General features: G+C 31.7%; 4 protein-coding genes, 1 non-coding gene and 1 pseudogene across 5 annotated transcripts; 3 read left to right on the top strand and 3 right to left on the bottom strand.

Annotated features, from left to right (window-relative positions):
• The first annotated feature begins 841 nt into the window (after window positions 1-841).
• On the top strand, window positions 842-9,227 carry LOC109791802 (bystin-like protein). The gene is made up of 11 exons (XM_020351150.3): window positions 842-1,314; window positions 2,349-2,475; window positions 2,609-2,660; window positions 2,804-3,131; window positions 3,715-3,794; window positions 4,338-4,385; window positions 4,483-4,629; window positions 6,514-6,586; window positions 6,665-6,740; window positions 7,323-7,411; window positions 8,997-9,227. Exons 1-10 carry the CDS (start codon window positions 1,012-1,014, stop codon window positions 7,400-7,402), a joined length of 1,314 nt encoding a protein of 437 aa, XP_020206739.1. The 5' UTR covers window positions 842-1,011; the 3' UTR covers window positions 7,403-7,411; window positions 8,997-9,227.
• Window positions 9,228-10,835: 1,608 nt separating this feature from the next.
• On the bottom strand, window positions 10,836-11,276 carry LOC109791803 (uncharacterized). The gene has a single exon (XM_083069425.1). It carries the CDS (start codon window positions 11,274-11,276, stop codon window positions 10,836-10,838), a length of 441 nt encoding a protein of 146 aa, XP_082925551.1.
• A 9,342-nt stretch (window positions 11,277-20,618) lies between these two features.
• Window positions 20,619-21,984, bottom strand: LOC145954728 (uncharacterized). The gene is made up of 2 exons (XM_083069420.1): window positions 21,552-21,984; window positions 20,619-21,460 (listed from the first exon to the last, which is right to left on the bottom strand). The coding sequence occupies exons 1-2, from the start codon at window positions 21,982-21,984 to the stop codon at window positions 20,619-20,621; spliced, it is 1,275 nt and encodes a 424-aa protein (XP_082925546.1).
• A 23,582-nt stretch (window positions 21,985-45,566) lies between these two features.
• LOC109792730 (UDP-glycosyltransferase 73C4 pseudogene) lies at window positions 45,567-47,071 on the top strand (annotated as a pseudogene).
• Window positions 47,072-47,941: 870 nt separating this feature from the next.
• Window positions 47,942-48,045, top strand: LOC114915437 (U6 spliceosomal RNA). The gene has a single exon (XR_003803437.1). It is a non-coding gene; the product is annotated as a U6 spliceosomal RNA (small nuclear RNA).
• Window positions 48,046-50,393: 2,348 nt separating this feature from the next.
• LOC109792729 (histone H4) lies at window positions 50,394-50,909 on the bottom strand. The gene has a single exon (XM_020352163.3). The coding sequence runs from the start codon at window positions 50,833-50,835 to the stop codon at window positions 50,524-50,526; it is 312 nt and encodes a 103-aa protein (XP_020207752.1). The 5' UTR covers window positions 50,836-50,909; the 3' UTR covers window positions 50,394-50,523.
• Between the last annotated feature and the right edge of the window lie 21,180 nt (window positions 50,910-72,089).

Raw genomic sequence — 72,089 nt, 5'->3', positions numbered from 1 at the left:
TCTAAGATTCATAGGTCTATTTAGTAGTTTGGAACGGTCCGTTCCAGTTTGGAAACGGCCCGTTCTAAGCTACTAAATCACCCTTGTTTTAGTAGTTTGGAACGGTCCGTTCCAATCTGGAAACGCCCCATTCCAGTTTACTAACTACGTTACAATAAAAATATAATTTAATTTAAATATTAATTATATATTATCTACTTAATATTATAATCAATAAATAAATATTTAATAATTATTATTGCTTATAAAATTAAGTTTTAATTTTTAATTTTCACTTTTAGTCTCTAAACAAATTTTATTTAGTCTTCATCTCTATTTTATTTTTATAAATAGATATCTTAATACTAGTGACTAAAAATGTTAATAAAAAAATTCAAAGATTACAAATTATAAAAATTTATGAAAAAATATTTAATATTAAAATTAAAAACTAAAATTAAAATTTATATAAAATAAATAAATAATATAAAAAGAATAATTTCTTCCTTTCAAATTTTTCTATAAAAAAACTCTCATAAATCTTGAATATTTACATAATTTCACAATAAAATTAAAATTATATTAATTATATAATAACACATTAATAAATAAAAATCATAATGAAAATAATTAATTATTTCATTAAAAAATTATATAAATATATTTATATTAGTTGTTAATATATATTTTAGCTAAAAAAATACGTTATGGACAATTTTAAAATACAAATAAATTAATAATAACACATTAATAAATTTATTAATTATTGTCAAAATATACATTTTAAGAAAAAAATCAATGCAGCCATTAGGAATTAGGAATTAAGAATTAAGAGTACTCTATATTCCTCTATCAAAACGAGTACTCCATATTTACAACGTAGGGTTTATCCTTATTGCAGCCTGAGAAACAAAACACAAAACCCTCGCCCCCTCCCATCGCAAACGGCGGAGCCACCGCAGCCGGAAGCAGAGTTCGCCGCCACTCTCCGATCTTCACTCGCCCTCGTTCTCTTCGCAATCGCAGCGCAGAATGGCGAAGCGTAAGGAGCGGATTCACAACCCTGAACCGTTCGATCCGCACGGCGCCGACCCTGCGAAGGCGAAGAAGCGTTCGAAGGCTCAGAAGAAGCACCAGCAGGAGGAGAAGTTCATCGCTCCCACGCTCAGCTCCAAGATCATGAAGGAGGCTCTGCTTCAGCAGAAGGAGGAGGAGGCGCACGACGGCGCCGCGGCTTTCTTCGAAGAGGTTCCCAGCGTCCATGAAGACGCCGATGAAATTGACGACTTCGCCGGGTTCTCCGAAACGCAGAGCCAATTCGCCGGTTTTGATGAAGTGAGTTACGCTCGCACCTTTGCTGTTTCCTTTTCATCAGCTTTTGTTTGGTTGAACTTGCAAAAAACTGTATACGACGTCGTTCAAGGCATCGACAAACACAAACACTTTGGAAGTGGATAAATTTCTCCCCCAAGCACTTTTTAAAAGAGAAAACTTAAAAGAAAATGAAATATATGCTAAAATTATCTTATACATAGGCTAATTTGTGGAATTTCTCTCTTGTTAGCTTCTCCCAAAACTTGTTTTTAGTATATAAATAAACTAGTTTTAGCTTATGAAAATTCTTATTTTGATTTTTCCTAAAAGAGAATTTTTATCCAGATTCTTAGATGTGTATTAAGTTAGGCATAAGCTTTTATAATTTAGTCTGTTTATATATAAGCTAATATTAAATTATGTGAGAGATGTTTAATTCATATTATAGGTGCTTATTTTTGTTTTTGTAAGTGCTTATTGTAGGTGCTTATTAAGAATTAAGAATTTTATCTGAAGAGGGCTAGTCTCTAGCTCTTCTGTATATATATACCCTTGTTTAACAGAAGCTTTGTGAAAGGGTTTTCATTTTTCAGTTTATCTTTCTTTACTGCACTAAAGAGCAAACCTAGGTGCTGAATGAGAATTTAAAAAAGTTAGGCACTTAGGCACTAAATCAGGAGTAGTGACCAGGATATTTTTATTTTTGGCTCTTCACAAATGTGAATTTGGTACTTTTAGAGCTTGTTTGGGTGAACTTGTTACCTGTTTTTAAAAATAATAACTATGAAAAGTGTCAATTTTATTTTTGCTTTGTTTCTTGATTGAAAAGATCTACAGGAGGAAAAATAAGTGATAATTTTGTGATTATGAAAATTAAAAATGAGAATAGATGAATTAGACTGAGAATTTGAGAGTGAAAATCATTAGCAATGCTTGTTTACATTAGTGGAAAATTTTGGATTGAGTGAGTTTTATTTTATCTTCCCTCAAATCCTTTTTGACTATTACTGTGACAGTGATTTTTGTTATTCTTTTTTCATTCTATGAAAATTCAGGAGGAAATTAACGAGGAAGATGAGAGACTAATGGAGGCATTCTTATCAAAGGAGCCTGGTCAGCAGAAAACACTTGCCGATCTCATTGTCCAAAGAATAAAAGAAAAGGATGCTTCTGTTGCTTCAGGCAATGCTAGACTCCATTTTGTTTTCCTCATTTTTTCTGTTTGTTAGGGATTGAGTGTTTTTAGCATGTTGTTCAGCTTCAGCATGCTTGAAGATTTTATCTCACTCATATTATTTCTGATAATTTTGTGCAGAAAACCGACCTGTACCAAAATTAGATAAATCCATAATTGACATATACAAGGGGTATGTATACATCCAATTCAATTCTATAATAAATATGTAAATTAGATTAATAAATTCGTTTCTGTTTAGTTATGTAGCTGGTTAAATGTAGTTTTCATCTCATGCCTCAACCCCACTGTTTTTTCCATCTTTCTTACTGGCAGGGTTGGGACTCATCTTAGCAAATATACAATAGGCAAAATACCAAAGGCATTCAAACACATCCCCTCTATGCAACTTTGGGAGGAAGTCCTGTATATAACTGAACCTGAAAATTGGTCTCCAAATGCTCTTTATCAAGCCACTAGAATTTTTGCTTCTAATTTTGGTGCAAAAAAGGCAGAACGCTTCTACAAGCTTGTGTTGCTTCCAAGAGTGAGAGAAGATATAAGGAAGAACAAACGGCTGCATTTTGCTTTATACCAAACTCTGAAAAAGGCATTGTACAAACCTGCTGCATTCTTTAAGGGAATACTGTTTCCACTGTGTGAGGTATTCAACTGTGTCTAAGTTGGTTCTACCTTTTGATGTCTCAAATTTAATCATTGGGTGATATTTTTGTATGTTCTGTCTGTGGAATTCTATTCATTCTTAAGTTATGGTATAGACTTTTGCCTCTTGATCTAATTACATGTTAAAGCTTTTGGAACATGTTGAACTAAGACTGATTTCTGGAATTAAAAGCATATGCAATGTAAGATGAGTTCCAACTGTAAATTCACGCATTTTGGTGTTGAGGAATTGATGCATCACATATCCTTTAAGGTGACATTTGTGTGATGTTCGTTCTCATAATTGTTGGAATGCAGAGGGAAAAAATTAACTATAAAACCCTGTTTTGAAAATGAAAAATATGGAATAATATAGGTGTGAAATAGTAAATGAACTTGAGAAATTATTACTTTATGTTTATGATGGATTATGAATGATTTGTTGGTACTGTCATAGGAACTTGACAAATAGAAAGTGATTCAGAGATTTTGTAGAATACAGAGTCTGTAAATTTTGAGTTTGATATGTAGGCAATCTATGTTCCATTTTTGTTGTGGGGTTTGACATTGTTCTTCATGTACAGTCACGCACATGCACTCTCAGGGAAGCAGTCATTATTGGAAGCATTATAGAAAAGGTTTCTATTCCTCCACTTCATTCAAGGTATGTTAACTTGGTCAATCATAACTAGAAATATTAAAAATTATATGCTTAGCAAGTATTTGGCTTTGTTATGCAAAGTGTGCTGAGATGTGTCACTGTGGTTGAGAGTGTTTTTCAGACCTCAATTTAGGGAACATAACCTGTAGTATGTTGGGGAAAGTATAATAGGAACCAGCAGTGCTTATCTATTTGAGCATGTCTCGTTATTATTATTACCCAGTAAAATTGCTTACATTCATGTGCTTGGTTAGATTTCCAAGCTTTTTCCCATGGCACTACTACCGAAAAGAAAGAGTTTTCTTGAATTATTTTAAATAAGAATTAATAGTTTTTTTTATTTATATAAATTATCTCTTAATATGTATTAATATAATGTCTAGTCTTTTGGTTTGCATTTTTGTTGTTCAAGTTAAAATGCTACTGTCAGAGGTGGATACTTATTGCACTGTTGTTTATGCAGTGATTGAAAATAAAAGTTTTAATTATTTGAGTCATATTCAATAATGTCTTATTATGCACCCTAACTTCTGGATGTGTATGCAGTGTTGCACTATTGAAGCTTTCTGGAATGGAATATTGTGGAACCACAAGGTATGGTATTTAATATTGTAGCCATTTATTTTATAAAGCATCATTTATAAAAATACAGTTCAATATTTGATAGATACTAACTTTATAATGATTGCAGCTATTTCATCAAGCTTCTTCTGGAGAAAAAATATGCTTTGCCATATCGTGTGGTTGATGCGGTTGTTGATCATTTTATGAGATTTCTCAATGAAACTAGGATAATGCCAGTTATATGGCACCAGTCGCTTCTTGCATTTGTGCAGAGGTCAGTGATTCACCATTTGTTCTGATTTTTCAATGCATGTCTAATACACTCTTGACAGAACAATAGCAAGGAAAAGGAAACTCAAATGGAGTTCTATGTATTATTGAGTTAAAAAGGAATAGAGAAAAAAATGGATATGGAAAATAAGGATTTCTCTAAAAGGGTCCTTAATAGGACCCAACCAAAATGAATAGGAAATTTGGATGTATAACATAGGATAAACTAAATCAGATCGAATAAATCCCTGTTACAGTATCAATCTCGTTAAAGAGTGATGAAAATAGAATAATGGTTAGAGCACAGCTCCTTGCAAAAATGGAAATTAAAAATTATAGACTATGCAACACCGTTTCTTGAGGAAGGCACGTTCTTCACTTAGCTTAGCCTCCCAAAATGATTCCTCCTCTTAAATCAGTTACTCACCTCTCCAATATACCCTTCTCTCTCTTGCTGCATGATTCCCGTATCCTTCCCTCCAACCTTTTTCTGCCAGATGTCTAGTCTGTTATGCCCCTCTTCTCTCTCTTCTAATTCCCTCTCAGTTGCTGCTACACGTTCCTTTCTTTCATACACAAGCAGGCCTTGTTTCTTGGGCCAATTTATCCCTTCTGTTCCTTCATCCCCTTTTTTCCCTTTCCTTCTATATACTTTCATAATGGGTCTATCAGTCTTCCTCCCTAGTGTCAATGCTCTCCCCCCAGAAGCACAAAAGTTCTGTTCAAGTTACAGACTAGAATGAAACACATTGAATCCCCTTCTCCCATTGCCCCAGGTCATAAGCCTGTTGTGATAACTAGATAGCTTAGTTTCCTTCATATCCCATTTTCACATTACTGAAATTACCTTTTGGACACCTTGCATACACTTAAAACTTGTGGGCCCTTTATCCTTAGGTAAACTTACTTGCTCCACTATGTAGGTTCAAGGTCTCTAACACTGCTACCCCCATCAAGCAATGCCTTGTCTTCAAGGTGCCTATCAGGAACCATTTCGTTGATTACCTTCATATATCCTTTTGTAGTCACTTCTAGAAGCTTGTTTCCCTGATGAATTAACCACTCCTAAAAAGGCCACCCTTTTCTGAATTTATCTCACTGTGATTTGGATTCCAGGATCCAATATGACACTGAGATTCAATCCTGTATCTTCCAATATTAATACAAGTATCATCTCTGTTTTTACTTCATTTACTGATACCTATCAATCAGTATCAGAGTCTTCCGCCATGTCTTAGCTGCAAAGGACCGGTTTGGGTGGTGTTGTCGACATTGCAGTGCCAGCGCGTGCTTGGTACTAGTGAAAGGGCTAGTGCACGACCAGCCTGCATGGCCGCCATGGCTGTAGAACAGAGTGGGATGTTATGATCCAATTGAAAGGTGTGACTTGAGCCCCACATTTTATGTATGGGATTCTAGTGTGGGTTCATAAGGCCTTGGGCTCTCCAACTACACCATTTAGCTTTTGTAGTGTGGTTCTCCCTAGGCTTTATCAAACACCTCTTGTTTAGAGCAAAGAAAATGTGTATTTCCTATGATCATCAATGAATGTATGTAATGAATTACTAGCAGGAAAAAGGCACTCTGTGCCTGCATTGTATTAAAAGAAAAAAATAATTATTTTTATAAGCTGTTATAGTAGTTTCAGAATAAAATAGAAAAAAAAGAAAAGAATGAGTAGTTACTCATAGGAAAAGGTAGTCTCTAGTTATGGAAAATAAACAAAGGATAAAATGGTCCATGTAAAAACGGAAATCAAAAGTAATTATTGAAAGTGGTATCTCCTTTATATATTAATATATATTTATAACAAGCATTGCATAAGATATGTCAATGATTAATATTTCTGTCAGCTTTTTAATTTGAAGCTGTTTTTGTGATATTTCAGGTACAAAAATGAGCTGCAGAAGGAAGATAAGGATAAATTAAGGGATCTACTGGAAAAGCAAAAGCATAAATTAGTGAGCACTTCATCTGATGGTTTGCTTTTCTTCTGTTTCAAATTTCTGGCCGACTGATATTTTTTTTTCCTACTGCAGGTTACACCTGAAATTAGCAGAGAGCTAGACCACAGTCGCAACCGGGGTGAAAAGGAGGAAGATCTTATGTCAATAAATATCCTTTCCATTGCTCCCTTTCTTTACCATACTTTTCTTTCCTAAGGTTTATGAATATGACATGGCATCTATAGTCTACCTTGTGTTGAAGGATCTTGGGGGACTTGTGGACAAAGTCTGAGTTGCATATAAGCTTCTGTTTATTGAGATTGCAAGAAATTAAAAATTCAGATAATACAAATAATAATAGAAGAATCTTTTGAAATGTTTCTCAGACAGCAAGCTAAACATGCAATTTTGCAATAAGAAACCCAGGTTCCCTGTTGAATTTAAAAGATGTCTTGATTTTGTGTCAACAATTCCGTGCTGGTAACATTTTGGACATCATTCAGAAGAAATTCAGGGTGAAATATGTTTGATACTGCAGTAATTGGTATGAAGGCTCAAGATACCTAAATGACAATATATAATTTCTCCTTTATTTTATATTTAAATTTCTATGAATAAAGACCAAGTTAAGGGTAAGAAATTCAGGGTGAAATATGTTTTAAATATAGTAAGTGTGTAATTTTAACTTGGAATCAGCCGTGTTATGCTTGTGATAAATGTATCCCATATTCTTTCCTTGACAACCCAGTACCTAGTCCAGTATATGTGATAAACAAGACTATTGAAGAGGATAGATTTGACATTCCAGATGTACCAATGGAGGAGGATTAATTTATTGTGGTATGGTTCTGATCTTGCCTTTAGATTTTGCTTTTTTAAATACCAATCCTTTTCTAGGTTTCCTGGTACAAATTCATTTTTTTATGGAGAATTCTGCTACCTTGTAAAGTTGACAGTGATTGACTGTTGGGTGAATCTAAATGCCCAACTCACTGGTTGGTAGCAGTGTTATCAATAATTTGCAACAGTGCTACAGCAAGGTGTAGTGACCATGGGCCACTGCAGGTTATGCATTGTGGATTTTTTTTTTTTAGTCAGTAGCAGTCACAATAATGAAATTGGGTCCAACCCGTTTGAAGGATAATTTTATAATTTCTCCCTTTAATGTTTGATATAGTATGAAACCGTTTTGACAAGCTAAATCAGGCCCTGTTCTGATGGGCCTCTCTGTTCAAACCTTCCTAGTATCTGACCCAGAGAACTAAGGTGCAACAGTTATCGGATATCTGCTATCCCACTGTAACAGTTATGGAATGGGATTGGTCGCTCACTGCGATCAATGATTGATAACTACAGTCAGTAATACAAGGTACCTAAATAGAATGTACCTTGTAAACCTCCATCCTTGCATCATGAATGCTGGGCACAATTGGTTGTTTAGTCATAACAAAATATATAAGATGGTTGGTCAGATTAATTTGTTATCCCAATCAGCTGTGAACTCTGAACTGCTTATAAAATAGGATGGAGAAAGGAGTAGAGATGGACAAAAAAAACTGAAATGAACTGGTGGTGAACTGAACCGAACTGTACTATAAAAAACTGAACTGAACTGTTAAAAAAAACTAAACTGAACTGAACTGTTGGAAAGTTGAACTGTACTGAACTATAAAACTGAACTAAATTATAGAAATTGAACTATTTTTATAAAAGGATAAAAATTAAATGTGTTTAATATGTTATGTCTTAGTAGATTAATTTGATAGTCTAATGACCAAAACTTTCGGAAAAAAAATGATCCGAAAAAATTATATCAATTTTGTCGAACCTAACGGATCAATTGAGTTATGTTGAACTACTTATTTTTAGGCTTAAAATTCACTGTTTGACTTAATTTTATATCTTTTTCCTTTGAAAAATTTAAATAAAATGGAAAATAAAATAAAGTTGGCAAATGTGTCCTATTTTGATAGATCAATGAGTCAAAATTGTTCAATTCAAAATATCATAACAGTTCAGTGCAGTTTAAATTGCAGTTCAGTTCAAATTTTTATAGTATAGTTCAATTCAGTTCAATGACACAAAAGAATAGTTCATTTCAGTTCGTCTGAACTAATATTCAATTTAGTTCAGTTCATGAGAACTACTTTTAAGGTCAATATAGTTTTTATAAGTTCTGTTCAGTTTATTTTGGTCACCCCTATAAAGAAGGTTGATGAGTCAAATTGAATAGCCTTTGGAAGCAGAATATTTTTTCCTAGTCATTTTTGAATTTGATATATTGTAATTGGTGGTCATCTGTCTTTATGGTCTGGCTTTCGGTATTTGCTGTCTTTTGGCTTTGATGTTTTATCAATTTTGTTCTGCAGCATCTTTTGGATTTGCATGTCTTTTCAAGTCTTGATGTGTTAGTTTTCTGTTGCAGGATTTTCCATCGAGTTATACTTGGGACAAAATGTTTAAGAGACATGCCCCCATAGAGATTCACAAGGGTGCAGTTTTGAGTGTCAGCAATCTTGTACTCCTATGTATGAAATTTGTTATTATTTTTTGGCTGTTTTATTTTGTGAAATTTTGACAAATGCAATCTCGATTTTTGTCTTGGATGTATCCTTACCGTAAATGCACTAAAAATACAATTCAACTTATTAGAATATTTTCTAGTGTTTTTCATGTATTTACTTTTTGGTGGCTTCCCAGTGGTTTACTTATACTATTCATTTTTCTCCACAAATAATCTTTGTAAGTGGTGTTTTTATTCTGTTTCATTTTATGTAAATAAATTTAAAAAAAAAAAGATCAACTCTTGTTCTCCAAAATGCTAAAAGTTAGTTGGTTGAATCATTTTTTATAATGGGTTCAATGTTATTAAAATCAAGATTTTACTTGGGATCGAAAAGAGCGAAACATCCTAACTTGAGAATTATAACTTGAATCGTAAGATCTTACATTCTTACTTAAGTTATTAAGAATATAATACTTAAATTTGAAATAGGAAAATATATATATATATATATATATATATATATATATATATATATATATATATATATATATATATATAAAGTTTAATAACTCCTAACAGAAATTAGAAAGTTCATTAGTCACAAGGCTTAATAATTAAAAATAACAATTATAAATTTATATAAATCTTGCATTCTAGTTATTTAGAAAAGTATAAATTTTTTGACAATCATCATCCATGTTATCTTCATTCTTATTAATGGCATTAGCATCTCCCATCACTCCAACTCTAATTCATCCTCTTTAATAGGAGGAACATCCAAATTGTCCATAAGTGTACCACTACCACCACTTGTTCTAATATCTTGTCCAACTTCAAGTATGTCTTCATTCAAGGAATTCAAATATGAAATTTGATTATTTTCCGCACAATCCAATCATCATCGGAAGAAAGGCCTTCAAACCATAGTTTTTTCTTTACTATCTCGCTTCTTGTTCAATTTGAAATTTTCCATGACATAAACTACATCATTCATGGTTTTTGCAACAAATGATTCCTTTTCATGGTATGGACTTAAATGAAAAATCAATTATTATATAATAGGAAAAAGAAAATGAAATACATTATACATATATGGATATACCATTTTAGATATGAATTTTCACCCTTTTAAAAATACTCCAGTTGCGCTCGTAGTCAGATGAACTACATGTCAAACTCAAAACTCGAATTGCAAATTATTGCAAACTCCCACCAATTTGTTGGACTTTTGGTTTTAAGAGTAGTTGAGCTATAGGATGACCAAAAAGGTCTTTTTCTTTCTTGAAATCCTCAAGTTGGTCATCAATTTTTCCTATTATTTCTAAGTCTTCAACAATCTTTTCCATTGAATCAATGAATCCTTTCTTAACTTCCCAATCAACTTTAAAATTAGGGGCATAATGTTATATGGGTTTAAGGTAGTAACATGCAGCATGCAAAGGCCTATGTAATTTTTTATCCCATCTTTGATCAATAATTTCACATAAGGGAATGTAGCTATAGTTGAAAAAAAAAATATTTTTCAACCAAAGTCTAAGTCTATAATTTATAAAATGAAGCACATAGAATAGAAGATAATTACCTATTTTCATCTTCTCTAAAAACATCTTGTATCTTTTCTTTAGCTCGGTCCATTTCTTCATAGATGAACCCCATGACTGGCTTTTCATCTAAATTCACTAAGCGCAACACTTTAATTAAGGGAAAATCACCTCTCATACAATTTAGAACAGTTTTCCAAAATCCCCTTATCTGTAACTAAATCTCCATAAACTTTCCATCCTTGGTCTTTGCTAATTGACTAGAAGTCCATTTTTTAGATGTGAACATTCTAGTTAATAGACCCTTATTCTCATTCAAGCATCCCAAGGTTAAGTAGGAAGTAGCAAAATGAGTCGAGCCAGGTCTAATCAAGTCACTCCCCTTAGTAAATTTATGCAATAAAGCAATAAGACTTGTTCTACCATAGATGTATGATGTGATCCTTCTACCGATTGCAATTGTTTCACTATGAAGTTGTATCTTTTTCTCAAAATCTTCAAGCATTAAGTCAATGCAATGAACTGCACAAGGTGTCCAATACAACTTAGTTCTTTTCTTCATCAACATTTCCCTAGCTGCCTTGTAATTTGCTACATTGACTGTGACAATATGAACAACATTTTCTTCCCCAACCTCTTCAACTACATCATCTAACATCTTGAAAATTTTGTCAGTTGTCTTGCATATATTGGATCATCAATAAACTTCAAAAAAATTGTTCCAGGTGGACTATTTACTAAAAAAAATTAATATAGTCCTCCTCCTCCTATCCATCCATCCATCTGTCATTATTGTGCATCCAAATTTCTTCCAATAAGTTTTATGATCATCTAAAGATAGATTGATCATTTCAACATGATACTTCAAGTATTTCACCCTAACTCATGCTAGGATGGTGGGTCAAATCCTGGACTATGTTGAATAACTGATTCAAACATTTTCTTATATGCTTCACTATTGGCTGCATTAAAAAGGATAACATTCAAATAAAAAAAATGTCCTGACATGCTTCCTCCCTCAAGTCCTTCTTAAAGATCTTATTAATTGTCATTTGAGAGCTAACTTTTCTCTTGAAAAGATTTTGATTACCAATATCACCACTTTCTAATTGAGCAGTAAAACTACTACCAATTCTTTCAGGGTGTGTTTGGATGAAGAATTTTACAAATTCAAGGTATTTAAATTCTTAGTATTTGAATTACTTTGATTTCAATTCCTATCATTCTTAAAATATTTTGTTTGGATAAGTGAATTCAAATTTCTCAAATTTTAAATTGTTGGGTTGGATATGATAATTTGATTCCACCATGGTAAATTTGATTTTAAAAATATATTTATATGTTGAGATTCTTAAATTGAATTTTATAAAAATAAATATTAGCTAATTTTTAAATATTTAATAATTTTAAAAATTAATATTAGATAATATTTAATAATTTTAAAAATATTTTTGAATATTTAATAATTAAAAATATGAAGAGATAAGAGATACGATAAAATATATAGGTGAAATAAGAAAAAATATGAGAAATTTCAAATTCTTACTTTTTTGGGAGAATTTGAAATTCTACTATTTTAAGAAATTTTACAAATACTTAAATTTCAAATTCCTTACAAATTCTCCATCCAAACACACTATCAATGTCATCAGATTTTTTTTAGGAGGTTTTGTTGCAATGATTAAACAATACCCAACATTTCTTTCTTAACATCTTTAGGAACCGATCTACATGCTCCAACATCTTTGATGTTCCTGCCAAATGATGTTTCAAACAATAAACTCCTCTTGTAAATGTCTTTTCACAAAATTTACACTTGACTTTTCTTGCCCCATCAACATAAATACAATATTTTCATGCCACATTAGTTTTCATTCCAGCAGTATTTTTATGCAAATTTCGTGGTGGTTCACTTCTTTGAGTTCCTTTTCCTAATGCCATTTTTTCTTCAATAATTTTAAAACAAACACTAATAAAATAAGAAATTAAATGAGAAAAAATTAGTGAAGGAAGGAAAGAATTTAAAAAAGGAATTAATTGAATTAAAAAAAATAAGGTTGAATTATTCAGTTTTATTGATATTGAATTTAAAAAAAAATAACGTATTTCATTGTTTTTAAAAATTGTTAAAAAATATACTAAAACAATTATATAATACTTCAAAAGTAATTCAATAATACACTAATACTTCAAAGGAATATCATTCGTAGAATTAAGATAAAAAAAAATGGTTGAATTACTCAATTTTATTAAGATTGAATTTAAAAAATTTAACGTAATTCACTATTTTTAAAAGTTGTTAAAAAATTATATTAAAAAAATATAATATTTAGATAAGCAAAGAAAAAATAATAATGTTTTAAAAGTAATGCACTAATAATTCAAAAGAAAAAGTCATGATTCGTATAATTAACATTAAAAAATGAAAAAAAAAATAGTTGAATTACTATATTTATTTAGGATTAGATTTTAAATTTTTTTTTTACATATTTCACTATTTTTTTAAAATTCTTAAAAAAATTATATAATGCTTAATTAATAAAAAAAAATAATACTTCAAAAGTAATACGTTAGTTATTCAAAAAGAAAAATTATTAATTTGTAAATCTTAGATTTAATATATTTATAAAGCAAAAATTAAAGAAAAAATTATATAAATAAAAAAATTTATTAATGATGGAAAGTGGAGACATTCATATTTTTAAATATGTTTGAAACTTAAAATTAAAAAAAAAAGAGTAAGAATATGTTTAAAACTTAAAAGTTAAAAAAAAATAAAATAGAACACGATAAAGTGTAAATGTAAAACAAAAGAAAAAAGATAATAAATATATACTTAAATCTTAAAAGAAAAAAGAAAATAAGACAAGAAAGAAAAAAAAAAAAAGGGTCGCATACAAAAGTTTTCTATTTTTTCTTCTTACGCTTTCTTCTTCTTCTTCTTTTGTTACGCGTTCCATGCTACGTTCCTCTTCCGCTGCTACTGTGCTATGTTCTTCTACTGCTGACGTGTTGTGCTCTTCTTCTTTTGTTGTTGTCGTGTTGCGTTCTTCTTCTGCGACACAACAATATAAATAGATCTATAGAAGAAAAACTTAGATTTTTACTGTCAAAGATATCTGCTATCTGCCCCCAATATTTTATTTTTATTTTTCTGAATCATTGAGATGAAAAATCCCACGAATCACCCAGAAGATCGTGATCTTACTCTGATCTTATTTCGCCACAATTTCGCATCCCATTCAGCACGGAATATTCTCTACAAATCATAAAATCATACAATTTTACGAGGTAAGTTGCTATTGAGTTTGTTTGATTACAATTGAATCATATTATAATCAAATTAAAAGTAAATATATATTCTTGCCGTTATATATTGTACTAAATAATAGAAGTGTTAAATTTAAAATCAATATATGTGATAATCATATTTTTTAAGATAAATGAATGATAGGATAAATACTAATTTGCAAGTGTCTAAAATGCAAGTTTACTTCAATATTACAAGATTTAAATACTCTTCAGTTTTTTGTTTTTTTTTTTTTGTAAACAAGCTAAATTTTTCATTAATGAATAAGCAGATAAAGCCACAAGCTGTGGTCAAGCCATCCATAACATGAAAAGAACTCCTCCGAGTCAATGGCATAAAATTTGTTCAACTACATGGGAAAAGTATGATCAAATACAACACTAGACAACAAAATGAGAAACGAGTGCTCATTTCTTTTCTTACTAGCCATGCGTTCCTTGACCATATCATAGGCTTAATGGTGGTTGCAGCCAACAAAAAAATACTCTTCTAATTTTTTTAGTTTTATAAATTTTTCTTTTAGTTCTTATCGTTAAAATATTCTATTTTAATGTTTATTTATACCATTTTTATTACGTTTAGTGCATGTTGTACATTGTTATAGAACTTAATAGATAAAGTTTAAGAAATTAGTATATCTTATACTACAGCCGTTTTGAAATTGGTTGCGGTGCGGTTGTCCATATTAAAATCACTAGTATATCTTAATCCGAAATAGAAGGTATTAGAAACCTCCATTGCAATTTATGGTGGGCACAACTGGTTGTTTTTCATTACATAATATAAGATGGCTGTTCAGTAATTTTCTTTTCCCAATGTGAATTCTGAACTGTAAATCCAACAGCTGTGAGCAAGGGGCTTAAATGAGTCAAATCGGATAGTCTATGTCTTAACACAAACATCATATCTAAGCTTGGAAGCAAAAGTAATATCTACTAATAATCTTGTGCTTGGCTTTGATGTGATAACAATTTGTTGTATTCAATGTTTTTGAAGTCTTGATGGTTCGGGGATAAATAGGGAAGAATTGAGAGAAGAAAGAAAGAGAGAGAATAGAGAATACGGAGACAGAGAAAGACATAAGAGTATGATCCAAGTAATATGGTTGTTTTATTATTCACACTAAATAGTAATATACAGAATGTGTATCAATACTCTTCCATTAGACAATAGGGAAGGTGTAATGGTGGGGGCTGAAAATTTCATGAGAAGTACTGAGAAGTTGTATTATACTTCATTCAGCTAATGACAACTATTGTACCCATTCATGTGGGTTGTTCCAAGTCATAGAACTCAAAAATAATGTTCTAAAAATTTGTTCAACCTTACTTTGATAATCAGATTGTGGATGGTAAGCTGAAGACTTTGTGTGATGCCCATTTGCTATAGGAAAATGGTCCAAAATTTGCTAGTGAATAAATTGTCTAGGGGTCCCATGCAATTTTTACACTTTTTTTCGATGAAAACTTCAGCTAACTAAACCGATGTGGTAAAACAATTGTTACACCCTTCTACTCCTAAATTGTTCTTTATATTAATAAAGCAAGTTTCCTTATTTTGTGTCGTAAAAATGTTCAACGTCTTTAATTTTATTTTATAAAAGCTCTATTGTCAATTAGATGATATGAAAAGAAAGTATAAGTACATAAAAGAGAGTTTGTTTAAAAACAAGTTAGAAACATTTTTTAGAGGTCTTGTATAAAAAATAGAGTATATTCAGTAGAAAATTCTAAAAAATATTTCTAAATTTGTAATTAGGCAGGTTCATAAGCATAAACTAATCTTTACAAAAACTTTCAAGAAAATCAATACAATAAAATAATTTTAAGTTAAAGGAATAAAATAAATACAAAATCCTCTTGTCTCGATGTCATATTATTAGAATAAGACCATGACATAAAACTGAAGTCCCAAGTTCTGTCTCCTTTATACTCGACCTTATATACCTTATCAGCTCTTACATGATGTTCAACTCAAATAATAAATACAAAATACAAGAAGAGTGAAAATATATCTCACCCATGTATAACATATATAAGATATACAGGCAACATACTAGCATAATACACTACCACAGTTTATAACAACATAACACATTTAGTATCTAATATTCATCCATCTCATATTATCAAAGGCATTAAATCCAAATCATTCTCATCATAGTATTAATGACTCATGTGACATATGCTTCAAACTCTATATGCATGTGGTACTATCTCCAACATTGTCAAAAGACACTTCAATACAAGGTAGCCTAAGAATACATGGATTGGATCACCACACACTAGGTGACCCTCTCAATGAACTCTTGACTAAGGAAAATCTACTAGGATTCAATTGAAGCATTACAGTCAGTCATGGTTGCCCCTCATACTTGTTAGGGACTCTATCATAACGCCCCAAGGTCTAGGTAGAAGACCATATGAACCCTCTTACATAGATTCACACTATCTCACCAAAGAAAATATGCATACAATGTATGGACTCCACACAACCAACACAATACAAAAACAAAAATGCAACAGCCACATCAAAACTTGTCAAGCCTCTTTGTATGGACATCTCCACAAAGTACCAAGCCCTGCCTGAATTTCATCATTGCTAAGCTTCTACTAGGACTTACTCGTCTCATCATCACCATCACTATCATCACCACCACCACCACTACCATCATCATCATCGTTATTATCATATCAAGTCATTCATCGAAATCACTTCTCTTCTTAAATTACTTGAATACAGTTATACTTTATCGTTTCTTATCTTATTTCAACTATCAACATTATACTCATCTCTTAACTTCTATCATGTCACCTCTATTACTAATTATTATATCTCACAACTTTTCATGACTTTTTCAGTTATTATTCTCTTAAGGAACACATGACTTTTTCAGTTATTATTCTCTTAAGGAACACATTTGAATTATGAGGTTTCTTAAAAATCACTAATATATTTTCCTTGTTAATTCTTATTATTCACACATTCCCACAACCCCCAATCTTTTTATTAAATTAAATTAAATTATAGTTCATTCAAGCAAGCATCAGAGCAACACAAGCTTGGATCCTAGAACCACGGATGTGCTTCGCTTCAAGCATAAGTGTACTTGTCTTCAAGCACGAATGTGCTTCCCACTCAACCCAACACGAGCATGCATCCCTCTAAGCCTAGTTGTGGTTCATTTATTCAACTCATCACATTGTGGTTCGCTCGTCTGACCCAACTTGGGCATGCTTGCACACAAGCACGACCATGGTGCCTCTTGCATACAGGTGTGCTTCACTTTCATGGTCGTGGACTAAACACCCAATTTGATCCTTGAAAGATGATAGAGGTGATCAATAGGTCCTTGAAAGATTTTTATGACATTTGGGTCTTTAAATTGTAACTTCTTTATGCAAGTTAGTCCTTCTATTATACTTAGTTATTAACTTTGTTAGTTTCTTGACTATTCAACAATTAATTACCACATTGGCATGTATTCTCTCTCTCATTTAGCATGCAACAATTACACAATAGAGTCTTGTTTCCACAGTAACAAGGAGGATCATTACCAATAAGCTCTTCTCAATTCCTACTATAGGAGTTTTGTGATTCATTAAACATAGTTGAAACACTCATATACAATTGACGCATTTTTCTGGAGATCTTTTGGAACGATCACTCATTTTGCTAAACTACAAATTTAATAATTTAGGATTTATAATCTTAAACTTATAACCAGAATAGACAAAAAAATTAAGGATGACTGAGACAAAAAAAAATTGAACTACAGAAAACTCTACAAAACCTAACAACAACCTTCCATTTTAATTATAAGATCCATGACCAAAATATTTAAACATGACAAAGTGTTCATCGTTAATTAAAAAGTACCAAAATCTTGTATTATAGTCCATATTAGGTGATTAGGAGAAAGAATATGTGTCAACTTGACACTTAATTATTAACTATTCAAGAAACTAACAAAGTTAGTAACTACGTACAATAGAAGGACTAACTTGCATAAGAAAGTTAAAATATAAGTACCTAGATGCTACAAAAAATCTTTCAGGGTATTAGCCACCTCTAGGGTTGTGCTTATCAGTCTAGAGTTGTGAAATCACTCCGGATTTGGATGATTTTGTACATCATTTTCACCCTCCCTTTCTCTATTTTACATCACAACATAGAATCATTCCATACACAAATCAATCATTCCAAAATTAAACACTATAATAAATAAATTTTAGAAGCAGGCAAATAATACCATACCCTCAAATGATCATGCAACCCCAATCCTCGAGGTACAACATGGCATACAATGGATCAACATTACATGTCATAGAATTCACGACATTACGTATTCATACACTAATGATCAAATCAACTCCACATTGATCTTATTAAACACATGTAATTCATACCCTACAAATGTTTAAAGGTTGTCTCATTACCCATACCCCTTACATACGTCCACGAGATAAGACATTCTCATTCTCTCTTTTACCTCAAGTGACGACCTGAGGCACAAACAAGCTCCTTCATCGTCTCCGCACCTACTCCAACACTCTTCATGGTTTCTTTCTAGGTTTTCCTCAACAACATTTTAGATTTAGGAATATGACACACAAAATTGACCTAACCCTATTCTTTTCATTTTTAATCGGACTTTGGGTTAGGCTTAAGAGTCCAAATCCGAAGACTCCTCTCTAACCTAACCACTTAAACATTATTTTATTTATTAAAAATATTCTTATTTGTATTATATGCTTAATTAAAATAAATTAATTAAGACCTTAATATAATTTTCTTTAACAACTTATTTTATTTTTATTTTGAGAATTGGAATGTTACATCAATGAAGTGAGCATATTTTCTTAACCTATCAACAATCACTCAAATAATATCCTTCCAACATTTAGCTAACCTAATTTGTGATAAGAAAATTTTGCAAATGCAAGAGTTTCTTTTAAGTAGTAAAATACCCAATTCACATGGACCGCGTTTTTGGATTGTGCAATTATCACAATTTAATGAAAAGTTAGATAATTGAGAAAAGATAAATTTAAATTTAAATTTTATATTTTATGAAGATCATTTCAAGAAGATAAATTATATAATTAAAATTAAGATAATTAAATAAAAGGGATAGAAATTGATTTAGATAATACTTTGAGGATATTTCAATATTTTACTTATTTCTCTTTGAAAGTGAATTAACTTAAGATACCCATTGTTCTCATTCAAGATATGAAAGGGTGTCTAATTGAATTAACTTTCACTATCGTACTAGTTATGTTCAATTAAACTCATTATGTTATATTTTAATTTAGTTGACAATCAAATGTTAAAACTACTTTCATGATTTAAAATATAATTCCAATTCTTTTCATTCTCATATTTAAGTTCACCTTTCTGCTCTTTCCTATAATATATAAGATTATGAAAAACAATAGTCAAATGTTTTGCATATATAAAAGACTAAGAAATTAGATCAAGAAAAAAAAATATATATATATATATAACAAGTAAATAATTTAGTTAAACAAGAAGGTTAATAATGATATGTTTGGATGAGAAATTTGAATGAAGTGATTCTGTTTTTTTTTTTTTTTTTTGAAGTTAAAATACCTTGGAGTGAAATGCTTTGTTTGAATGGAAAATTTACAAAATATTTGAAATCCAAGTATTTGTGAAATTATTTGAAATAGAAGAATTTCAAATTCTCTCAAAAAAGTAAAAATTTAAAAATTTTCATATTTTTTCTTTCTTACCATACCTATATAAAAAAATATCAAATTATTATTATTATTGAGTATTCAAAATATTTTTTAAAATTATTAAATATCATCTAATATTAATTTTTAAAATTAGCTAATATTTATATTTATAAAATTTAATCTTAAAATCTCTCTCTCAATATATATATATATATATATATATATATATATATATATATATATATATATGTATGTATGTATGTATATATAATCAATTTTATCATGATGAAAAATAAATTACCATATCCAAATTAAAAATTTAAATTTAAGAATTTTAAAGTAATTTATCCAAATAAAATATTTAAATAATAATAAAAATTAAAATAATTGAAATTTTCATAAATTTATAAAATTTCTTATCCAAACATATCATATACCATATGTCTCATGAGTAATTCTCAAGAAATACATTAAAGAGAAAGAAAGAGTAAACAGAGACTTTTTTTTTAATATACCATTTTTTTTAATTATTTAAATAACTTAAATTCAAATATATTTACCTAAGTATACCACTTAGATTTTTAGGTGAGAATCGGTTACTGGGTAACCGATTTCTCAAAGGGATTTTTGCAAATTTTTGAAAAATCCCTTTGAGAAATAGGTTACCCAGTAACCGATTTCTCAATGGGCCATTTTTTTTTTCTTTTTTTCATTTTTTGTTTTTTTTTTATTTTTGATTTTTTTTTCCAGATTTGTAATTTTAAATTTTTCGTATTTTAATTTTAAATTTTCAGTTTTTTTAAAAGTTTTTAGTAATTCTAAATAAAATAATTTAGTTAAGTTTTTAGAATAAGAATAAATAATGAAATAATTATTAACTAAATAAATAATGAAATAAATATTAATTAAAATTTATAAATAAATAAAAATATTTATTTAAAATAATAGTAAATAAAATACAATATTTGGAAGGTTTGATGACATTTTAAGCTTGGTGACTTGAACTTTCATGACGATAAGGACATTTCTTCTTTGAGTGACCTACATTTCTGCAGAGAGAACATCTTCTTGGTTGTCCTAATTCAACCATATCTATTTCAGTGCGTATTCTGGATGACTTTGGACGACCTTTTTTATTTCTAATCTTTTCCGGATTTGGTATGATTTGTGATTCTTCACAATCCGGCCAATAAGATTCATTAGGCAGTTCACCAAATAATTCGTTATACATATTTGAAATATATTGTAATGTGTATACCGGATCTATGTAAGATTTATAATCGTGGTGAACATGCTTATATGCAGCAACAACATGGGAGCATGGCATGTATAGCTTTTGGAAATTTCCACAGTCATACCAGTTGTCATGTAGTCTAACCGTGAAAGTTCTAGTAGGTTGTGTTTCCCTTGGGTTAATGGTCTCTTGCACCAGAAAACGTGTACTGTGATGATCAAATTCGAGGACATGATGACTATTAGCCTTTGATTCTGCATCTTTCATGGCCATATTCATTATTTCCGTATAAACTTGGCCAACCCTAAGTTTAGCATCGACTTCCTTCCCCCTTTGGATGAATAAGGAATTACATCTCTTATAAGTCGACATGATGATTGCAGAAATTGGCAAATTTCTTGTTTTTTTAAGAATGGAGTTAATTGCCTCAGCCAAGTTGGTAGTCATGTGTCCCCATCGTCGGCCACCGTCCCATGCAAGAGTCCATTGTTCTTTTGGTATGGTGTTGAGCCATTCAATTACACCTTCGATTTCTAGTTCGCTCCTTAGCGTGTTGTAGTAGTAATTGAATCTTGGCTCAGTCATCCCATAAGCTGTGAAATCAGATTAGGAAAAAATGAACAATTTAGTAATGTTGAAATATGGTGAAACAAATTAAAGTAATTAATGATGCTAAGTACATACCCATATTGATGATTAATTTTTTTTGTTCTGTATTATTGAAATGCCTCATGAAGTTTTGATCTATATGGCGAATACAGAACACATGCACTGAATTCTCGAGTGTCCAACCACTGCCTTGTCTAGCGTAGGCATTTTGGATAGACTCGTGCCTGCCCGAAATTAAGCAAAGGCCATCTTGAGGGCAAACATGTCTTTTGAGATAATGTAGAAAGAAAAACCATGCTTCTGCTGTTTCACCCTCAACAATTGCAAAGAAAATTGCAAAGATTTTGTTGTTACCGTCTTGAGCCACGGCCACAAGGAGAGTTCCTTTGTATTTACCATACAAGAATGTGCCATCAACTTGAACAATGGGTTTGCAGTATTTGAACACATCGATACAAGGTTTAAATGTCCAAAATACTCTATGGAATTGAACATAATGATGAATCATCTCACCTTGTTGGTTGTATAGTGGCCTTGTCCAAAATACTGCTTTAACTTCATTTGTAGTTGTAGTCTGGCATCAAATTGATAGAGTCCAATTGCAATTTGGCTTATGGACACCAATCCCCAATGAAGCTCATAATCTTGATAAAATGCACGAAATAGACATGAGAGGACATAGCGACACCAACTGGGCTGAACAACATGCAGACTGGATTTCCATTTGGAAAGACAGACGCAAACATGTTATTTTTGGGGAACCACTTCAGGGGCCTCTCCAACACACTCCGGAGTATTTACAATGGTTTTGTGCTAATTCTAAATTATTTCTTTGTAGCCAGTATTTTTCATCTCATGCATCCACTTCTAGTACGCAACTCCCAACAACAACTGCAACAACATTCCCAATGGCTGGAGATAATCACCCACCTTATAGTGTGGAACAACATCCCCAGTCTTATCCATCATTTCATACGCACCATGAACAATTCATGTACACACCACCATCAACAACAACTCCAACAAGGGACTTCATGAGCAATCTTTTCGGCGTCGACGTACACATGTTACAAAGTGCATATAATTACATGCAAAGCATGAATTTCCCTTCATTTTCGTCTTATCACTCTGAGGTCGATGGAAGTGGTTCGTCAAATCCAGTCACTGATACTGTTAATATAGAACATGACGAGGACCAGGTTGAACTACAACAACCATGCATTGGTCGTCGAAACCCAACAAAGAACCGACAACCTCCGAGGTGTGGAACGAGTGGGCATAGACATCATTAAAGTTGGATTGTAATTTATTGGATTGTAATTCTGTTGTTGTTCTTTTTTATTCGATCTCCTATTTTATTGTTGTATTTTGTTTTTATTTCAAGTTGTTCATCTCAATTAATGTTATTTTTATCTAAAGTTGTCATTTATCATAATATTTTTATTTTTAAATATTCTATTTAAAATTAATTTTATTCAATTTTATTCTTTAAATTTTATTTTAAATACATTTTTATAATCTAAAATAAAAAGAATAACTAAATTAATTTTTTAAAATTTCATTATTTTTTTTAAATCTAAATATTTTAAACTAAAAAACTAAAAAAAATAACAAATCTGGAACAAATAATTCAAAAATAAAAAAAAAATAAAAAAACACAAAACAGAAAACGAAAAAAAAAAATGGCCCATTGAGAAATCGGTTACTGGGTAACCGATTTCTCATAGGAATTTTTCAAAAATTTGTAAAAATCCCTTTGAGAAATCGGTTACTCAATAAACAATTTCTCACTTAAAAATCTAAGTGGTATATTTAGGTAAATATATTTGAGTTTAGGTTATTTAAATAATTAAAAAAAATGGTATATTAAAAAAAATAAAAAGTCGTAAACAAACCCAAAAAGAGAAAGTCTCAAAATATAAACGACTTGATGGCTTTTGAGCCTTTCTGATTCTGATCACTATTTAAAACCTAGGAATTCAAGTACGTATAAATAAGATAAAATAAAATAAATGTAAAAGCTTGAAAACAGACCCGTCTACACGAGCGTGCGGATTCATGCCATTCCCATACCAGTTATGCTCTCATGATCTTCTTTAAGGTCTGAGATTTACAAAGAGGTTTATTTTGGCCTAAATATCAACATTATAGCTCTTACACACATGAAAAACACCTACAACGTTAGAGGTTCCACTAAAAGAAAAATATGTAATGAAAAGAATAAAAATTAAAGACCTAAGGAAATATTTATGCAAGCAAATAAAACTAAAATATAAATATCTCACATTAATTTATTATATACTTGATATGATTTTATCCTATATCTCAAACCCTAAACTTATTATATAAAGCAAAATTATAATTTATTGATTTTACCCTCCTTACTTGTCATTAATTTTTATAAGAGGTGATGAAATTATAAATACTAATAAGAATAATAAATGATAATCGGGGAGTTTGAGGAATAAAAAAGAAAAATATATTTTCACAATCAGGAGTATAAAATTAAAACGAAAATTAATACTTTATAGAAATTGTAATGTGCTTATAAATTTTTTTAAATTATATCTTATAATAAGAATCAAAATATTAAATTGTAATAATTTAATTTAATTAACAAAGTAAAAGGAATCTTAATTAATTTAGTAAAAGTCTAAACTAACTTATAGTTAAACTAACTTAACTTAGTACTAAACTACACTTTTTATTTATTTATGAGAATTAACACAGCACTAAGAAAGTTTATAGCACTTACACGCCCCACTTAACTAACACTCACTCACTTAGTCTATAATTAATTAATAGAGTAAACAAATTAATTACTACGCTAACTAATCAGTCTAATTAATTAGTCTAACTAAACTTATTTCATTATACTAACTTAGAGTCTAATGCTAATCCACAAAAACTAACTTACTCTAATTTTTATTTGTCTAATACAAAACTAACGAATAAATTAATCGAAAATTAGTTTCTTTATTATATGGCTTTTATCAAATAATTAACAACCATAATAAAAAAAATAAAAAAATAAAAACTAATCAAACCAAATGTTTTTGGAACATTTCTACAGCCACCTGACATGGATGGCAAAAACAAAACACAACATATTCATTCCATAAACACATTCATCCCAATAACACCACAGGAATGCAATCAAACAAAAATGAAAAGAAAATGTGAAAATGCAACAAAATAGGAGCACACCCGAGCAAGAAAGTAAAAACAAAGAAGGCAAAGGAGCACGCCAAGCCAGAAAGACGAAGTCAAACGTTGGAGCACGTGGAAGCACATGGAAAGAGCTAGAGATCGAGGCTGATTAATCATATTGGGGTTCTTTTAAAAATATTTTACTCAAATGGGACTGTTCTGTAACTAATTACACCTTTGAGACTATTTACAACAGTGTCATGACCCATAGTGACACCCATGACACGTGGCATTTTTTTTTTTGTTTAGGTTGGGTTGGAATGAGCCACACTAGTGTCGCTATAGGCTGGGCCAGCACACTTGATGGACTAACAAAAGCAATGTAGCTCATAGCGACACTGTGTAAGAAAAAAAAATGAAAATAATAGAAATATAAAATAAAAATAATAAACTGAGTTATTTATTATATATTTATAAAAATAAAATTAAGTTTTTTAAAAAATGTATTTTAAAATTAAATTATATGAATTTTTTAAAAGAGGCGCTATGGGCCATAGTGCCAAGTATTTTGTATAATTTTTTTTTGCAAATGTTGACGTTTTATTTTTAAATTTTCATTTTTATATTTTTAATTAAAAATACACAAATTAAATAATTTAAATAAATTTATATTATTATATGTTAAATTTAAAAAAACTGGGAAAAAATAAGTAAATAAAATAAAAACAAAAAAACTGAAAAAATAGGTGTCGCTATGGGCAGCGACACCATTTTTGTATATTATTTATTTTTTAAATATTAACATTTCATTGTAAAAACTTAATTTTTATATTTTTAATTAAATAAGTACAGAAATAAACAATTTAATTAAATTTATATTTTCAGTATTTTTTTTAATATAATTAAATATATATTTTCAGTAATTTGTTAATAAATTTAATTAAAAATAATTAATTGTGTAGTTTAAAGAAAATTTATTGTTTAAGTCTATTAATATTTTTTTTACATGTTAATTTAAAAAAAACTGGGCAAAAAATAAGTAATTAAAAAAATAATAAAAAAAAATTAAAAATTGGTGTCGCTACGGGCAGCAACACCTTTTTTGTTTTATTTTTATTTTATAAATATTTACATTTTATTTTATTTTTCTGTAATTTTTTTATTTATATATTTGTTTAATATAAATTTTATTTTATATATTTATGGTTCAATTTATTTTCTTTCTTTTTATATATTTAAATAGTTAAGAGAGTGGCACTATGGCTTATAGCGACACAATGTCGCTATAGGCTATAGCGACCTTATGTTTTTTTGTTTTTTAGAAAAATTATTTACTTATATTATATAAATTATTTATAATATATATTTCATTAATTTTTTTTCAGTGTTTCATATTTAATAAATTTTCATGTTTTTAAGATTTATTTGAATTAATTGAAAAAAAAAACATACACAGAAATAAGTATAAAATTTTTATTATAAAAAAAATGATGTCGCTATGGCCCATAGCAATGTCGCTATGGCCCAAAGCGACTATTGCAGTATATATACCCCTCGTGTCACTTACGTTTTGTTCACATTTGAAATCATATATATATATCCCTTCTACCAGTTACGTTTTGCTCTGATTGAAATTTGTGAGTAAAATTTTGTTATTGTTAAAATATAAATTGTAGCTATTTGTACTAATTAATTTTTTTTTTTTGCAGATATTATGGATCAAATTATTGCTTATATTTACACTGGAAAGATGTATGAAGGTTTTCAAGGTGTAACATTTGATGGACCAAGAAAAAGAATGTATATTAAACGAGGTATAACTTTGGATTTATTAAAGAGAAGGATTCACAACAAATTTGGTCTTAAGTCAAATCAAGTGATATTATCTGTAAGTTACAGATTTTTAGTTTCACAAGATGATAACAACATATATTCTTCATTGGAATTGAGTGACGATGATGATGTACAATGCATGATAGAAGCATTTCAGAGCCAGAATGTGATGCCAATAATGGAATTATATGTTGAAATATGTATGTAAGAACCTTCAACTTTTTCATTAGAAAATTTGTCAATTGAACGATCACCTTTGATCATAAGAGACGAAGATGAAGATGACGAAGCAGATGAAGACTATCATGTTTCATTATCATATGAAATCATTGATGAATCCAATGAAGATGAAATTGATGATTGTGAACCATCTGATAATGAAGTGGAGCCGGATGTTATTATTAATAATCCAATGGTTGAACCAATTTCAATTTATCCATCTACTGAAGGTAACATCTGAAAATTAAATTTGTCAATAATTTGTTATTTGTTTAAAAAAAATTGTTGAAATTGATTTTATTGAAATTACTAAATTCATTATTATTAAAATAGGTGAAAGTCAATTTTGGGGTAATTTGCCCCACTACACTAACATCAATTGGAATCATCCAGATGAAGAAGATATCCCAGGGATGGATCTGCGTAATACTTGGTCAATTGGCCAAGATTTATATGTGGGGTTGAAGTTTAAGAATAAAGATGCGGTTAAAAATGTAGTAAAGCAAAATGCAATGAGAATGCATCAAAGTTTTTATGTGGTTGAGTCGAAAAAGTTTTTATATATGATTTTAAATAATTAAATTAAACTGAGATAAATTCTAAAATTTAATTTCATAATTTTTTATACGATTTTTTAGGAAATAATTACTATGTTAACAATATTTTTAAAACATTAAAAATTATAAATAAAAAAAACTCATATAAAAAAATGGAATATAACACTAAAAAAATAAAACTACATTATTTTAACAATTAAATTTATTTACCATTTTTTAGGAAATATAACTTTATAAACTAAATTATTTTAACAATCAAATTTAAATCCAATTTTATATCCAATTTTTTTATGATTAATTTTAATTAATTAAATTTAACTGTCACAGATTATATAAATTATTTTTATAAACAGACTTACTATTTTTAAACAAATATAATTTTATAACACTAACAACCCTAAAATAAAATTTAATTATAACTAAAATGCAAAGAATAAAATTCTAAAATTTAGAAACTAAATTAAATTACTTATTAAATTAATTAAATAAAATGATATAGTCCATAACGACTTTAAAATAATTGCACAAAATAAAAAATAAAAAGCACGTCAATAAAAATTACCTGAAGATATTACAAAAACACAACAATAACCTGAAATAATATAAATATAAAAACGTTATAAACAAAATAAACTAAATAATAACAATTATAAAAAAATTAAATTCAACTGACATAAATTATAAAATTAATTTTCTTAAATTTATTTACGATTTTTTTTAGGGAATATAACTTTATCAACTAAATTATTTTAACAATTAAATTTATATCCAATTTTTTAATGATTAATTTTATAGAATTAAATTTAACTGGGACAGATTACATAATTTGTTTTTATAAAAATACTTACGATTTTAAAGCAAATATAATTTTATAATTCTAAAATAATAACAATTATCATTTAAATATTAAAATTAAAAAAAATTTAAACATTAAAAATTTTAAATAAACGGATATAAAACATTCGAATATAACACTAACAACCCTAAAATAAAATATAAATATAACTAAATTGCACAGAAAAAAATTAAAAAACTTAGAAATTAAATTAAATTACTTATTAAATTCATTAAATAAAATGATATACCCCATAGCGACTTTAAAATAATTGCAAAAAATTAAAAATTAAAAATACATAAAAAAAAAATTACCTGCAGATAATACAATAACACAGCAATAACCTATAATATTATAAATATATAAACGTTATAAATAAAATAAACTAAATAATAACAATTATACAAAAAATTAAAACTGGAAACGAAAAATTACCTTAGAAATTAAATTAAATTACTTATTAAATTCATTAAATAAAATGATATACCCCATAACGACTTTAAAATAATTGCAAAAAATTAAAAATTAAAAATACGTAAAAAAAATTACCTGTAGATAATACAATAACACATCAATAACCTATAATATTATACATATATAAACGTTATAAACAAAATAAACTAAATAATAACAATTATACAAAAAATTAAAACTGGAAACGAAAAATTACCTGATAGTGTGTTTGGATAGGGTAATTTTTTGGAGTAATTCATTTATTTAAAGAATTTTAAATACTTCATGATTAAATGATTTGTTTGGATAAATGATTTAGAAAGAAATTCAAATCCTGTCATTTTTATGAAGTATTTTAATTAACTAAATTTGTAGAATTTGAAATCCCGTAAAAAAGTGGAGAATTTGAATTTCTCCACTCACGCTCGGTCATTCGCGAACGCACACGCTCTCACACTCTGGCTGACACCCTCTCACTCTCTCGCACACAATGCTCATGCTCACTCGCTCTCGTGATGCTTGGAGTCTCTCTCTCGTGACGCTCTTCTCTCGCATTGTTCCTTTCTTGTGATTCTCGTGATCTAAGCTCACTTTCTTGCGATTCTCTTACTCATGATCTTTGCTTTCCCTCTCGCTTATGATCCTTGCTTTCTCTCTCTTGCGCGGTATTCTTGATTTCTCCCTTTACTCAGGTTCCTTTTTTCTCTCTTTCAAATTAGGGTTCCATTTGAATTTTTATTGAAATCATTGTTGAATTTGCTATTGATTTAGGTTTATAAATGTTCTATATATATAGATATTACTATTATTGAACAGTGACCGCAAGTGGTAGACCACATTTCACTAAACAAATTGCATTTACAGAAATCTCTATATTCATGTTCAATAATTAAATCTATACCAAGATTATTTCGGTGGAATACATGGCATATTAGATGCTCACAATTATTACATTTATGTTTAAGCAAATAAACAATGGTTAAATTACAGCATTGAATATTGTATAAGGAAGGATTAATATTATTTTTCTGCTATATATGCTAGTAGGAACAGAGTTGGAGCTGTAGAGCTTCCTTACCTTATCAATGAAGATTGAGATTAGAGTTATTTTTTTGTCAGGTCAAATTTCAATCATCTAAACTGTAGTGGATTCGTTACTGCAATTCTAGAGACAATTGATTAGATCATTTGTGCTGCATTTATCAGGTGGACTTCTACTTGAACTTTATATTTGTTTAATTATGTTTTATAGAACAGTTAATAATTAGCATATATGCAGACTAAAAACTGCATATAGAATTCCATATTTTGTAAAGACTTTTATCTACCGAAGGTATACATTGCATTGCCTGAAACTTACCAATAATATGGTTAAACTTTCAGATGCATGAATTATTTCCTTTTGTTCCAGGCATCTGTACCGGCTGATGACTTAAAAAGTGTTGAAAGAAGGTTACCTTTGACTGGAGAGAGCTTAGACTCTAGGGGCCTTTATATATATGATGATGGCTTCCGGTGCATTATATGGTTTGGTAGGGTGATTTCACCTGATATAGCCAAAAATTTACTTGGGGCAGATTTTGCAGCAGAATTATCGAAGGTATTCTATATTTCTGCTATACAAAAATAGGTTCATGATAGGTATTTTTTAAGGCAGAGGAGAGTTATTATAAGTTGTCACCTTGGGCAGCTTCATCTTTTTTCCCCAACTTGTATCTCTGCTGCAAATTGATGTTGGTTGCTTTTTGATTCTTTAATTAAATAAAATCATTATATGCTCTTTCTCTTCCCGTGTCTATACAATTGCCAAATTATGAATTATTGTCATGTTTATCTTGCATGCATGTAGCGGAATGGCCTGATGTGATTTATGTTAATGATTTCATTTAACAGGACAAGGCTTTTGTTCTTCTTCATCTTGTGTGCCAATCTTTGATATTTTTGTATTAAAATCTTTGATGTTTATCTCGCATGCATGTAGCGGAATGGCCTGACTTACTTGTCTTATTAATTTTAATTAATTTGATTGATTTTTGGAAGTTAACTTTCTAACTTTTTCATGATTTTCTAAATCCAATCTGTAAACTAATCTAAACCATTATTTCATGTTTAAGTTTTGCACCACTTTCCATGTGGCTCTTCATTGTTTTTAGACTAAACTCATGCTTAACATATTATTGTAGCTTATCATATATTATATACTTGTGTAAATTTAAAGTGTGATAATAAAAAAAAAAAAATCTTGTTATTTGAGTTTTGATCCTTGGTCTTATTATAATTGTTATTTGTTTTTATTATTTTGTAGGCTTTGTTTCTATGAGGAGGTGAAAATCTTTGGACTTGAAGTTGTGATCTTGATATCTTCGACAAACTATCTTTTATTTTTTATTTTTTTTTAATATGGACATAAAATACATTTGAAATTCCATTAGTGTTTGGTTTAAATTTGTACAAGATATTATGAGTTTGAACCACCTATACTCAAAGTTAGAGATTCTTATTATTTTTTTCTTAGTTTAAAATGGACTTATTTCATATCGTGAATCAATGTGTATTAATTGTTTTACATATGTTAATGGTGTTTTGAAGTTTTTAAATATGTTGTGAATTTAAAATATTTATTAAATTTATAAAGAAAAAATTGATTAAATATAATGTCTAATACTATTTTTGAATTAATTAAAATTTTCTAATATTAAAATTAATTTCCAATTATTAAATATATTTTAATAAAATTTAATATTAAAACTTTAATTCTTTAATAAATATTTAAAAATGAAATTTTACTTAGTAGAATTTGAAATACTTTATCCAAACAAGATAATTGAAATATAAGATATTGAAAAATGCTCTATCCAAACAAAATATTTGAAAAAAGAAGGGAATTCAATTGAGAGTAATTCAAATTCTAAGAATTTGTGTGACACCCTTACTACCCCAACACATATATTGTAATAATGAAAACTTAACAAAAACAATTTTCAGTTTCGGTAAAAGGGTTCACATGAGAATCTTCAAAATTATTATTCAATAACCACCACAATAAACATGAAACGTGAGAGTTTACAAATGATTTTCAAAAATAATATTTACAATTCTAATTCCATATAACAATCTATGTCCTAAAGAAAATTCTCTGCCCCGATGTCACAATATCAGAGCATACCCACAACTCAACCTTTAGCATTCTAGATGTCACTCGTAGCCGGATCTTCCTCACCTAAAATATCCACAAATCGCACGGTGAGAAAAGAAAACATCTATATATATAGCACACAAGAAAACACAACATATTATCTCATTATAACTTGATATTCATAAATATTTCAACATATCGTATTTCAATCAATCATGCATCGTCATCACATCATAATTCTCAATCATACCAATCATCACAAATCTTGCACTTCACACTATGTCAAGGTCACGCTACCCATTTAACAATCTTAGGCCGTGCTCACCCCTGATATAACACTGTGCCAAGGTCACGTTATCCCTATCACAGGGCCGTGCTCACCCTTGATATGTTAACCAAGGTCACGATACCCACGTAACAATCCAGAGCCGTGCTCACCCCTGATATAACACTGTGCCAAGGTCACGTTATCCCTACTCCAGGGCCGTGCTCACCCCTGACATGTTAACCAAGGTCACGATACTCATGTAACAATCCAGAGCCGTGCTCACCCCTGATATAACACTGTGCCAAGGTCACGTTATCCCTAACCTAGGGCCGTGCTCACCCCTGACATGTTAACCAAGGTCACGATACTCATGTAACAATCTCGGGCCGTGCTCACCCCTGGTCATAGGTGTGAAGAACCACAATCACATCTCATTCACATTCACATTCACATTCACATCCACATCTACATCCACATCCACATCCACATCCACATCCACATCCACATCTCAATTCCACAATACACACACAATCCACACAAAATGGTGATTCACATACCCCTCAAGTAATTCATCATCTAGATCATCAAATAATATAACAATAACATTCATAAACTAATATAACAAACAACAGAATTATCAATTTAATATAATTTTAACGTAAACAGTAAAATCCCTAATTGTTCCAAAACTTAACTCACAGGCACTTTTCTACAATTTCGTTCTCCCTCTCAGATCATCATTCTTACAAATTATTAGCATATCTATAATCCTCAACACATACAGAATCTAATGGGATCCTCAATTTCTCAAACAGAAATCATCCAATTTTTCACAACCTAACTTACAGGCACTTTTCTATAATTTCGTTCTCTCTCCCAGAGCATCATTTTTTACAAGTTAAACATATATTCGTAATCCTAAATATATATAGAATCACATAAGATAATTAATTCTCCAAACAGAAATAATTATAAAATTATTCATAACCCTAAGGGCTCTTCCTCTACCCAATTTCCTCATGTAACTCTACATATAAATAATCTCCTTTTCCCCCGTACCTGGATAAATAGGAACTCGGGCAGAACCTCCTCCTCTTTTTCCTTAAACAAGGATCGGAACTAAAACTGGAGCAGAACCTCATCCTCTGAGTTCCTCTTGGTCTTCAGAGAGAAGAAGAGGAACGAAAGAGAGAATAGAAGAGAAGAGAGAGTGAGAATGAGAGGTGTGTAGAAATGAGAGGATTTGAGGCCTATTTATAGGATTTTTCGCCCACCTACCACTACGGCCCGTTCCAAAGTCGGAATGGCCCATTCTGGGCCCTTCAAACCTACGTAAATTTTTCAACTGGAACGGCCCGTTCCCAAACCAGAACGGCCCGTTCTCAAACCCAGCAGAACGGCCCGTTCTCAAACCCAGCAGAACGGCCCGTTCTCAAACCCAGCAGAACGGCCCGTTCTGTTTCCAGAACGGCCCGTTCTCCAAACCAGAACGGCCCGTTCTCCCATCAGAACGGTCCGTTCTGCTTCTACAATTTTGGCCATACTCACTATTCCAGAACGGCCCGTTTCAAAATTGAAATGGCCCGTTCTGGGCCACGAATTGGGCCTTAGGCCCACGAAAAATGGGCTGTTACAATACTCGCCTCCTTTAAGAAATTTCGTCCCCGAAATTTTTGTAATGGTAGACTTCTCTCTTCTTACTTTCTAATCCTTATGCAACCTCACTACCTTACTGATATACAACTCTATCAATTTTATCAAAGGATTTCTAAGGGTAAGACATGTAAACTTGGCGAGTCTATCCACTAAAACACAAATAGAATCAACCTCTTAAGCATCTCAGACAAACCTACAATTAAGGCCTATCCACTCATTATCTCACTTCCAAAATGGGACGTCTGAGTGATACAAAATTCCTAAAGACTTATAGCATACTAAACACAAGTATACAATTTCTCTACTCCTTTCTTCACCTTAGGTCACTTCACATCCGCTGCGCTATTCAGATACATCCTCCTAAGGTCCCGATACATCTCATTAGCTCCTAAATATATATATATATTAAGAGTATTGTTATGTCCTTCCTCTAAAATTATCTTCCTTAATTCAAGGTTACTATGCACCCAAGTTTGTTCTTGTACCTCAAAACAACGTCAATTTCTACTCATAAATGGTTATCTATACTTCCACCAATCTTCTCCACTTGGTTCCCTAAGAAAGGATCTGACTCCTAGGCTTCTCTAATCTCATCCATTAATTCACTAGTCACTTTCAACACAATCAATTCAATGCTCCTAAGGATAATCTCATACACCAAGCATAAGTCTTAAAATTCTTCAATCAAATCCAACCCTTAAATCATCATAAATGATGTACTAGAGGTCATCATAATCAAGGCATCTGCCACAATATTGGTTTTACTTCCATGATCATCTTTAAAGATTAAGCACCTAAGCGTAAGTTCACTAGGTATACATATCAGATCTCTAATTTCACCAGTTCATCTACACCCAAGTCATACTCTTATTCATCTCCTTATCCCATAGCATCATATCTTGTCACCAAAATTATGCTTCTCTAATTTCCTTCAACAATCCATTCTTTACTCAAGTCATACTTAGCCTCACACTACTAAGGATAACCTTATAAGCCAAACTTAAGTCTCTAATTTGAGCCAAAAAGATTCATCTCTCTAATCATAAGGGAAGATAAATATAAAGGTTTCCTACACAAAACATCGATCACCACAATGGCTTTAGCCAAATAATAAATAAGATCAAAATCTTATTCCTTAAGAAATTCCAACTATCTCTTTTGTCACGTAATTAACTCCTTCAGTCAACAGATAATTAAGGCTCTAACGATCAATAAATATCTCAAGCTTAGAATCATATACGTAGTGTCTCCAAATCTTAGTATAAATATTAAAGCTGCTAACTCAAGGTCATGGATAAGAAAATTCCTCTCATGAATCATAACCTACTACCTTTCCTTCTTGCCACAACACTCCTCCCAAACCTATCTTTAGAAGCATAACTATATATCACAAAAGTCTTATTAAAATCTAGTAGTATTAACACTAGTCAATCTTTCCTAAAGAGTTTGAAAACTACCTTCGCATTTGTTATCCCATACAAAGGCAACTCTTTTCCTAGTCAATCCAGTCAAAGGTGATAGTAAGCGACCCAGAGGAGTAAGCGACGAAATACTTTGGGTAGTTAAAAATAAACATAGGTCTAGGAATTCCTGATATAGATTAACCTTTCGAACTACTGCTGATTACAAGGGTAGGCAAGAGACAACCTGGTGGACTGAAACATCTTAATAACCAGAGGAAAGAATGCAAAAGTGATTCCCGTAGTGAGGGCAGTTTAAACCATAAACAACTATCTTAAAAATTTACTAAATAATTTTCCTATAAACTCTCCAATAAACTCATAATTATACTAATTGACTCAGATATCTTTCACTTTAAACACAACTTCGGTAGATCTACGTTATACCTCCGCAAGAAATTTCATGGCCTAAAATACTCACCTCATACAATCCAAATTCATACTTAGATAATCTAGTCTAAATCTATATTGGATATATCTTCATACTTAACTCTAATATGATGATATTACATCCTAAGGTCAATCTCATTAACACACAAACATCCACTAATTGATCCATAAGGTCACATACTTGCATATCAAATCATGTTAGAATACCTTCTTCACATATACCATCCCTAAGCATGAATGAATTGATCATCGTTTACACCATGAACCAATCATATCATTTTAATCAACCTTTCAATGACCAAACCTCAAAAATCACCAAATCCATTTTTAACCTTGTTATGCCTAAAATCTCAAAAACATTCATAACAACATATATCTACCTGACACATAGAGTTATATTCATCCAAATGATTTCAAACCTATCTCAAAAGAAAGCTAAGAAAATAAGCTACAACTTTTATGAAAACATAAGATTCCCAAAAGATCATTTTCTTAGCTAAAAGTTCAAAAAAATCACCACAAATGTATTCCGCTCTTACAACTAAACTTCTGATCACCAAAGCAGTTATAACTGAAGTTCTAGACCTCCGTTTTATGTTATTCCAGTTTCATTGGAAAGATAATATCCAAAGCCACAACTTTCATGAAGACCACAAAATCTAATGCTGTCAATACGATACTCATACTGGCACAACAAAACTGTAGTGAAAATATCTTCTACACCAAACAACAATAGTGTATGCCACAAACTACCTCGACTCTTTCCAAACTCACACCTCAATTTCTCATTCAAGTCTCTCACTACTATCCTCAATGAAAAGAACTCACATGCTACCTAAATCATAAATAGTTAACATTCCAGTACTAACACTCAAGGGAATTACCGTCATTTCAATCTCTCACCAAGGAGACAATCACCTTAGATTCAACCGCTACAACTATAGATGTCAGAAACCCCACCAATCGCAAACTCTTAGTACACTCGACAAATCAATGTATCACTGACATCTAAAGTTCTAGTTGGCTAGCACAAGGCTTCGTTCACTATTACTGGCACATGTGTTCGCAACACGAGCGATACTATTTAACCACTACTTCTTACATAAGTAAGAAGTATCAAAACCAATAAGTAATCATCAACTAAGCTATATCATGTCTTCCAGATAAATCCTAAGAACACAATGCACACAAATAAATAAACAAAATCAATCATCACATTAGCACATCAATAAGTTACAATCAAATCATCACATTACTCATCTACCAAACAAGCATAGTAGACTCATAACTCACGGCCGATTGGATCGACCTGCTCTGATACCACTAAATGTGACACCCTTACTACCCCAACACATATATTGTAATAATGAAAACCTAACAAAAACAATTTTCAGTTTCGGTAAAAGGGTTCACATGAGAATCTTCAAAATTATTCTTCAATAACCACCACAATAAAAATGAAACGTGAGAGTTTACAAATGATTTTCAAAAATAATATTTACAATTCTAATTCCATATAACAATCTATGTCCTAAAGAAAATCCCCTGCCCCGATGTCACAATATCAGAGCATACCCACAACTCAACCTTTAGCATTCTAGATGCCACTCGTAGCCGGATCTTCCTCACCTAAAATATCCACAAATCGCACGGTGAGAAAAGAAAACATCTATATATATAGCACACAAGAAAACACAACATATTATCTCATTATAACTTGATATTCATAAATATTTTAACATATCATATTTCAATCAATCATGCATCGTCATCACGTCATAATTCTCAATCACACCAATCATCACAAATCTTGCACTTCACACTATGCCAAGGTCACGCTACCCATTTAATAATCTCAGGCCGTGTTCACCCCTGATATAACACTGTGCCAAGGTCACGTTATCCCTATCACAGGGTCGTGCTCACCCTTGACATGTTAACCAAGGTCACGATACCCACGTAACAATCCAGAGCCGTGCTCACCCTTGATATAACACTGTGCCAAGGTCACGTTATCCCTATTCCAGGGCCGTGCTCACCCCTGACATGTTAACCAAGGTCACGATACTCATGTAACAATCAAGAGCCGTCCTCACCCCTGATATAACACTGTGCCAAGGTCACGTTATCCCTAACCTAGGGTCGTGCTCACCCCTGACATGTTAACCAAGGTCACGATACTCATGTAACAATCTCGGGCCGTGCTCACCCCTGGTCATAGGTGTGAAGAACCACAATCACATCTCATTCACATTCACATTCACATCCACATCCACATCCACATCTACATCCACATCCACATCCACATCCACATCCACATCCACATCTCAATTCCACAATACACACACAATCCACACAAAATGGTGATTCACATACCCCTCAAGTAATTCATCATCTAGATCATCAAATAATATAACAATAACATTCATAAACTAATATAACAAACAACAGAATTATCAATTTAATATAATTTTAACGTAAACAGTAAAATCCCCAATTGTTCCAAAACTTAACTCACAGACACTTTTCTACAATTTCGTTCTCCCTCTCAGATCATCATTCTTACAAATTATTAGCATATCTATAATCCTCAACACATACAGAATCTAATGGGATCCTCAATTTCTCAAACAGAAATCATCCAATTTTTCACAACCTAACTTACAGGCACTTTTCTATAATTTCATTCTCTCTCCCAGAGCATCATTTTTTACAAGTTAAACATATATTCGTAATCCTAAATATATATAGAATCACATAAGATAATTAATTCTCCAAACAGAAATAATTATAAAATTATTCATAACCCTAAGGGCTCTTCCTCTACCCAATTTCCTCATGTAACTCTACATATAAATAATCTCCTTTTCCCCCGTACCTGGATAAATAGGAACTCGGGCAGAACCTCCTCCTCTTTTTCCTTAAACAAGGATCGGAACTAAAACTGGAGCAGAACTTCATCCTCTGAGTTCCTCTTGGTCTTCAGAGAGAAGAAGAGGAACGAAAGAGAGAACAGAAGAGAAGAGAGAGTGAGAATGAGAGGTGTGTAGAAATGAGAGGATTTGAGGCCTATTTATAGGATTTTTCGCCTACCTACCACTACGGCCCGTTCCAAAGTCGGAACGGCCCGTTCTGGGCCCTTCAAACCTACGTAAATTTTTCAACTGGAACGGCCCCCAAACCAGAACGGCCCGTTCTCAAACCCAGCAGAACGGCCCGTTCTCCCATCAGAACGGCCCGTTCTGCTTCTACAATTTTGGCCATACTCACTATTCCAGAACGGCCCGTTTCAAAATTGAAACAGCCCGTTCTGAGCCACGAATTGGGCCTTTGGCCCACGAAAAATGAGCTGTTACAATTTGAAATTCCTTAAATTTTAGAAATGATTTATCCAAACACAACATGAAGATTTTTGGGGGAGGGGGACCATTCGTTGGGTAAATGGGTTATATATATAGGTTTATTTTATTTTATTTTTACAATTACCATGACACATGGCGCCCTCCTATTGGCTGCATGCACGGTAAATGCAACACGTGGCACACCTGCATTTATTTCACTTGAGAAGAAGGTGTCGCTATAGCCTATAGCGATTTGGTGGAGCTATAGGCCATAGCGACATTGGTTTTATTCAATTTTTAATTTATTTAATTTCATCCTTTTTTTTAACAATTTTTTCTTAATAATTTTTTTTTTACAATTCTGTTATTTTTCTTATGTGTTATTTCAATATTTTTTAACTTAACTTTATTAATATATTATATTTTTCAAAATTTGTTTTTTTTTTAGAATACCAGAGTTGCTATGGCCTATAGCGACCTTCTGGCGCTATAGGCCATAGTGACATAGCTTTTTCTTTATTTTTTTTCTAATTTATTTACTCTATTTTTATTTTACAATTTTTTCTAGTAATATTTTTTTTTCAATTTTATGATTTTTGTTCCACGTTATTCTAATATATTTTTAAAACTTTAGTTTATTTTTTTGTTTATATTTTATATTTTTTAAAATTTGTTTTTTTTTTTAGAAAAGTAGAGTCGCTATGGCCTGTAGCGACCTTGTGGTGCTATAGGCCATAGCGACATAGTTTTTTTTTTAAATTTTATTTATTCCATATTTTTTTACAATTTTTTCTTGCAAATAATTTTTCTTTGATTTTATGATTTATCTTCTGCGTTATTTTAACAATTTTTTACCTTCACTTAGTTTATTTACTAATTTATATTTTATATTTTGAAAATTTTGTTTTTTTAATATTAGAGTCGTTATGGCCTGTAGCGACGTTGTGGCGCTCAGGACATAGCGACTTGGTTTTTCTTTATTTTTTAAATGGTATTTTCGATTTATATAAATAATTTGTGTTGCTAAAATTATATATTGTTTTTTAAATTATATTTATACTATACACTATACATAAAGTTTATAATTAATTACATTTGTTCAAAAATGTTATATACGAAAATTTTAAGTAAATTTTATTTTAAAAAAATATTTACTTGGTGGAACTGTAGCCTACAGCGACTTTATTGAAGCCGTATTGCGTCGCTAAAGGCTATAGCGACTTTGTTGGGGACGCTACCGGCTGTGAGGACTTTTACAATATGGCGTTCATGACTTCTGAAAATTAAAAAAAAGGACACGTGACACTAGTGTCGCTATGGCCCATAGTGACACTTTGTAAAGAACCCCAAAAGTGTAAATAACTTGAAAACAGTCCCATTTAAGTAAATAATTTGGAGAAGTGCCCCAAACTGGTCAATCAGCCAAAGATCGAGGTAAAAGAAGATTGCAAATGCCAAGAAAAGCGTGAGGGCATATTATAGTTTAAATCATTATAGATTACCATATATTATACATCATTTCTAGTAGTATTTTACACCAGTTCAAACTAGAAATAATGTAGAAAGGTTACATCGGTTATGTGATTACTGATATAAAAAGTCTTCAAAATTTTTTAAAAGAATGACCGTATCGTTTTTAATATAAGTTGTGTGACAACCAATGTAGACATACGATGTAAAATTACAATTTTACACTAGAGATATATTCATTGTAATTATCTTAATTGTTACAATTATGTATTTTATAACTTAAAAATAAAATAATTTTTTTTACTATAATTTTTCACTGACAAAAAAAAATGAATGGGTGAGCCGTATTGGATCTCTTTATCAATGTTGACAATTAATTGGAGGGCGTTGAGGGGTGTGGTGACAATGGTCACCTTCACGTCGTGTTGTGCCATTAACATGGCCATGTCAACCAGAAGAAACATGTGACCTAGTGCCATGAAAGGAATGAACACAAAGTGAAGGTGTTGCATGTTGGCATTGTCTCCATTGTAAAGGGTTGTCATAGAAAGACAAATTTAAAGTACAAGAGAAAACTTTTTCTTCAATACTCTTTCTTATAATTTACGCTTAAGAAAACTTTTGCAGTATCAGAGACATTAGATCAGTCTCCTTATAATTAAATCAATATTTTAAAAACAGGATTGGTCATTAAACTAATCGGGATACTAACTCAATAGATCAAGTATTAAACTAATAAATTATTAATTCAACTGTATTTATTAAAACTTTAAATGTAAGATAGAGATTCATGATTAATATACATGAGTTGATTTACATAATTTTTTGTAGTTTATTTTATCTCAAAATGTCATATTATTAAATGTTAATCACTTAAGTATAAGTAAATGTTAAAACTCAATAATTAATGAATATCAATTTGATAAAAAAAAATCAAATTTTATATTTTTAAAATTAAATAACTAAATATCTCTATTTAAAATAAAAAATACTAAAATTATAAATTGGCAAAAATATAAATAAAAAAATTACAATTTAGCCTTAAATAAACAAACATTACTTCACTGGATTATGGCTGATTTGGATATATGTTTGGTTCTCGGAATGTTCTTTGCCTTTTAAATTCATCTTATGTACTTTTATTGGTGCAATCTCTTTGTGATAATATATAGATACAGATATGCTACTATTACAAGAAGCATTTAAGAGTTGTAACGTCTTTTTTTTTTAATAATAATATTATTAATATTAGTATATTATAGTTAGAAGTATTATTTATTTTTATAACTGGAAAATTATTTTATTATATTATTAATTTAATTTAATTTACTGGGAGAAAGGAAATGGGTCAGGTTGATGCAGTTCAGTGGACTTTTAAGAGAGGACACTAGTACACAATACACATTTTACGTCGGTTATTTTAGAGGTTTTACGTCAGAAAAACTTCCGACGTAGAAGCGGGAGACGTAAATTTACGTCGGGGCGTGAAAACCGACGCAAATTTACGTCGGACATGCCAAGGTCTGACGTAAAAAGTCATAAAAAAATAAAATAAAATAAAATAAAATAAAATAAAAACAAGTGCAGCAGAACGGCCCGTTCTGCTTGGAGAACGGCCCGTTTTCCATGGAGCACAGGTCGTTCTGCAAGCAGAAGGGGTCGTTCTCCAAGCAGAACGGGCCGTTCTCCAAGCAGAACGGGCCGTTCTCCAAGATAGACCCAGGAGTGCGTTCTCCAAACCCGAACTTAGTCACTTCCTTCTCCTTCTCCAGCTTCAAAAACTCGAAATGCAACACAAACATTATTACGAAAAAAACATCCCAGAAAACACAAACTTGATGGAAGATGCTACCTCATAGAACCTCCCAGAAAAGCCCATGACCACGCGAAGAAGAAACAGAAGAAGGTGCAGATGAACGCCATGAAGGAGGAGGCGCGGGAGAAGGAAAAACCATGAAGATTTTGAAATTTAGCTAGTGCGCGCTCACCTTTTAACAGGTTCTGTGGGTTATTTACGTCGGCCCTAATTGGGTCCGACGTAGATGTTAAAATTTACGTCGGACCCAATTAGGGCCGACGTAAATAATTCAACAAAATTACGCTACATGTCACCGCATTTTTATTACGTCGGGTGTTTTTATATCCGACGTAAAATGGGTGACGTAGTATCCTAATTTTCCACTAGTGAGAGTTAAGCAGAGTTAACTCATCTAGCCTCATTTTGCATTCTAAAGGACTGAGAGAGTAATAAGGAAGAGAAAGAAGGAGCTTTGAGGAGAAATGCTTGGAATTGTCTAAAGTTGCATTGAATTCTTTTATAGACACAATAAGGTATAGGGGAGAGAAATGAGTGATTCACGTGTGGGATTACAAGAGAAAATGGGTAGTGGGAGAAATCCCTAAATTCCTAAAATTTTTCTATTCCTGTTTTGAAGCTGAAATTGACGATCTAATTAGGTTCTATATTAAATTGTGAATGTGTTTATTGTATTATTTGGTAAAATTGATTATCTGATAAATAATTGAATTCATTGGAAGGTATTTGTGTATAACGCCAAGCTTGACCACTTTGGGGGGTTTTTATTCTGCCTTAGCTCGGGCATGACTCCTTGATGCCAGACGTGAGAGAGACATGGTGCTCTCTGTTTGCATTTAGCGTTGGGTGTAATTATAATTACGTCGAACGTGAAAATGTTGGTGTTTCTATTGTGACTTAAAGTTGGGCGTAACTTGGTGAAGCCCAACGTAGTCTATGAATATGCCATATGTATTGGTGTATGTTGATGATGGTGGTGAGTTGTATGATGTCCATATATGACTATTGTATGATTAATTATGTATGGTGTGTGTTGGATGAATTGATGTACAGATGTGGTTGGATGTGGTTTATTGTTAATTGTGCATTGGCATGGATAGAAATGATGAATGGAAGAGGTGACAAGACATGAGCATGGGTGCATGTTACGTACACATTTACCCTAGCCATAAGTGATGATTAACAAGGGATGCATCTTTATACACTGGTCATAAATGGTGATTAATAGTGTGACACTGATCATAAGTGATGTAAATAGTGTAGCCATGTGTGGCAGTGCCTAAAGAGATTAACAAAGTTCGTCCATTTTGCGACATTCTAAGTTGATGTTTCTTAGGAGGTTGCATTGCATATGCATTGACGAGGACATGAGCATGATGCATGAGCTATTTTGTGATGTGGTTGTGGTGATATTAGTTGATGGACTTATGTAATGATAATATTATCGTGATTGGTTATTACTATGCAATGTATGTGAGTTGTTTATATGTTTGGGTGGAATTCTTTCTTGTATTGTACATATGAATGCCTATGTTCCTCACCCATTTTTATTGTGGTGTATTTTAAGTAATTAAGTAAGTGATGAGGTCGGCACTCAAGGTGCTGAGAGCTGAAGTGACAGATTACTCTAATAATGTGACATTGAGGTGACGAGGTTAGGATATAAATTTATAATTCATTTTGATTTACCGTTTCTTTCTTGTTTGGATACAATTACAAACAGATTTTATAATTTTATTTTAATTTGATTGGATGTTTAGTAACAATTTAGTGTAAACCTATTTTACCTATAAGTTTCTAATTGAATTTCGCCCTTATTTAATTGCATTATGTGATGGGTAGAATGCGTGTCTCCGGAGTTGTTAGCTAGGAACTGACAAGTGCAATTACAACCCACATTGCATGAGGGCATTCAATGTGTTAACTTTTTTTTGTTAGATTAGACCCAAATTTTAGTTATGCATATGTAGAATTAGAGTCACCCCTAATAACTTGAAACCTCTGCTCTTGATTGATGCCATAGAGGTCCAGTTTTTAAGGATGTAATTGTTTTTTCTTCATCATTTTGGGATTATTTATCTTTCTTTAAAAACAAACAAACATTACCATGATGTCGCACGCTAACCGCAGTCTTATTCTCTTTATGACGTGTTGGGTTAATTTGACTTCATATGGAAACGTGCGAAAGGAACGTAAAAGCCAAATAATGTACAATGAAATGCCATATTCTTATATATATAGAAAATGCCACATTTATAAAGAATATTTAGAAAAACATATTTGAGAAAATTTGGTTTTCCTTAGGCATAAATCTTTCCAATATAGTAAAACTTAAAATTTTCATTTTTAACATTAAATAATATTTAACATTGTATTTGATTTCATATTTAATCATTTTAAATTATATATTTTTTTATACATGCCTCTTTAAATATTTTTTAAAATTAACGGAGATAAAAAAAAATTTCACTTTGAAAAAAAATCTAAAACTTAAACATTAACTAATTCTAAAGCTATTATTATATTAAAAACATTATAATCTTTATGAAAGATTTCAACAAGTGTAAGTAGAAGAATATTAATTCGTGAATCTGACTAATTCAATTTAACTTAATTACATTTCAACTAGTTGAATTAGGTCATTGACACGAGTCGGGTAGACAAATTATAATTGACCAAATTTAACTGAGTTGAGAAACAAGTTAATTAATTTTTAATTCGACCTAACCGGATATAAAATTGATATTAATAATAGAATATTAATATTAACATGTTTTTGTTAGGACACATATTGTTTATATAATATATATTAGTATTGTTTAAAGACATGTATTGGTTATATAACTTATATAAAATTATTGATCTTATATTTTATATTTTATATTTTATACTTTATATTTTATTTTTTGATTTTAAATTTTTTTGAATATATTAATATTTTAATAAATTTCCTTATTCTCACCTAACTCAATTCAATCAAATTAAATTTGGATTGGATTAAATCGAGTTTGATTTTTATATTTTATCAAACAACTCAACTCATATTAATAAAACTTTAATCGAGTTAAGTTTGTCAAGTTTTCAAATCAATTTTGTCTCACTTAAAGATTCATGTATATTTTTAAAAAAAATATTGATGCATGTATAAAAAATTAATAATAAAGATAAAATAATTAAATATAAAATCAAATACAATGTTAAGTCTTTAATGATAAAGATGAAAATCGTCAAGTTTTACTCTATTGGGACCTTTCGTTTGGTGCCCAGGGAAAACAAAACTTCCTAAAATATTTTATGCTAAATATTCTTCTTCTACATTTGTCATTTCATTATGGATTTTTTGTTTTTTAAGTTCCTTTCGCATGCTTCTATGTATAACGATAAGAAAAGGTTTTTTTTCATGAAAACAGTAAACAAATAGATAGAAAGCTCATAAGATGTAGAAAAGACAGACTTTAAATTCCAGTGTTCCTGTGAGGCTGACACAACACAACACAAGACAAAAAAAATGCTTGCAATGGAGACAACACCAACTTGCAACCTTCACTTTGTGTTCATTCCCTTCATGGCACCAGGTCATATGTTACCTCTCGTTGACATGGCCAAGTTAATGGCACGACGCAATGTGAAGGTGACAATTGTCACCACACCCCTCAACGCCCTCAAATTCAGTGCCACCATCCACAGAGAGATCCAATCTGGTTCACCAATCCAAATTCAACTAGTCTCATTCCCCAATGCAGAAGCTGGAATACCAGAGGGTTGTGAAAGCTTGGAATCTCTCCCTTCAATGGATCTTGTGGTGAATTTCATGATAGCCTTAAGCATGTTGCAAAAACAGCTAGAAGAGCTTATTGAAAAGATGCAACCCTTTCCATGTTGCATTGTATCTGACAAGTACATTTCTTGTGTTGCTGATATAGCTATCAAGTTCAAGGTCCCTAGAATTGTATTTGATGGGACTAATTGCATCAACCTCTTGTGCAATCACAACTTGCATGCTTTTAAGGTCTATGAGAGTGTATCTGATTCAGATAAATTTGTTTTCCCCGGATTACCCCACAGAATTGAAATGAGGAAATCTCAGCTTCCAAAGCTATTTAAGCCTGGCCCAAACCAAAAGTTTAATGCTTTACGTGAGAGAGCCCAGGTGGCTGAAGCAGAAGCATATGGGATAGTGGTGAATAGTTTTGAAGAGTTGGAAGCAGAATATGTTAAGGAGTATCAAAGGGTCACGGGCCGTAAGGTGTGGTGTATTGGACCTGTGTCACTGTCAAACGAGGATGCCTTGGACAAGGCTCAGAGAGGTAGCAAAAGAAACACAAAAGATGGTGAAGTTGATTGTGTGAAGTGGCTTGATTCATGGCCTGAAAGGTCGGTGATTTATGTTTGCCTTGGTAGCCTTAACCGTGTGGCACCTAAGCAATTGATGGAGATTGGTTTGGGGTTGGAAGCAACAAAGAGACCATTCATTTGGGTGCTGAGAGGAGCATATAGGAGTGATGAAATGGAAAGGTGGCTTTTGGAAGAGAGATTTGAAGAGAGGGTGAAAGAGAGAGGGGTTTTGGTTAGGGGTTGGGTGCCACAGATGTTGATATTGTCACATGGAGCTATAGGAGCATTCTTCACACATTGTGGATGGAATTCCTCGTTGGAAGCCATTTGTGTTGGTGTGCCTTTGGTCACGTTTCCTATTTTTCATGATCAGTTTTTCAATGAGAAATTAGCTGCGCAAGTGGCTGAGATTGGTGTGAGTGTGGGAGCTGAAAGTGCTGTTCATCTTGGACAGGAAGATAACTTTGGTGAGTGTGTTAGAGCGAAGAGGGACAATGTTAAAGAGGCTATAGAGAAGGTAATGGGGGAAGGTGAAGAAAAGGAGGAGAGAAGGGAAAGAGCTAGAAAGTATGGTGACATGGCAAAGAAAACAATGGAGAAAGGTGGATCATCTTACTGCAACATGTCTATGCTGATTGAGGACATATCACAAGTCCAGTTGTTAAATCAAAGCTAAGCCACAATGGAAACCAAAATTTGTGTTGTGAGAAACTTTTGCTTTTGACACATTTGGTAGCTTTGCTTCTATGTTCGGATGGAAATTGGTTTTATTTGTAATGAATGTTGTAGAATATGGCATATGGCTTGGCAAAAAATCCCATGGCTCCAACCTGTTCCATAACCTCACATTTCCATACTATTTTAAATCTATTTTTATGGACTGGCTTTAAAGTTCAAATCCGAAATTAAGGATTTAAATAAAATGGAGTCCACTTTTTTTATTCAATAAATTGTCTCATGTGCAAACCGGAAACGGCCTTTCAACTCGTTGTAGTTACAAGTTTTCTGGCTTCCCCTTAAGGTATCAGAATTTGTCATTTTATATTGAATCATACTTTAGACGTTGGTTTAAGTAACCGTGTGGTGCTTTTTTCTTTGCTTTCAATGTGATTCTTTTATTTGCATGCATCCAAAGATATTTTTAATGAAAATATTCCTTCGACTGAGGAAATATATTTTATGATAATTATTAAACATATTTTATCTGGGACTGACTAGTCAAGGGGCGAGTGTACAGCAGCCTGCATAGCCGCTGAGGTTACAAAACCTGGTGGGAAATTACGATCCAAGATATATGAAACTTGAGTTTCATATTAAAAGTATGGTTCTAGAGCAGAATTTATAAGGTCTTGAGCTCTTCAACAGTTCAACTACAACAATCAACTTTGTTGGTGTAGTTTTCTCAAGATTCTTATCGTACCATCTTTTGTGTTATTAAATGAACGAGATGCATATTTGTCTCGTGAAGGATTGTGAAAAAGTCTCACATCGAATAAATATACACAATTCACTGTATTTATATAAAAACAAGGAAGGTGCAAGAGTTGTAACTTCGGGGGCATCCTATAAAAATTGAATGATATAAAGATTAGCATTATTAGTTCCTGCGCAAGGATGTCACGCAAAAATTGATAAATGGTCCAAATATTTTTTTTTTCTCCACTTTCAGGCATGGGTGTCTCCTTTTTCTGTTTGATTTCCTGCGTTGAAGCTCATTCTTCTATTTAAATTTAACAAACTTCAATCCAAACCAATTGAACTTCTTAAAAATTCACATCCAACTTGCAATTCTCACAATTTTTCTAAAGCAGATAGAAGAAGTAACAGGCAACTGTAGGATGTACTGAATCACTGCCCTCATATCATAGATGCTTTTAAGTTTCAAGCTTTCCTTTGTTAGATCGTGTGAATTAATTTATTTGTAAACTTATAATTGATTATCCTTTGCATTGTGGAGGTAAGAAGAATTATTCTTGCTAACAGGACTCTGATGCTTGGATTTGATGTAGTTAGTCATTATGCATATGCATGAGCTTATAGAGAAATTGTTCTCAAATCTGTAGTCACGAATCTTTACTACTTTTTTCCTTAAATCAATTAACCTTTTACATTATAATAATTAACTTGTTTGTGGTTGATTTGGTTCCTTTTATTGTATTTTTTTTTTCCTTTAACCTCATCAAGTTATACCTGATAGTTCTAATTATAATTTATAGTTTATGAAGGAAATCTAAATGTAGCTAACAATTGAGTACAGAAATTAAATCGGAGTATTTTTTTACATTGCAAAAGAGGATGCTTTCACTTTTCAAATGTTTCTTTAGAAAATTCTTGGTTCGATTCTTTTAGGCGTCTCCCCTTTTACTGGTTTCCCTGATTCTTCCTATGATTCTGGTGACTCGGGGTATATTTCGTTTACTTTATTTACTAATACCTATCAATTGGTAACAGAGCCTTCCACCATGTTTCTCATTTGTATACAAGTGGCGTAAGTGGTGACACTGACATTGCAATGTTTACATGAAACTAGTCAAGTGGCTGGTGCCCAGCTTGCCTACATGGCCGCTGAGGCTGCAGAACATGGTGGGAAGTTACGATCTAATTACAAAGTACGAGACTCGAGTTTTACATTAGAAGTATGATTCTAGTGTGAGGTTTATAAGGCTTTAGGTTCTTCAACTACAACAGTTGACTTTTGTATCGCCTGTTTCTTATAAAAAAGAAAGTGAGGTGTTTGATAAGAAACTTGGCATATATCTTATTTAAATATAGTATGTCTAATGCTAACATAACTATAACTTGGAATCAGCCGAGTTATGCTTGTGATAAATGTGTCCCACACACTCTTTCCTTGACAACCCAACACCCATAAACAAGACTATTGAAGAAGATAGATTTGACATTCAAGATGTATGGAGGAGGATAAATTATTGTGGTATGGTTGTGATCAAAATGCAAGAGTTGAACAATATAGAAATGTAGTCAGAAAAAAATAAATAATCAATACAACCAATCTTTTAGAATTGCACGGTTATATCAATATCATAGATGACAGAAGACTACGTTGTTGTTGCACGTGACACAAATTGTAGTAGATATGCTCCATGCAAATCTGTGACAAGTCTCAGCCTAAAACCTATCTGAATTGCCTTCAAATTTTCATTCTTCCCTTAACACAACACTTGAGATTGCGATGGAGACAACACCAACTTGCAACCTTCACTTTGTATTCATCCCCTTCATGGGCCATGGTCACATGCTTCCTCTAGTAGACATGGCTAAGTTGATTGCACGGCACAATGTGAAGGTGACCGTAGACACCACGCCACACAACACCCTCCAATTCAGTGCCACCATCCAGAGAGATCCAATCTGACTCACCCATCCAAATTCAAGTTATTCAACAAGTCACATTCCCAATGGAATAGCAGAGGGGTGTGAGAGCCTAGAATCTATCCCTTCAACGGATGTCATGGCCATGGAGAACTTTGTCATAACCTTATAAATGTTGCAAATTCAGCTAGAAGAGCTTATTGAAAAGATAACACCCATTCCATGTTGCATTATACCTGACAAGCACATTCCTTGTGTTGCTGATATCAAGTTCAAGGTCCCTAGAATAATATTTGATGGAACTGGTTGCATCAACCTCGTGCGCAAACCACAAACCACATGCTTTATAGGTCTATGAAACTGTCCTTGACAGATCACCAATTGATGAACTAGCAAAATATAATAAACAGAGAATTCTGTCTACAAATAACAACTTTTGCCTAATTACACACCCTACAATTGTGACTGGGCAAACCTTTAATTGGGGTTGTAAATGAAGATTTGATGGATAATCATCAAAATGATAAAACAACTGTATTAAGCTAGTCCTCAAAGTCAAACTATAGCTTTAATCTCCCGGTCATGCTACTACACCAGTGGCCAAGCATATCAACAGATAAATTAAAATTATACTATGGCTCAAAGTAATAATAAACAATTAATCATAGCAGAAAGAAAAAATCACGCATTACATTGCAAAAAAAAAAAGGGAGTTGACAAGATACAATTTTGATATGAACAGAAATTGAGAAGGTATGACATTGGGGACTAAGATCCCATAAATGCGTATCTAAGTTAACCACCGAAGCCATAGAGGGTTCTGCCCTGTCTCTTGAGGGCGTAGACAACGTCCATAGCGGTTACGGTCTTGCGGCGCGCGTGTTCGGTGTAGGTGACCGCATCGCGAATCACGTTCTCCAAGAAGATCTTGAGGACGCCACGTGTCTCCTCGTAGATCAGACCGCTTATACGCTTGACGCCGCCACGACGGGCCAAGCGGCGAATGGCGGGCTTAGTGATCCCCTGGATGTTGTCCCTCAGAACCTTACGGTGCCTCTTCGCTCCTCCCTTTCCCAAACCCTTTCCTCCCTTCCCTCTTCCAGACATTGTCTTCTTCGCTTTTCACAATTCAAAATGTGTGCTCACTTTCTTATTGCTTTCTGTTCTTCGGACTTTGGGACTTTTATATCTTATTTATAGGCTACGATACCATTATCAAATGATATAAGATGAATGATTCCATGCCGTTGGATTGTTTGGTTATCCGCGTGAGTGGATTTCCTGAAGATCTGGACCGTTAGATTAGAAAATTTCATTCCACAATGTGTACTAGGAGGATTGCCACGATGGCACCCTCATTTTAGCTTGCATCATCTCGTGTATTCATTTTATTTGTTTCTCTCCATGTCAGGTGACTGTTGAAATTTATTGAAGTCTTAATTTTGCAGGTAATTTTTTTTATTACTATGGAACTTGTAGTTTTTACTAGTACTAGGCTATGTTTGACCTATTTTTTCTTTTCTTGTTTTCATAAAAATTAAGAATTCTCTTTCCATATAAATTAAAATATTTATTGGAAACTATAAAATGGTAAATGAAATTCATTAAATTAGTTGGGACTTGATTTTTTTTTTCTAATAAGAGAAATTCATATGTTAATAGAATTGTAACAGTGAATTCTCATTGATTAAAAATGTTACAAAGAAGAAGATATATATAAACAACTAAAAATGACAGCTGGCAAAACAAACTAAAACACCTATTAGTTGTATCCAGAAGAATAAACTATTACAGACTGTAATACCCCCTCTCAAGTAGGAAGGAATATGTTATGAATTCCTAACTTGTGACTAAAAAACTTGAACATAGGTGCTGGCAAGACTTTAGTAAAAAAAATCTGCTATTTGATGTTGTCTTCGTATATGTAGTACCTTGAGTTTCTTCTTGGTGACTAATTCTCTTATGAAATGATGGTCTATGTCAATGTGCTTCGATCTTTCATGTTGAACTGGATTTGATGCTAGATATATAACACTCATATTATCACAGAGAACATATGCAGATGGTATGTGAACTTCTAGAGTGGAGAGTAGTCTCTGTAGCCAAACAGTTTCACTAGCAACTGTAGATAGGGACCTGTATTCTGCCTCTGTAGATGACTTAGATACAGTTGGTTGCTTCTTTGATTTCCAAGATATCAAAGTTCTCCTAAGAAGACAGCATAACCAGTTGTAGATCGTCTAGTTTCTTCACACCTAGCCAAATTTGCGTTAGTATTTCTTGGTTGTGAATTGTTGTCAAGTGAGTATTTCTTGGTTCTTTCAAGAACTGACTAAGTTTATTAATAGTGAAGCTAATGTCAGGTCTTGAAATGGTCAAGTAGATCATTCTCCCTATAAGTCTCCTATACACAGAAGGATCTTGCAGGAGCGTTCCATCTGTATTATTTAATTGAAGAGTAGGATCCATAGGTAACATGAGTGGTTTGGAAGCTAGGAATCTTGTATCCTCTAGAAGTTGCAGGGTGTATTTTCTTTGACAAAGAGATATGCCTTGGTGGCTTCGGGCAATTTCTAGACCCAAGAAATACTTCATATTTCCTAGATCCTTAAGTTTGAATATAGTGTGAAGAAAGCCTTGTACGGATTGAATTAGAGCAAAATTGGATCCAGCAATTACAATGTCATCAACATACATAAGTAGAATGAGCATATTGGAACCTTTTCCTCTAAAGAATAGGGAGTAATCATCTGTAGATTGTTTGAACCCGTGATGAATCAAAGCAGAAGTGAGCTTAGAGAACCACTGTCTACTAGCTTGTTTGAGGCCATATAAACTTCTCTGTAATTTGCAAACCAACCCCTCTTTAGGTGTTGTATACCCTTGTGGAATGGTCATGTAAATGTCTTTTTCAAGGTCTCCATTTAGGAAAGCATTATTTATGTCAAGTTGAATGAGTTGCCAATTCTTAATTGCAGCAACAGCTAGGAGAGTTCTCACAGTAGTCAACTTTGCCATTGGGGAAAAAGTATCTTTGAAATCTACACCAGCTTGTTGAGTGTAGCCTTTAGCTACTAACCGAGATTTATGTCTGTCAATTGTGCCATCAGCCTTATGTTTGAGCTTATAAACCCATTTGCAAGCAATTGGCCTCTTGTTCTTTGGTAAAGGGACAAGTGTCCATGTATTGTTTTCTTCCAATGCCTTGATCTCCTCAGCCATGGCTTGTTTCCATTTAGGGAACTTCACAACTTGTTGATATGTATAAGGTTCATAAGTTTTGGTGATTTGGCAGATGAAGTTCATAAGGAAGGTGAAAGTTTGTCATAGGATAGCTATTTTTCTATAGGATATAACAGTATTAGTAGTAGGTTGCTGCCATTGATAATCTTGCAAGTAGGCTGGAGGTTTAGTAATTCTTATTGATCTTCTAGGTGGCTGAGTTATATCTGTAGTTTGTGTTTGGTCAGTCAAAGGGATGGTGTAGTGATCAGATATGGGTTGAGGGATGACTTGATCAGGAAAAGGATCATAATTATTGTTGGAAGGATTTTTCCTGTAGGGGAATATGCTTTCATGGAAGATAACATCTCTTGAAATCTCAATTTGATTTGAGGTGAGATTAAGAACTTTGTAACCTTTTGTGTCATTCGGATATCCAAGGAATATGCAAGGATGACTTCTAGGGGAGAACTTGTTTCTTTTGGACAAGAGAGTAGTTGTGTAGCATAAGCAACCAAAAGAATGCATATTGGTATAGTCTGGTTCTTTGTTGTATAACAATTGATATGGAGAATTATTGTTGGTGTTTGGAGATGGTAGCCTATTTAAAATGTATGTGGCCATTTGGATACATTCACCCCAATATGAGATAGGGATGTTGGACTGATAGTATAGAGCTCGGGCAATATTTAAGATATGCTGGTGTTTTCTTTCCACCACTGCATTTTGTTGAGGTCTTTCCACACATGAGAATTGGTGATAAGTTCCTTCTTGAGAAAGAAATTTTGTCAAGAGAAGTTCCTTAGCATTGTCACTTCGCATTTGTTTGATTTCTTTCTAAATTGATTCTGGACAAATCTGAAAAACCGTTTTATTGCTGCTGGTGCATCTGATTTATGTTGGAGAAGGTGTATCCAAGTGTACCTTGAGTGGTCATCCACCAAGGTTAAGAAATACCTCATGCCATTATAGGTGGAATGGACATAAGGACCCCATATGTCACAATGTAAGAGATCAAAAATGGAATCAAAAAAATTATTATGACAAGTAAATGGCAATCTTTTCAATTTAGTAAGAGGACATATATTGCAATTAGAGGAATCAAATGAGGCAGGAACAACCAAGTCCAATTTATTGCTTATGAGTCTTAAAATCTTGTCAGACACATGCCCTAATCTATTATGCCACAAAGTGGCTTTATTACAAGCAGAAGCATTAACAACATTATTACACATGTTATTGCAAACTATACTACATAATTTCGTGTTGGCAAGTTGACATAGCATGTATAGCCCATAAAACATGTTACCCTGACCAATCTTCTTGGAGTTGGTGACCTCCTGTATCACAAAGTGAGTAGCATACAAGGTTATGCAGAGCTTTTTGTCATGCAATAGGGAACTAACATAGATAAGATTGAAGTTGAAGGTAGAAACATAGAGAACATTGAACAAAGTTAGATTGACGTCTATCTTGATATTACCAATCCCTTTAACAGGTATTTTAGATTTGTTGGGCAGAGTCACATATTGGTCATGCACATCAGTGAAGGAATAAAACATGGATTTACAGCAAGCAACATGAGTACTAGCACCAGAGTCTAAGATCCAATTATAAGAGAAATTAGAATTAGTGCTTGGATGAATTGTGAAGATAGTACCATTAATTTGATGTTGATCAGAATGTTGAGTATTTGAACTTCTTGATTAATTCTGGAGCAGTGCTAACAATTGCTGATATTGTTGAGCAGTGAATGGGAATGGGTTTTCTTCATCACGAGAAACTTGATTGACCACCGGTTTGGCAGTGGAAGTAGGAGCATTAGATGTTTTCTTCTTGAAGTGAGCTGGATATCCATGAATCTTGAAACAAGTGTCCTTTGTATGGCCATGTTTCTTGCATTCTTCACAGTATGGTCTTTCCTTTTAATTATGTTTATACTTGTCTTGGGCTTTCAAAGCAAATGAAGGATGTGATTCTTGCAAAGGATGGTCAACTCCAATTTCCCTTTGAGTCTCTTCTTGACTTACAAGGGAAAAAGCTTGATTCATTGGTGGAATTGGATCCATGAGTAAGATTTGACCCCTCACATGAGAATATGAATCATTTAATCCTGTAAGAAAAAGAATGACCTGATCCATAATGTGATGGTCTATCCATGGCTCTGATACCATCTTATAATAGTGGATTTGAGCCTAACTCAACCCTACAAAACTAGCTTGTAAGGTAAGGGTTACTTTCCACTTATATACTATTTAATTGTCTAATCTCTAGTCGATGTGGAACTTGGGTTTTTCACAATACACTCCCCTCACGTCTAGCGCTATTGGGCTTGGTACGTGGATAAATGATGTGTGGCCTTTTTAATGATCTAGGATTGACAGGACTTGAATACAATCCCTCATGCCCATGGTGTATGTATTAATGAATGGTACGTGACCCTTTTTTTTTAATGATTTGGCGAGACTTGAATACACTCCCTCATACCCATGGTGCATGTATCAATGGTGGGTGACCCATTTTTAATAATCTATGATAGCTCTGATATCATAATAGAATTGTAACAATGAATTCTCATTGATTATAAATGTTACAGAGAAGAAGATATATATAAACAACTAAATATGACAGCTGGCAAAACAAACTGAAACACCTATTAGCTGTATGCAAAAGAATAAACTATTACAGGCTGTAATATATGTTAATCTTTAAGAATTTTTTTCCAGAATATAATTTTTTAAAAAATAAATACTTAAATGAACCCTGCAACAATTTAATTACAAATGTAGAACAGTTTATTGTGCAAGATCAGAATTTGGTCTCCAGATCCAAATTCTGACCTGCTACAATATTAATGGATTGCAATTTGGCTGGAATTCCGGGCAGCCTCTTTTTTTGTTTTTTGTTTTTTTTCATTTTTGCAGAATTGATTTTTTTGAAAATAGAATTTTAAGATTTTAAAGAATTTTTAAATATGTAATAATTTAATAAAATTTATTAATTAATATTTTAAAAAATTAATTTAAATGTTTATTATAATAAATGAAAAATGTAATAAGTTATAATGTTAATAAATAATAATTTTAATAAGTATTATTTATAATAAAATTAAAATTTTAAAAATAATAATTTTAATATGTTATTTATATAATAAATTATAAATTTAATAAACAAAATTTTTAATAAGTTATATTCATAATAAATTAGAAATGTAATAAATAATAAGTATAATAAGTTACATTTATATGTGTGTGTTTTAAAATATTAATAAAATATATAATTTAAATATTTTTATAATTACTAAATATAATAATTTAGCATGTAATAAATATATTAATTATAGTTTCAATAAAAATTACATTTATGAGACTTAAAATTCATTACAACAATAAAGATCAATGTTGGGAGGAACTAACTGGATGACCAATATTTGGACATGTCTTCCTAGTGTGGCTAGGAGTGTGACAATAGGAACAATTTTTTACATAATTATGTTATTCTCTAATGTCCATCTCTGTTCGAATCCTGCTAGACTTGGGTCGACCCTTAGAAGTTATATTGAGTTCCGGATTTGGCTACAAAGTTAGACCAGTGTAAGTAGGTCAATAATCTTCATGTTGGAGCTCTCCAAACTGTTCTTCATATACCTTTGCAACTTGTTATAAGATATATACGGGAGATATGTAGCTTTGATAGTCGTGGTGTACATGTAAGCATGAAGCGAGTATATGCGAGTAAGGGATATGAACTTTTTGGAACTTGTCACAATCACACCACATCTCATCTATAAATTAATAAAATATAAATTACTCATATTATAAATTATTAAATTATAAATTATAAATTATTAATATTATAAATTCTTATAGTATAATTTATTAACATTATACATTATTATAATTCTAAATTATTAAAATTATTATTTTTTAAATTTGAAATTTATTATAAAATTAACTTCTTAAAATTATTATTTATTAAATTTCTAATTTATTATAAAAACAACTTATTAAAATTAATTTTTTAAAATTTATTATTAATTATAAAAATAACTTATTAAAGTTATTATTTATTAAATTTGAAATTTATTATAAAAATAACTTATTCAAATTATTATTTATTAAATTTGTTATTTATTATAAAAATAACTTATTACAATTATTATTTATTAAATTTATAATTTATTATAAATGTAACTTATTAACATTATTATTTATTAAATTTCAAATTTATTATAAATATAACTTATTAAAATTATTATTTAATAATATTATAATTTATTATATTTTTAATTAATTATATTAATAAACAAATTTTATTTAATTATTACATATTTTTAAAATTGTAAAATTCTATTTTAAAAAGAAAATCAATTCTGCAAAAACGAATTCTAATCCTGCACAGTAAACTGTGCTACTTCTGTAATTGAATTGCTGCAGGGTTCATTTATGTAATTATTTTTAAAAAAAAATATTATAGAAAAAAAATTCAATCTTTAACGCAATATACTCCCTTTTATTATTTGAAATTTATTTAAAATCACAAAAATAAAAAATAAAAAATTATGCGTTATACATCTTATTTCATGGTCTTGTTTCATAATTTTATACATTCCATGACTATATGTAAGTAAAGAAAAATAAGTTTTAAAATAAGTATTATGTTAATTTTTAATATAGTATTAATTATTTTTTTTCTTCTCTTTATATCCTTTATAATATTTTTTAGAAAATTATTATTATGTTGCATTATTTTTATTAAAGAAGTTCATCACACATGTTCTCCTCTTTATAAATGTGAGTCACATGACATGTGACAGATCTTGAAACATTGGATAGTGGAGACAATACTTATTTATATATTTGTAGTATTAAAAATTTTATATATAACTTTTAAAAGTATAAATATATATCATAATTATTTTTATAAGTTTTTATATCTATAATTACGATAAAAGATGAAAATAAACTAGGTTAGATTAGGTTATATTATAATTTAATAGGTTTGAACTTAACTTTCTTTAAAAATACATGTCCTAAATATGACTTATTTAATTGTCATAGATATTTTTTAAATGTTTGGTTAGAACTACAATCTTAAAGACCTACTTTATAATAATTTAACAATAATAAAAATATAAAAATAAATATGTTATATTTTATAAAAAAAAATAAGTTTAATTTATTTATGATATAAACATATTTTTAATATCGGATACAAATTTTAAGATGATAATTTATTTTAAAATATATTTTATAATAAAAATTCAAAATAGAACATAAATCTTCCAATCTTTCTTATTTTGATTTTTTTATCAACATATATAATCTTACTATCTTTATTATTTTTACTTTTTAATCAATGTATAAAATAAATAGAAAGCACAAAAGGTAAACATGCATGCTGCAAATTTTATTTTATCAAAATTTTTTTTTTAATATATTATATTATATATATGAACATTAATATATATATATATATATATTATAATTAAATTTAAAAAAAAAAAACTGATTCATTATGAAGGAGTTTTATTCTTTATTATATATGAGAACTAACATCCTTCAAAAGTTTGACAAGTATCAAATAAATGAACACCTCCTCCAAATTTATATTTATATAAATGATAATTTAAAAATATATATATATATATATATATATTATTAGAATATAACTTTTATTTTTTAAAATATATTATTTTTTGGATAAAAATTATATATGTATAAAATGGTAGTGAGGGCAAGTGCCCCACTGTGTCCAATGTAGATCCGTCCATGTATCCAACCTTTTCTGAACAACTTGTTTGATAGACTAAGTAAAAACGTTTGTCTTTAATATATAAGATTTAATTTAAAATTAAAATAAGTAAATATTTAACATATTTAGATATTTTAGATTTACAATACATTATTTATATTGTAGTTTAAGATTATTTTTATTTATTAATAATTTATTTTAGAAATATTAAAAATTAATTTATAAATAGTTATAAAAATTGAAGTAAACATAAAATTAAAAATCTCTAAAAATCTTTAAAATATTTACGTGATATAAATATCCGTATTTTATATATAGGTTTAATTTATTAAAAGATATAAAAACAAATATGTGAGCAGAACAACAATTCAAAACATTATCAAATTAGCAAGAAAATACCATTGCACATATAAAAGAGTCCTTAAAATACAATTACACATATAAAAGAGTCCTTAATCATCATAATACTATAATAGTATGGTAAATATTATAACAAGAAGCCAAAGATAAAAGACTGAGGTTAAATTTTAAAAAAGATATGCATCATTAAAAAAAGATTTAATTCTTTTAAAAAGATTTTATTCTTCTAAAGTGAGGAGATATATTTATGAAGATAAAGTGCATTTATAATTATTAATTAAAAAATTAATGATAAAAATTTGTGATAAAATCATATTTATACAGAATAAAATCTAAAAGTAATTATAATATTAATCATTAATTTTTTAATCTATAATCATTATTACACTTTATTTTCTAAAATATAATGTTTTAAACAAAATCATATATATATACGAGGAGGGTTATAATAATATCGGTATAATTTTTACTAAGTATTACATTGCTAAATAATTTTATATTAAATGTGAATTTTGTAAATCCAACCATTAGATTGAAAATTATTTACCCTTAGATCATATATACAAAATTTTATATTAATCTAAGATAATTTGATATTTCATTCTTATAAAACAAAACTGACGTAATATAAATAAATAAATAAATAAATATATATATATATATATATATATATATATATTTCAAAATATACTAAAATATGAACACTTTGATTACCTTCAAGTTGTTTAATTTTAACAAAATTTGATATAAACATATAAAGTGATATGAACTTTCAATCTAACAGTTGAATTTACAAAACTCACATTTAGGGGGGTGTATTGGTTTAGGATTTCATAGGATTTTAAAAGACTTTTTTTATAACACGCGTCAAAAAAATGGAAAGGTAAAAGCTAAAATTGATATCATAATCTCTATAATTAACTATAAATCTTCAAGACCTTGTAATCAATTTAGATTTATTAGAGTAATATATATATGTATAAGATGAATTTGAGTTAGTGTTTCTGTGAGCTGAATGAGATAAGAATGAATCTTAGGTTGAGGAAGAACCCTCTCAGCAAAAACTGTGATCTTTCTCCCTCTCTTGAATTTGTTATTGTTATCATTCCCCTTTTATGACTCAACAATTATTTTATTTTCTTTTTTTTTACTATGAATTTTATTTTTTAAATTTTTATATTATAAAATAGGATTTTTTATATTTTAAAAAAGAAAATTAACATAAGACATTGTAGTTTAGAATTCAATTCTAAAAATATTTATTCACGAGTGAATAATTGAAAGTAATTAAAAATTTAAAAAAAATTATTTTGTACCTGTAACAAATTTCAGATATTTTTTTTTCTCCTAGATGATGTTTGTAAATTTCTACCTCAGTACCGATATAAAATGAAGGGACATATTTAGTTATAAGAGAGTAGGGTAGCTGTCCCACTATTTTTTTAATCATTTATAAAATTATAAATAAAATATTTTAAATCACAAATTATAAAAAAAATTGAAATGTTGTTTAGAATAATTTTTAGCATATGTGACATTACATAACTTTCTTTGTAAAAAATATCATTATGATGAATTTTCAATTAGAGTGATGGACGAACCTCCATCTTTAACATTACCGGTTAATAAAAATCATAATTTTGAGTCTATTATTAAAACCTAGGAGCAAAAGCGAAAAGATACTAATGCTTGGAGGATTAGTATAGTTATGAATATGTGGCTGAATTCTATTTTGAACGACATGATATTACGAAGAATTATTATTATTATTTATCTAAATATTATTATTGTTTTTTTTTAATTTTTATATTTGACTATTTTTAAATTTGAATGTATAAAAAAATTTGAATTTTTATCCTATGTCAAAAATTTATGAAATTCTGCAAAGTTCACAAAGTCCTGCAGAATCCATTAAAATCTTAACTTAAAAGTCTTGCATAATCCATTAAAATCGTAATTGAAAGTCTTGTGGAATCTTATAAAATCTTAAAAGTCATGAAAATCCTGCAAAATCTTTTAAAATCCACATGACTTTTTTCAACTATAAAATTCCTTCAAAATCCTAATCCAATACACTTCCCTTGATATCAAGTTATTGAATGATGTAATACTTAGTAAAAGTTACCTCAATCATTATTACACTTTATTTTCTAAAATATAATATTCTAAACAAAATCATATATATATATATGCGTTGACGTGTACATTGAAGAAAACCTTTTGGATTTACAGGGGATTATAATCTCAAACAAATAACATTAGTACGAATAGTTAAGAGGTTGCAAAAAAATTTAAAAACCCACTCGTCAAATAAAAACGCCGAAAAATGCTTTTGTTAAATAAAAGTCTCTAACAATAATTGAATGCTATTCTTGTTGCTTCATATTTGTTGAAAAATAAGAAAAAATCAACATCGTTTTATGGTTATTAATATTATATATATTTTCTCTATTTGGATGACGATGTAATTGAAAGTGAAGAAAATATGATTTTTTATGATTTTACAATGCGGACAAACATTTCATCAAGCGCATTGTAAAAATTGTTATTGATTAAATTATATATAAAAAATAATAGTCATGATTAATTACTTTATTAATATTATAGAAATTAAAATAGACATAGAAAACCCTAAGCGTGTGGTTCAGCGGTAGGGGTTGATCCACGCTTAAACAAGGTCAGGGGTTCGAATCCTGCCTTGTGTATGCAGCCGCGTTAAATCTTGGGGCCAGCTATCCCACCCTTTGAGGTGCCTCCAACGTAGCAAGGAGATTAGTCACTGCTATGATACTCCAGGGACGAAAAAAAAAAAATAGACATAGAAGAGACAAGAAAAAGATAATAATTTGATTTTTATTTATTTCACATGCTACATTAAAATTTGGTAGCTAGTACTAACATTTGGGGGGGTTAGGAATGTTGCACTTTGCAGGCAATTGAAGGGCAAGATTAGGATCAATGCCAAGAGAAGGCAATAAAGGAGAGTTCTTGTAAGGGCATAAGCAAGGCAAGTCGGCATGTGAGACCACATCACAACAATCTTTGGAGGGGGGTGTTGGATTTGGAGGTGTCATTGATGATTTGCATTTCAACGCATCTTCTAGTGATATGTTGCATATGGTTTGCCCCTTAGTGATGCCAATGCTAATCACCAAAGCCATGACCACTATCACTATCACTCTTTGTTGTAGATACATTTTTCTTTGTTATTTCTATTCTCTATCTTTCAACCTAGCTTTATAAGCCACCGAATGAATCTCCAAACCTCCTCCTAGTCCCAAGATAACTTTTATCACTTCTTTTACGCCACTCATTCTATTGTCACGACTTTATAACGTGGCACATAGGTGTCCACAATCAAAAAATAACCGACAAAGATAATCAATTTAAGGAATGTATTAAATGAATTTTGAAATGCATTTAATGCATTTAATACATTTCACATTTCGAAACTTGTGTTTTTTTTTGTTGGAGTATCTACCGTCGATAGCAGTCGGTGATAGATACTCTAGAGACGAAAAAAAAAATTAAGGAAAAACATGGTGCAAAAGTTATTTAAAAGATTTTTAATCAAGATTTTGTAATATGAATTTTAATGACTCTTATGGATTTCAAAAGACTCGATAGAAATTTAATGACTTTTAAAAAAAAATTAAAAAACGTTTTTAATCAATATTTTGTAATACAAAATATATTCATATATTAAGAATTTATGAGATTTCAAAGGTGAATATAGATTTTTTAAATAATACAATTAATAAAAAAATAACATGCGTGATAAGGTTTGAATAACTAAAAATAAAATCAATAATTTTTTTTAATAAAAAAATTAATTTTGGTTTCATGTTCTCTTAAGTAATATTTCTATACATAAAACTCTCCATACATTTATATTTTCTCATTCATACTATAGAATTTGAACAATATGTTCAAATTTGTGATATTTATTAACTGGTAGAATTGTTAAAATATATTTTTAACATATGTTTAAAATTTTAATATTAAATATTAAATTTTATTAGAAATAAATATATTTTTTTTAAAAATTTAATAATTAAAATTTTTTATCAATGGGCAATATTTAGGCTAAATTATAGTTTTTGACCTTTATCTTATTTGTTAGATTTATTTTGGTCATTTTATGGAGAAAAGACACATATTAAAGGCCTTCTTAGCCAAAATTGGGTTCGAGGGTTAATTACGTGTAGGGAAGGTATTATGCACCCCTACAACGCCCTAAATTGGTATCCTATGATAAAATTAGCATAATAACAATAATATTTTAAATATCTTATCCCCTTTTATTATTTAATATTATTTACAACCAGATTGAGTTCCACTCTTTTAGACAAGAAACAAGTATTCTTTTAACAAGCCACTTTTGTCTCAATCCTAAGTAGTCTTTGACTTACATTTTCAAACAACTACCCAAGTATTCTTTGAACAACAAGTCTCTTCAGGCTTAATAACAAGTATTCTTTCAAATAAGTCTCTTCAAGTTCAACAAGTATTCTTTAAATGAGTCTCTTCAAGCTCAACAACAAATATTCTTCCAAACAAGCCTCTTCAAGCTCAACCCTTACAACAAAGGTTACCAGAGATTATGAGGTTGTTTTGGCTCTTCTAGATGTGTTGCAACCTAAAATGAAAGTACAAAATAATCTATACAAAATTCACACAGAATGTTTCTTTGTATGCGCGCGCGTGTGTGTATATTTTTTTTTTGAAAAAGATAGATATGCTAAGGCATCACTATGTGAGCAAGAGATCCTAACTAGGTTAGCACCTCAGCCCACACCATTCATCTGCAGCATATCAAAGTGGACTAAAATATAAAGGAAAATAAAGGTACAAGTGGGGGGACCAAACCAAAACCCACTAAGAAAAAACAAAGGAAGGAGATAACAAAAAAACAAAATAAAACCAAAACAAAGATCAGTGGCCAAGGCCAAAACACAACAACAAAATCAACACATAGAAATCATGCTCATGAGTACTTATTTGACTTAGAAGCTCTTGATCTTGCGCGGGTTTGGTTGGAGCCGTACCCGGTCAAATAAATACAATTAACTGTAGTACTAGGAAGTGACTCCTAGGTCGTCTCCCAAGGACCGTCTTTTACTGTTAAAGGCTTGAACACACAGGGGGGGTTTGTTTTCAGATTTTTAGTTTGAAACACAATAATTACGAAATAAAACAGTAAGTAAAACAGATTGGTTCCCTGTTCAGATTGCAATTCTTTTATCCTGGTTCTCAAAAGATTACTCTATTAACCACTTAATCCTTGTTCCATCCGAGTTAACCAACTAAGCGAAGATTAACCCAAGATGTCCCTACACGAATTAAGCAAACGTATACAACATCAACCTCTTCACACAGATTAAGCAACTGTGGCATTAAGCACAACCCATTAAGCATGGACACTCATACAGAGGTTAAATGAAAAGACAAAGCAGAACAGAGATAAACACACATAACTGAACCTCAAACAGAGATTGCAATCTGCTCAAGGAGCCAACCCAGGGGTTTTTAGCCTTCCATTAAGATGGAACAGAAACAAAAATAATACAAACAGAAACGAAAATGGAACAGAAATTGGAAACGAAAATGAAAACGGAAATGGAAACGAAAGTATTTATTGAATGCAAATGGTTCAGTTCAGATACAAAAATGCATATATAAAGAGAAGAAGGAAGTAAAACGAAAATGGCAGCTAAATAGAGCAAAACGTGAAACTGGGCTACAAGAGAGCAAAACGTAAAACAGAAGAACAAAGAGAAGCCAAAAACGTCTGGAATGGTGAAGGAGGCTACTGTTCACGTAGTCACATCAGCCTCTCATGTTAGTGCTGCCCAGTCAGCCCTACCCTAGGTGCAGTTGACCTAAAACGAAATTGGGCCCCCATCATACAAGTCTGACCGAATAATACAATAAAATAAAAATAGATTGAAATTAAATGCTGAGGTGGAAAAATGGTGCAGTGGTGACATGGCAGATGATGTGGCAGATGACGTGGTAGCTCCACTTGAAGTCCAGAAATTGATTCCAAGCCCAAATAATTATTAAACTGCCCTGAAAATGAAATTTGGAATAATTAGATTCAGAAAATTCAAATTAGTTAAAATATGAATTACCGGTCCAATTAAAGCCCAAATAGAAAACAGTGGAGATAATCAACAGTTAAGCGCAAATCAGAGATTAAAATAAGTACAGAAAGGTAAGAAAATAGGGGAAAATAATGACTCATCAGGGTTCTAGGCCTATCCGATGCTGACTTTTTAGGCATAGAAGGTTGTGCCTTAAGCGGATCAATGCAGCCTTTTTCCCAGTCATATCCAGTTGCCTCAAGGAGAGCCATATCATGCTGAACCGCCGGAGGAAAATCAGCCCAAGCCTTGCCGTAAGAGTCAGCTGCCTTATTGAGAAGGTTATCTGACTCTACATCGCGAATATACGGGACTCTCGACTTAGTCTTAGGAACATGTGGAAAGAGATCCACCTGCTCTGGTTCGGACTCAGAGGCGGCATCCACTATGGCAGCAAAGTCCCACTTCTTATGACTTGTACTAGTGGTCGGCATATGTATTTTTTCTCACATTAACTGCACCTGCTGATGGAGTCCCTCCTTCCATGGTTGTAAATGAAGTGTTGAAGGGAGACACCTTGCCCATGATCTAGGCTCACCAAAGGTTAGACAAAGGGAGGTTTATGGTGGAAGAAGGAAGCTAGGCGAGAAGTAGTGATGATTGGCGGAAGTGTATGGTGTATGGTGTATGGTTGCTCAAGGTTGGCTCACTCCAAGTGTAGGTGGAGGCCACTTTAGGGTTTCACTCTCTAAGGGTGGAGAATGAAGGGGGTTAGCCAAATTTAACCTAGGGACTAAGGAAGGGATTTTGAGGCATAAAATGCTCACTCAATATCATATAATCCAAAGTATTTACAAGGTGTGGAGCATTGGGTATTTATAGGAGGGGAGACATCTAGGGTTGCATTTCATAAGGCAAATGCACTCCAAATGAAATGCAAATGAACCCTAGATGCAACTTGGTGGCCAAGGATTGAATCTTTGGGTTTAGATTGGCTATATCTAGGTGCATGATAAGACCATGCAACCTTTGCCCTCCACTTGGGCCTAAGCCTTTCTAACACCAAAAATAGATCCAATGAGCACCAAAAATGCGTCACCCTTCTAATGTAACACCCTAGCCCAAATTAAAAACCTAATTATCTAGAGCACCCCATAATACAAGGGTAAAATGGGAAATAAAAGGAAAAATAAAGTCTAAGTCCTAAACACCCAAAATACAAGGGTAAAATTGGCAAATAAAAATAAACCCTATACTAATGAGTAATGAGGCTTAGGAGAGAACTAATACTCTATGATCATGAGGAGAGTGTCCCTTGGTGTGTGAACTCCCTCCTCCTCTTCAACTCTCCTAGCCATGGACCTAGTGATGGGGCCCACATGTGTCTTCAAGGATGGTCCTCCATCATCCCCTCCTTCTTGAGAAGCATCTGTCCTCAGATTAGAATCTTCATCCAAATCCTCAGCTCCTAAAAATGGTGTGAGATCACATACATTAAAACATGAGCTAGTGCCATATTCAGAAGGAAGGTCTAATTTATATGCATTGTCATTTATTTTATGAAGGACTTGGAATGGTCCATCTCCCGTAGGGTTTAGTTTTGACATCCTTTGAGTGGGAAATCTATCCTTCCTCAAATGAAGCCAAACCCAATCCCCAACTTCGAAAGTGAGTTTCTTCCTTCCTTTGTTGTTGTATTTGGTATATTTTTGTGTTTATTTTTCAATTTGACTCTTGATCTTTTCATGATATTTCTTAATAAAATCCGCCATAGATACTCCTTCTTTGTGAAACAAGGAAGGGGTATTAGGAAGGGGTAATAGATCAAGAGGAGTTATTGGGTTAAAACCATAGACAACTTCAAAGGGTGAAAGATTAGTAGTCTTATGGACTACTCTATTGTATGCAAATTCTAAATGGGGGAGATAATCATCCCAAGTTTTCTTATTCCCTTTGAGGAGTACCCTTAACAAAGTGGATAAGGATCTATTTACTACTTCGGTTTGGTCATCGGTTTGGGGATGACAAGTAGTAGAATAGAGAAGCTTTGTTCCTAGTTTTTCCCATAGTACCTTCCAAAAGTGACTAAGGAACTTAGCATCCCTATCGGACACAATTGTTTTGGGTAGTCCATGCAAACGGACCACTTCCCTAAAGAAAAGTTTAGCTATATAGCTAGCATCATCCACTTTGTGGCATGGTATAAAATGAGCCATTTTGCTAAAACGGTCCACTACCATAAAGATGGAGTCAAATCTCCTTTGAGTCCTTGGAAGTCCAAGCACAAAGTCCATACTAATATCTATCCAAGGGGAGCTAGCTATAGGAAGGGGGGTATAGAGTCCATGAGGCATTACTCTAGATTTAGCTTTCAAACAAGTAATGCACTTGGAGCAATGCCTTTGGACATCTATTCTCATGTGTGGCCAATAAAATTTAGCTTTTAAGAAACTTAGGGTTTTGTCAACCCCAAAATGGCCCATGAGACCTCCTTCATGACTCTCTTTGACCAAAAGCTTTCTAATGGATCCTTGGGGTATGCAAAGTTTGCCCATTCTAAAAAGATACCCCTCAAGAAGATAGAATCCATCAAAAGGCTTTTGGAGACATTTGGCATAAGTGGTTTGGAAATCTAAGTCAAGCTCATACAATTCCTTTACATCATCAAAGCCAAGTATTTGTGTTCCTAAGGTGGAGAGCAAGGTATGCCTCCTTGAAAGAGCGTCAGCTACCACATTGCTCTTTCCCTTCTTATATTTGATGATGTAGGGGAATTGTTCAAGATATTCCACCCACTTTGCATGCCTTTTATTCAACTTCCCTTGCCCTCTAAGATACTTGAGTGACTCATGGTCGGTGTGAATAACAAATTCCTTAGTCACCAAGTAGTGCTCCCAAACTTGTAGAGCTCTTATGAGGGCATAGAGTTCCTTGTCATAGGTGGGATAATTCAAGGTGGCCCCATGAAGTTTTTCACTAAAATAAGCAATGGGGTGACCTCCTTGAAGTAACACAACACCTATGGCTAAACCGGATGCATCACATTCTAGCTCAAAGGTTTGGTCAAAATTTGGTAGAGCTAGAATGGGTGCATTGGTGAGTTTCTCTTTTAGGGTTTTGAAAGCTTTTTCTTGGGCTTCACCCCAAAGGAATGGTACATCCTTCTTAACAAGCTCATTAAGAGGGGATGCAAGTGTGGAGAAGTCTTTTACAAACCTTCTATAGAAGCTAGCTAAGCCATGAAAACTTCTAACTTCTCCAACACTCTTTGGGGTGGGCCATTCTTAGATAGCTTTTATTTTCTCGGAGTCAACTTTTACCCCCTCTTTGCCAACAATGAAGCCCAAAAAATTTACTTGTTCTTGACAAAAAGTACATTTTTCAAGGTTGGCATAGAGGTGGTTGACTCTAAGAATTATTAGGACTTGCCTTAGATGTCCAAGATGTTCATATAAGTTCTTACTATACACAAGGATGTCATCAAAGTAGACAACCACAAAATTTCCTATGCAATCCCTAAGAATATGATTCATTAGGCGCATGGAAGTACTAGGGGCATTAGTGAGGCCAAAAGGCATCACTAACCACACATATAAACCAAATTTGGTCTTAAAAGCAGTTTTCCACTCATCACCCTCTTTGATTCGAATTTGGTGATAACCACTTTTAAGGTCAATCTTGGAAAATATGATGGCCCCATGCAATTCATCTAACATATCATCTAGCCTAGGGATTGGGTGCCTATATTTTATTGTTATGTTATTGATGGCTCTACAATTAGTGCACATCCTCCATTTGCCATCTTTCTTAGGCACCAAGAGAACGGGGACGACACAAGGGCTAAGGCTCTTTTAAACCCAACCCTTCTTCAACAAGTCATCAACTTGAGCTTCTATCTCTTTGGTTTCTTGAGGGTTAGTCCTATAGGCGGGCCTATTAGGAAGACTAGAACCCGGTATGAGGTCTATTTGATGTTCTATTCCTCTTAAGGGTGGAAGTCCACTTGGAACTTCTTGAGGGAATAGGTCATCAAACTCCTTTAAAAGTTTTTGAACCTCTTGAGGTAGAGAGTAGAGACTCAAGCTCATGACTAGTGGCAGCAAGTGTCTCTTTGAAATAGAGAAGGTACAAAGGTTGTTCAATCAAAAGTGTTTCTTTGATGTCATTTTTAAGGGATAGAACACTTTTGTGGACAACTTCTTTAGAGGGGACACTTGCCTCTAAACTTGGCACCTTCTCTTTCCCTTCTTTATTCTTAGGGGAAAGGTCTTTTTTTCTTTCTTTTGTTTTCTACTTTTTTTTTTCTTCTCCCTCTCTTTTGACTTTCATTTTGAGTTGGTCCTCACACACTTGAGAAGGTGATAGAGGACACAACACAATCTTCTTACCTAAGTGATGGAAACTTATTTTGTTGGTTAGGCCATCATGAATAGTTTTTTTATCAAATTGCCAAGGCCTTCCAAGTAGAATATGACTAGAATCCAATGGCACTATATCACATAAAACTTCATCTTGGTATTTGCCAATGGAGATAGTATATTCACTTGTTGATTAACTACAATACCTCCCTCCTCATTGATCCATTGTAATTTGTAAGGTTTTGGGTGAGGTATAGTAGTTAAGGCTAGCTTATCCACTAATCTAGTGCTACAACAATTGCAACTAGATCCACTATCCACAATGAGAGAACAAGTGTTTTCTAAAACCTTGCACCTTGTATGAAACAAGTTCTCTCTTTGGGATTGATCTAGGTTACTATATTGGTTTCCAAGAAGCCTTCTAACCATTAACAAGTCTCCTTCACAAGGGTAAATTTCTTCCTCGGACTCTAAGATTTCTTTTTCATCACTTGAAGAAGAAGAAGTAGCTTCATCAAGGCTACTATAGTGGTCTTGGCCCTTTAAAATCATGGTTTTCTTTGTTGGGCATTGAGAGGCAATGTGCCCTCGACCAAGGCACTTAAATCACTTGATGTCACTTGTCTTAGTTTCTTTGGAAGATGTCTTTTGAGAGGTTTCTTTTTCTTTTTCTTTAGGAAAAGGATTGGAAGAGGGACCCTCCTTCTTGAAACTCTTGGAATAAGATGGAGTGGAGTCTTTTCTAAAAGTTTTCCTTTTGAGTTGGTGCTCCACTCTAGAACAAAGTTGAACAAGTTCATTTAAATCTCTATATGGTAAGAGTTCAACTTTGTCTCTTATTTCAAGGTTAAGACCACTTTGGAATCTTGAGATGGTGGTCCTCTCTTCTTCCCTTATCCCAGCCCTCATCATGAGTAACTCCATAGATTGCCTATATTCTTCCATACTAGATGACCCTTGTTTCAATCTTTGTAGCTTATCCATAAGCTCACAGTCATAGTATGGAGGAATATGCCTCCTTCTCAAGGCACTACGGAGCTCATTCCAATATTGAATTGGAGGCTCATGGTTTATTCTTCTATCCTTTTCTAAGGAGGTCCACCAATACATGGCATGCCCTTGGAAGCTAAGGGTTGCCAAAGAAACCTTTCTCTCTTCACTCACTCCATGGCAAGAAAATAATTGTTCTACTTTCATTTCCCAATCCAAATAAGTTTCAACATTGTCTTTGCCATGGAATGGGGGAAGAGTGATGTTGGGTTCCCTATTGGAAGAATCCCTATGTCTATGATGCCTTGGAGGTCTTTGATAGTAATCATTATTGTGATGAATACTAAAGAAGATATCACTTGGAGGTTGGGTATGATGCCCTTCCTCCTCATGAACACTTGAATGTATATGCCCCTTTCCTCTTGAGGGTTGAGGAGAAGTGACTCTTGGTTTTGAACCACTAGCCTCTCCTCCCATAACTAGCCTAGCAAGCAACCTTTTTGTTTCCTCATTATTTTTTTCAAACTCCTTTTCTTTTCTTCTCAATTCTTCCTCTCTTTTTATATTTTCCTCTTCTTTTTTTCTTAGGTACTCTTTGAGTTGCCTAAGTTCATCCCTAACACTAGACTTAGAACTACAAGAATTATGACCATATGGACACTAGAATGATCACTCATCTTTGATCCAAAAAGATTTTCACAAGTTGTTTTCAATAAGGTTGAAAAAATGGTTTTCACAAAGAGTGAGTGATAAAAGGGTTTTCACAAAAAGGTTTTCAAAGTGCAAGATAGGTAGGAAAAGGCCTAAGTGTACAAAGTGAACTTTCAAAGGGAGGTGGACTACTAGGAATCACTTAATAAGCAAGCCTTATCAAGTAAGAATCACTAAGCCTTTTCCACTTTTCTCACAAAACAAGTTGGCACAACAATAAGGTGTGTGTGTGCACGTTACCCCTAGTAGGCAAAAGCAAGCCTTCTAAACGTAATTGGAAACAAAGATAAAACCCTAACAATTATACTACCAAAAGCTTTAAAACATGCAAAAAGGAAAGCACTTAAAGCATACTCTAGTTGAAGTCCTAGGTGAAGGTTTTCAAATCACCTTCAACTACACGAACTATAACCAAAGTGAAGAGGTTTAGAAATGGCCAATTACAAACCCAAAAGAATGAAACCAAGGCCAAGAACACAAGAGGCCGAAAAGAAAATCAAGCAAAAAAATATGAAAGACAAAAGTTTGGGTCTTCAACTCCTCCACTTGGGTTCCTTCACTAAGAGCAAACTTGTTAGTCCTCTCCAAGTGTATAAACACTCCTTTCGGTGTGGTGTAAATCCCTCCAAAGGCTAGGTTTGGATTCGGTTCACTCCTCCACTCAAATCCACCAAAGGTGTGCTAGTTTGCTAGATAGGTTCTTCACCTACAAACAAAATGAAACCAACCCAAAGAGCAAGAGTCCAAGAAATAAAACTGAAAATCACAATTAGGAAAGGCTAAACTCAGAGAGAATTGATTGAGAAAAAACAAAAGAGGCCAAAGAAAAGACAAACTAAAATTAAGACTCAATTAAAAATAGGAAGCACACAAAAGAGTA

Source organism: Cajanus cajan, chromosome 1 (assembly GCF_000230855.2).
Source record: "Cajanus cajan strain Asha chromosome 1, NIPB_CcT2T_4, whole genome shotgun sequence".
NCBI lineage: Eukaryota > Viridiplantae > Streptophyta > Magnoliopsida > Fabales > Fabaceae > Cajanus > Cajanus cajan.
The sequence above is the reverse complement of the archived record's forward strand: the minus strand, read 5'-3'. Positions and strand labels throughout refer to the sequence as shown.

Bases quoted from the DNA above. Each gene is read 5' to 3' on its own strand.
- LOC109791802 (XM_020351150.3), top strand. From the start codon at position 1,012: ATGGCGAAGCGTAAGGAGCGGATTCACAACCCTGAACCGTTCGATCCG. The intron at 1,315-2,348 runs GTGAGTTACGCT...ATGAAAATTCAG, and splicing joins AATTCGCCGGTTTTGATGAA to GAGGAAATTAACGAGGAAGA. The intron at 2,476-2,608 runs GCAATGCTAGAC...AATTTTGTGCAG, and splicing joins GGATGCTTCTGTTGCTTCAG to AAAACCGACCTGTACCAAAA.
- LOC109792729 (XM_020352163.3), bottom strand. From the start codon at position 50,835: ATGTCTGGAAGAGGGAAGGGAGGAAAGGGTTTGGGAAAGGGAGGAGCG.
- LOC145954728 (XM_083069420.1), bottom strand. From the start codon at position 21,984: ATGATTCATCATTATGTTCAATTCCATAGAGTATTTTGGACATTTAAA. The intron at 21,461-21,551 runs GTATGTACTTAG...CTGATTTCACAG, and splicing joins AAAATTAATCATCAATATGG to CTTATGGGATGACTGAGCCA.
- LOC109791803 (XM_083069425.1), bottom strand. From the start codon at position 11,276: ATGTTAGATGATGTAGTTGAAGAGGTTGGGGAAGAAAATGTTGTTCAT.